Source organism: Lipophrys pholis (genome assembly GCF_963383615.2).
Source record: "Lipophrys pholis genome assembly, chromosome: 5".
NCBI classification, from domain to species: Eukaryota; Metazoa; Chordata; class Actinopteri; order Blenniiformes; family Blenniidae; genus Lipophrys; species Lipophrys pholis.
The window spans coordinates 4,494,658-4,555,605 of NC_137628.1; the positions used below are offsets into that span (position 1 = coordinate 4,494,658).

Sequence of the window (60,948 nt, forward strand, 5' to 3'; positions counted from 1 at the left end):
AAATAACAGTTTCATTTGTGAGAGTTTGTGTTCAGTGATTGATCAGAATAAAGCTGTTTTTACTGAATGACCTCAATCTGATCAGAGAGAAAGTTCAAAGATGAAATGAAAACCAAGACAGTTGAAGCTCTTCCAGAAGTTTTTGTGATGAAGGATATTTTAATAAAATCCCTGCAGATATCTGCATGTGCCAATTAGTTTGTGAGGGATCCAAGTATTTTAGTGCGGAACATGCAAACTATATCTCCACCACCTCATATCATGCAGCCACCCCTACACACACACACACACACACACACACACACACACACACACACACACACACACACACACACAGAGACACACACTGTGACATCTCCATTGTCCCCTCCTTTCCTGCCCCCCCCAACCCCCCCGCTCTCTAACTGAAGTGTGGCGGGAATGAGTGATGAGCCAGTGTTTGGGTTAACGACAGAGACGGGGTGTTAAACCTGAAGTGTTTAATTAACCCCACAATGGGCCTGCCTGTCAGCCTGCGCCCATTCCCTCTTGATTGAGACTTCACACACACCCAAACACAAGTATATGCACACACACACACACACACACACACACACACACACACACACACACACACACACACACACACACACACACACACACACACACACAGGGGCAGGACGAGGGGAGGGGAGTAAAGTGATAATACTCCGCCACAAACGCAAGATTGCTTTTTTTCCCCTCTCCTTCTCTAAAGTCCATTTTCTGGGTCACTGCATTGCATTCATTACTGTCTTTGAAGACATTGGGCTGAGGAGGAATAATGCTTCTCTTTCACTCGCTCTCAGAGCGAGTGGAGAGTTGTGAGCACCGGAGTCGGGGCCAGAGGCCTGGGAGGGAGGAGAGAAGGGCGGGGACGCGGTAATATGTGACATCTTTATCTAGTTTTAATTTCAGTCATAAATATTGAATGCTTTATTTGCTCATCTGCAGCTGGCTCCACTCAGTCAGGGTTTGTGTCTCTTGTCTCCCCCCACCCCCCCCTGCCTTTTTTTCTGCTCTGCCAGCACACGCCATGTTTCTTATGTTGTAGCTCGGGGCCAAAGCAATAGGATTAGGTAACGATTTTTCCATTTTCAAATGAACTCCAAAATGGACTTTAGCCGATTGAAACACTAAAAACCCAGCCTGCGGATCCCCTCCAGACCGAATGAATATGAATAAAGCATGATTTAAAATACTCTTGTCTGAGATCTACATTAACAGAGAGGAGAGGCTATCGGCCCTCTCTCACAGGGTGACACTGACATAGCGAGCTTTATGGGAATCATCTCCTCCCCTGGGTGAATCAATAGGTGCCATATGACAGTGGCTCACCCATCAAGTGGTGCAGCGACTGGGGCTGCTGCTGGAAATTTGCTTAAAGCCTACACCAATTAACTTCAACATGACAGATTTGGGCAGCCAATGAGCGAGCGCTTTGCTTTCGACTCTGTGGGTACAGAAGGGAACCCTCAGCTGTTTAGACGGATGGCGCCTTGCTTTTGGTTCTCTCTGTTTTTTCCTGCATGTACAGAAGCGCCGACTCTCGTGCATTTGCGTGTGCATGCAAAGGCAATGTCTGTTTGTGAGGCGGAGGAGAGGGGAGGAGAAGGGGGAGGAGAAGGGGCGGTGGTGGAGAGTAAATCTGCAGTGATTCAGGCCCTGCTCCTGCTCCTTAATGATGATGTCAATCTGTGAAAATGCACGCACACATTGGAGCTGTCAGGGCCTCATCAATCACGGAGGGGTTTGTCAAAGGAGCCCAGGCCCAGATTAACGAGGCGGGGACAATGATGGCGGCACATTTGCATAGAAAATTACCCTCATCTTTAGGAAAGTGATAGTGCCAAGGAACAGAGACTGACAATGGGGATGTTTGCAGGCGTTGTTGCAGCAGTTATTGAGGAAAGAAAACACTTTGATCCCTGTTTCTGCATTTAACTTGACAGTAGGAGCATAATTAGAGTGTCGATTGTAAAATATTTTATGATATTTACCCTTGAATACAAACAGCAAACCTCCCTTTATGTTTAAGCTTTGATAAATAGATATATTGGCTTATACAGAAAATAAACGCAGGTGTTTTTCCACTTTTAACTGCTGACTTCACAATGAAACCTCCCCACAGAGGTAGTGCACTCGCAAACTGTATCCCCCCCCCCCCCCCCTATCTGTCCATTTGCCTTCCTGCCCAAATGAGACAGTGATGAATCAAGTGGGTTTTACTCCATTTTTATGAACTCCTCCAAGAATACATAGCGAGTCCATCTTTACCCGCAGCCCGAGCGAGCGCTCCTCCCTCCCAGTTCGCTCCATTGTCAGGAAGAAGAGACAATGGTTACAGCTACATATTAACTCGGCCTGTTGTTCGGAGCCTTTCGGCTCTGGTGCCATCTGGCTGCGTTGGCTCTCCTTTCTCTGACAGACAGGACAGTGAGGGGCAGGTCACCTGCAGGGACGAGCCAGGGTACATTAAGAGCCAGTGTGTGTGTGTGTGTGTGTGTGTGTGTGTGTGTGTGTGTGTGTGTGTGTGTGTGTGTGTGTGTGTGTGTGTGTGTGTGTGTGTGTGTGTGTCTGTGTGTCTGTGTGTCTGTCTGTCTGTCTGTCTGTGGTGATCAAAAGGAGGATTGTTTCTTTTGATCATGTAAGGAAATTGTCTGGTGTGGGAGCTGAGATTCACAGTTTGAGCATGTGCATGCGTGCGTGCGTGCGTGCGTGCGTGCGTGCGTGCGTGTGTGCGCGCGTGCGTGTGTGTGTAACACACAAGGGCACACATTCACATTTGCACCTGTGTGAGAAAAGAAAGTGACTGGCTGCAGTGTGTGTCATTGTGTTTGTCCTTTTAGCACGACCAGAGACAGTGTGTGTGTGTGTGTGTGTGTGTGTGTGTGTGTGTGTGTGTGGTGGCAGGGGGCCTTCCTCACTGAGCGAGAGCTGGACAGTTAAGGTGTCACTTCCATGATGGAGAGGGTCCTCCTTCACAGGAGGCCAGCAGCTGCCAGGTTTTCAGCAGCTTGTGCCGACGACTCCACATAAGTTAGTGGTCAGAGGTTTGTGTGAGGAGAGAAGAAAAGGCTGAAAACCACAAGATTTACAGCGGAGGTCAAAGATCGCAGGTCAAAGTGTAGAAGGTCGCAAGGTGCACTTTCTCTCGCGCACAAACTCACACTTATTGTGTACGCAGGAGAGATAATGTGGAAAAATGCTGTAATGCAGTTGGTTTTTGTTTCCCATTCAAAGTTTTTCATGCAACCTGAAAGTTCAAAAGTACACACACGGCTTTCTTCACTTCCGTTTGGTTCATACCTTTTCCACAGGCTTTTCACAGTGAAATATATTGATTGCACGAACATGGATATTGGGTATGGTTTGAAAAAACGAAACATGTTGCAGTTGAATAAATCAGTTTGGGAAATTTAATATTGTTCAGAAATCTGTCAAGTAGAGACTGTAAGAGTTGATGAGTCGAGGTTTAATGTCTAATATAAAAATTCGTCATAATCCTGGTGAAACGTCATGTTTTCTTCGGATTGCTAATTAACTTTAAGTTACCAAATATGTGTTTTTCCCTAATGTGTTTAAACATCAATTAAAACTTTACAACATCAAATAGACATCAGATCAATATAACGCAACACAACTTTAACACATTTGTAGATGTGTATTACATGAAATATGCATGAAATGTACATTTTTACAGATCATGATTCAAAGGTGCAGTTTGTGAAATGCAAGCGATATCGTGTTTATGCATGAGGAGGCAGTATCGAGCCTGAGTAGGGAAGTTAAAACCAGTTGCTGAATTTTATAAGACCCCACAGGCGACAGTTCGCTGCTAAGTTCTGTATCAAGAAGGTGATTTTTTTATCAACTTATTTTAAGTTTAAATACTATTACGTATATGATGTTTTTTCTATACTGTATCAGCTCCATCAGATATGTGAATTGAATTTTATTCTATTATCATTCTATATCAACTCATTATTATTATTATTATTATTATTATTATTATTATTATTATTATTATTATTATTATTATTATTATTATTATTTATATAGTGTAGTTTCTATAAGTAATCAGAGTTGGAAAAGTATGAACTATGATCATCTACTACGAACATTTGACCTAAAATTATTGACAACATTTGAAGACTTCAAATGTGTAAATGAAATACATTTTGATGGGAAAAAATGGGAAGTTTTTACCGTTTACATAAATGCTTTCAGTAAACATAGATGATTGTAATCAGACATCGGGATTTTAGTATTTACTACACATATACTGACATAGTATTTTTGCATAGAATTTTCCACAGGAAATCTGATTTAAAATGATGAGGAAACAATGTTTAAACCTTTTTATTTTAAGAGAAACTGCAGAAACAATAATTTTCTATGATATACAAAGTTTTTGGTTTTTGTACTGAGTGGTAAAGATATTGAAATCAGACACGTTTTCACTTCCAGCCCTTTATCAATCCTGGGATATGATTTAGATTCATGGAAGCTGAATTCATCTGCTAGATAAAATAATAAAATTAAGGAGATAAACATTTAGATTTTAAGGATATGCATTATATTTTCCCGCGTCACTCCTAAACTAAAAATACGTTTAAAAAAAACACTCCATCCGATGTTTGAGTTTTTCTCCACTCTACAAGGAACCAGAGGATGCGTGAAACCTTTTTACGATATTTCAAGACTGACCTTTAAATCTACTTAGTGAAAAGTATCTCAACAAACTGTATTTAAGGCCAATAAATAAATAAATAGCCTCATTAATCACCTCTATATCAGAGTAGACACTTTAACGCCCTGACAGTTGACTTGGCATCCCCCCTTATTACACTGTCATGGACCAATAAACACCCTTGCAAGCGCCACTCCACCAATCAAACATCTGGCATCTGCAGGTCGTTAGGGAGGACCACGAATCAGATCCTTCACTCAGGCAGAGGAGGGAGAGTGGGCTCCGTGCCCGGACCCACCTAATCTCACCAATGGGAACGCAGCACTCCTTGTAATCCAATTAAAGGAGCGTAAGCGGTTTGTTAGACACTGTGTGTTAATGTAAGCACTATCCAATATACTCTGGGCCGATAACAGCATGGCTGGGGATACACTTTGGTCTGTGGAACATAGGAGTCGTATACAGCTGGAGGGGCTGCTGTGGTAATATCAGGATCAGCAGATTTGTATGGTATTTGCTTTGGCCTTTTGGAGCCTCATTTGTACCATCTCAAATCAGGCTTGTGAATACAGCAGAGGGGGGAGAAGGCCTCCAGCACTCATCGAGATAATACTGCTGACCTCTGGTTGTTCTTCTTCAGGCTTGATGGAAAAGACAAAAGACGTTTTAAGAAATGAATAATGAGGACACTCATTAAACATGCACGTACGATATAGACATTTAGCCTGTGATCGGGTTCTTTTCCCTGTGTGCAGACACCTGAAAGCCGACTGGGATGATTCCTTGGACCTGTGCTCTCATTGTTATTCAACACCATTCACCCTGCATAGCCGTGCATCTTAATTGCATGTTTCAAGCAGCATTTAATAACTGTAGATTTGTACAATTTACAGTCACTGCAGATGTAAAGATGAGTGTTTCCTCACACTGGCACCTCCCAGTTTCCTCCGATCCAGCAGCTGTGAACAAGCTGCATCCGACAAGGAGGAACTTAATCATATCTCCGGTTTTTTTTTTTCTCTCTCTCCCAGATGCACCAAATTGAACTTAATTAGATGCTACATCACCTCAGTGAGAGGCTGCATGGCAAATCTTATTAAGAAAAAGCAGTGTGTTTCTCCAACGCTCACTGATTCCTTTACATCTTGGCGTCTGTGGGAGAAAACCCCGCTGAGGCGTATTCTCCAGCCCCTGTAACTAATGACGGCGTTGCCCAGATCTGACAGTGAGCTGTGTCTGTATATTGTGCTTAATATCATAATAATAATGAGAGCAAATTAGAACAATCAATTTCCATGGCTGGTAGTTGATTGGAGGAGGAGGTGGAAGTGACAGGGGGTGATCCATCATCCTTGGCCAGTCACATTAAGGAGAGCGCCGTGGAGCAGGTGGGCTGGGCCGGGGGCCAGCCACAGCCAATGGGAGTGGGCGAGAGGGGAGGAGGGAGATCCATTACACCCAAATCAAGTGCTAATGTAGCTGTGAAGTGGGTAAAACACAGACGTGATGAGGAAAGAGGGGATGACAGGGCATCACAGAGGCTTAGGAAGGCCTCAAATGGGCTCAGGAGAGTGTGTTCGCCCTATTTGTCTGTCCAACGCTTACTAAAAACTGTTGATACCTTCAGTAAAGTGAAGCCTCGCAAAGAGAAACAGCTTTTTGTTTCTTCCTAGGTCCATCATGAGTGACTTTATTACAAACTGAAGCACACATCCCACAAGGGGTCACTAAAATCTTGTTTTCCTCTTTCAGAGCTCTGGCTCTCGCCACAGCGACTCTGTGCTGGATCACGAGCCGTCGGCCACTCCAAATCTGAAGACGCACGTGTTTTCAATTTACTGCCTTCAGCTGCTGATCTCACCACAAATTCAGAGAGTATGACGAGAACAATTGAAGAAAGGAATCATGCATGGCAGAGTGGCCTGACTGATGACAGTCACTCTGTGACCCCGCATGCACCCACTTTCGTTTCACTAACCCGCTTCCCACACAACACACACACACACACACACACACACACACACACACACACACACACACACACACACACACACACACACACACACACACACACACACACACACACACACACACACACACACAGACCCTCAACAGCAAATCCGACCGGTTCCTTTCAAAGTTATCCCAGCAGAGCTGAAACTCTCAGCTTATAGAATATCTGCAAAAGCGGCGCTATAACTGCTTTAAGTACATTTCCACCTTTTATCAGTTTGTGTTGGACTCTTTTCTTTCTAATCCCATTGCTGCTAAACGATGGCATGGGGCGAGTATATTAGATTTCATCAGCAGCCATCAATCACGGCTGCACTTAACACGATCAGCTCCCCAGTTTATTCAGAGCGAACAATGGGGGACAGGCACGTCCCGCCTGCAACCGAGTAAATGAGGAATTTAAATACTGCACAAGAGACTACGGCGGCTCGGAGGGGGCTGACTGATTAAAGGCCACAATATCTGCTTTTCGAGGCAGATGATCTGTCAACTGGATGCAAGAGGAGGTTTATTGAAATAATGGGCTGCTAATGTGAGGTTATTCTGAGCAAGCAACACACGCGCGCACACGCTTGCGCACAGCTTCCCCTACTGCCTGGTATTGATGGATAGTTTATCAAATGACATCTCGTTCACTGCTGAGAGGAAATTAAATCATGCAGTTCCAGATCTTGAGTTTGATCCCGAGATGTGTCTCTCTACAAATCACACCCGTCCTTTCACCGCTGATTCGCCCACATCGTAGGTCTGTCTCTGGCTCTTCGCCTCGTCATTAATAAGTAGACACAATCAGGTGCAATGAAAAACACTAAAGAAGAGGCCTTCGTTCTAAAGGTCAACTCCTTCTGTTTAACGACTGTGACGAGGAAAAGAAAAGAGCTGTTCTTCTTCTTTCTGACCTGAACATGAGACATTCCCACCAACGAGCTTTGCAAATCATATGACGTCCACTGTGTGAGGAATGGATGCAAAATAATACTTAACGGCTGAAATTAGACAATAACAGACAAAGTGAGGACGTTGTTGTGATGTCATGGTCACTTTGAGAGTAAAACAAATCTGTGTGAATCTGACATTTAAGTCCACGAGGACACACACATGTCAGACTCCTCTTATTCTTATTCATAACACCACTTATATTTATGTGATTGAGATTATTTTCAGAAGCCCTTATAAAAAAAATGTAACCCCTTATACAACATTTTGAATATTGCATCTGTTAAAAACAATAATAAGACCTAGTTTATTCATTACTCTTAATAAACTCCATCGTTTCATTGTATTTATCTGCATTAAAGGTTAAAATCACATATCTGTCATGGTTTATAATTGCAGCTTCCTCATTGAACTTCTGAGAGGACTTGGTCACATCACCAAGGGTGTCAAAACTCATTTTCATCAAGTTAAATAACGCAGAGGTAAATAAGTCTTTCTGCAATTAACCTTTATAATTGTTTGGGTAAATTATTCAAATCTGAAAAACTTAATCGATCTCTTGATTCAGCATCGCCATGACTATCAAAGGTGAGACAAAAGTTACTCACTATTGAAACTCAAAGAAAACATCAAGATGGAAACTTTGCAGTCTCCAGACAGGATAGTGTAATTTTGATGAGCAGAAGTTTAACATGTATTTACATGAATGCAGTTTATTGTTACTTCTGGTCCTGAACAGGTTTTCTGGGGCTCGATAAAGTGATTGGACTTGAGTTTGACTCGTGCTCTACACTCTTGATTGCTTATGTACTTCAATATACTGCAAAACCTTATTAATGTTATACATTATAAAATTCTACATTTTCAAATAGAATTGCCACAATAACAAAACAGCACGTTCCTTGTTTGTTCTGTATTTTGCAATGAATTGAAGAAGCAATAAAAAAGTCACCAGAAAGGGTTAATTGCTCGATCAGATCTTGGTCTTTTGAAGCCAAATTGTAAATGATGTATTCTTTATCTTTGAGTAGAAGCTCAGTGGTCGTGATGTAAATGTAGTTTAGCATCTGAAAGACCAGTGGGATCATCTGAGCTGTGACATTTTTCACTGGGAGGTTCATTTGCGGCAATCGTCTGACCAGTAACAGCTGTAAATGTTTGAAGCCGCACTAATCAATCAACAAGTAAGACAATCGATGTCTTCCATATGAAAGGAGTCACTTGTATTGATGAGCCCATGTGTTATTTGTCATTCTGCAATCCAGCCTCGACTCAACAGAGCTGCTCTCTCTATTTTAATTTCATTCTCACCATATGTGTTGTGACTTCACTGGATCATTTTCATTTAGTCATCCAAGCTGCACAAGCCTTTGCTTTAATTTCATGTAAATAATGAAATAGTTAGCAATGTAATGATATGAAATGTGCTGCAAAAAAGAAAATGCAGGACCACAACACATGTTACAGGCTGCAGAGACTTGCTGTAGTTCTTACTTTCAAAGTAAAAGCCTCCAGCTGGCACCTGTCAGTCGATATTATTTCAGATATCTTCCCTCTGCAGAGAAACGAGGCACAAATGTGACTTTTTTTGCCCATATATGACCCATTTTGGATTTTTTTCCCCCTAAAAATTCAAATATGGGTCATATAGAAAGTACACATTCTCAATTCTTCTTCATCAGATCAAGGCCACTTTTCATTTGTGATCCTAAAGTAGATTAATATCTGATGATATCTATCGCAGTGACCTGATTCTGAATAACCATGTCTCTTTTAATCCAACTTTTACATCACTGATGCGAGACAGACAGACGTCGGAGGAGGCGCCACGTTGCAACTCCACATCCACACCCAATGCTCCACAAAGGACCATAATCTGCTTTTTGTCTGAATCGCTCTTCTCCGCTTTTTTATTTGGTCGTAAATTTTGTTGGCTCTAATTCTACAACATCTTCAAAATTGCCAGAACATGCGCTGACGTTTGTGCACGCAGGCGACAATCTAAATTTACAGGTTGGAGTGAGACCGATCAGGTGTTCACGAGGTTCACTCTCAGCGTGTGAGAGGCGACAGTTCTGCTCGTCTGCATTCAAAAACACACTTATCAGATGTGTTTTATACAGTCTGCTCTTGAAGTATTAATCACCAAGCAGGGCGGATTAATATTATTCCCCCTGTGGTAAAGATAATTAGGAAGAAGGTGGGAAACCAGAGGGGAGGGTCTATCTATCCCCCCACTCCTCCTGCAGCTCTCACCCAGGCCTCTTCTGATGATTTTTAATGACAAACCAGCAAGATAACACAAACAATAATACTTGCTATTGAAGTGAAAACATCATTTGATTAAAACGTAAGTATCTGTCAGAAGAAGAGGAGAACTAAAACAAGCTTTAAAAAAATTGTAATTGAAAATTTGCCTGCTGACAGGAAACAGTTGTAACTAAAATAACTCTTAATTCCTGCGAAACAATAAATCACCAATGATAACTAATCCAGGACGGCCACGAGAAAATGAACTCTGACAATAACTAAATGTGTGCTAACAGGATGGATGGAATAAATGTAGGTGGGCTTGGTTTCAGACACTTTCTGGAAGTTGAAAATGAATAAATTCCAATATAAGAAAGGAAAAATACAAAAGTATAATTTTGATTATATGCAATGAATATATGCACTTCAGTACTGCACCTTACCAAAGATTATTTTTTATTTAAATGTGAATGTGACATGCTGCTGCTGCTATTAGTGATGCAAGAAATGGAATTCCGTTGTATTTGCACAATGACAATAAAGCTTCTTAAATCTTAAATGAAACCATGAGGGTAAACACATTGTGAATAGAATTCAGTTGCAACTATGAGCCTCAGAACAATGACAGACCGGTTCACTGAACATGTAACGTAAATCAAACAGTATGGCAATGACTGAAGTATAACTTCCGTCTGACGATGTGGCGGTGTAGCGGTGAGCACTGGAAACTCACAGTCTTGATGTGAAGGTTGCACGAGCTCCCTCCTCCTGGCCAAACCTTCAAAACAGAGAAAAGGTTTGAGTGAAATACACAAAGACACAAACTGCCTTTGACTCATGTGTTTGATAACTGTGCTCACAAAAAATAAAGGTGCTACATGAATTCTGACAGGACGAAGCAATAAATCACTTGCATGCAATTCCTCATTGGTGGAGCGGGAATTCCCAACTGATGGCGAGTTCCAGTTGCCATTTGAGTTCTTCTAAATTCCGAATTAGAGAAAATGATTTGTTCGAAAAACCTCTGAACTTGAGAAATGTGACTCAGAATGATGTAACTTCCAACTGATCACAATATTACATGAAGAAAACAGTACAAATACAAAAAAGCTGTTCTTTCACTTCCTCTTAATAGAATAAAAACTGGACAATCGGACAGTTTTCGTAATAGATTCTGATATTGGTCCTTTATTCAGTACTTAATTTTTACTTGTGTTTTGATTGGCTTATTATTTACGGCTGGCCCAATCACTGTTCAAAACGAAAGATCACCAAAATGTCGTAAGTTGATGGACTTTCAGCTCATTTCATGCCGTCATTAAGCTTTTGAGCAAACAGCCCAGAGCTGTGCAGGAGGCCCAATTAGCTAACTGCAGTAAGTAAAATAAATAAGCAGGGGAAGCTCCAAAATGATGGAGACACAAACAAGCTTTACCAAACTAAACACAATCCAGCCATTTTAAGAGTACGGAGTAAAGAAAAATACATTTTGCTGCTTGTGCAAACAGATCAGACAAACGCTGTCATATGAAAGAGTCCACAGATTACACCTCGGTGACTCTCATAGTCTCAAAGCGTGATAAATAACAAGCCCACTGGCTTGGGGGAGCAGAGAGTACAGTTTCAAAAAGCAGTAAAAAAAAAAAAAAAAAAGAATAACAAATGAATAACTGCAGTGATTTATGTGAGGAATTATGAGAGGGAGGAAGAGCTTTAGAAAGAAATGGCAAACATGAAAGCTAAAACGCTTAGAAATGACCCATTTACACTTTTTAAGGTTCATATTTGATCAATTGATACAATCAGATTTCCCTTTGCGAATTTCTAGAAGAATTGGTCTACCATGTGATCTTCTTTCCAAGTCATGCTTTTTTTATTCACTGAGATTTAGAATAATTTACTTGGACACTTCTTTTTACAATCTGATGTATATTGGCTTTCTTTTTGGATTATTTATTGTAGTTTTGAAGATCAACTCCACTCACTTTGTGTACAACATGTCAGACATAAGGCAGGAATCAGGCTGAGATGTAAAGAAATAACGAAAAATATATTATGAATATTATTATTGTTAATATTCTCAAGCACATTTTTTAAAGGATCATGTAGGTATATAAGTGAGTAAACTTTCTTTTGTGCCTATTTATGGGATTATTATTATTATTAGGGACTGAGCAGAAAGGCAGGGGCCTCCATATATATATACTGTATATATACTGTATATATATACTGTATATATACTGTATATATATATATAAAAATAAATAACTCATCTCTTAGCTCTGCTTTTAAACATGCTGTGGACCAACCTCTTTTAAAGAAAAAAATCTTGATCCGTCGGTTCGCTCCAATTTTAGACCCATTTCAAAGCTTTTATCCTAAGTCTTGGAGAGAGCTGTTTTTAATCAACTGCAAACCTTTTTAGATGATATTAGCATTTATGAAAAGTCTCAGTCTGGTTTTAATCCCTGCCACAGTACTGAAACTGCCCTTTTACGAGTTTTTAACGGCCTTCTTGGCTGGAAATTAATACTCTGTGCATTAACGAATCAAAAACTGAGATTATTGTCTTTAACCAGCCAGATCCACTTGCTGACTACACCAGTGCTCTCGGCCCTCTGCAATCATGTAATCAACCCGTCTCAAACAATCTGGGGGTGACTCTCGATAGTGGCTTTAAACTGGATAAACAAATCAATTCTGTTCTAAAAACGGGTTTCTTTCAGAGGCTGTTGGCCAAAGTGAAGCCCTATCCCTCACACAAGAACTTTGGGAGTCATTCATGCCTTCATCACTTCCAGACTGGACGACTGCACCACCCTCTACATCGGTCTTGACCAGTCGTCTCTCCGTCTCTCCGTCTCTCCAGCTCCTACAAAATGCCGCTGCCCGACTTTTAACAGGGACTAAGAAACCAGAGCACATCACCCCAGTTTTAGCCTCACTCCATTGGCTTCCTGTCTCTTTTAGAATTGCTTTTAAGACTAGCTAATTAGTTAGGTCCCGCCCACTTTTGACAGGACCAACCCTAGCTGAAAGTGGCTTGCTTTGCTTTATCTACCCCCCCCCCCCCCCCCCCCCCCTCCATCCACGCCCATTGTAGTAGATCCTTATCTCTGGAAACCAGAAAAATTAGAGATAGGGTTGGGGTTAGGCGGTGGCCTAAATGCCACATTAGAGTATAGTAGTATTTCAAAATAAAAGTGCCACACATTTTTTAAATAAAAGTCCTTTTTTGTTAAAACCTTCAAAATTTCAATTAGATCAATATTTAAAGGGGCCAGAGGCCATGATTGGGCAGACCCCAACGCGCCAGGGTCCAAGATCCTGACCAACGCTGCTTGCAGCTTTAATTATTATTATTATCATTATTATATTTAAGTTTTAATAAAATAATATTTTAATTTAGATATATTTTAAAAACAACAACATTAAGTCACTACTCATAATATTCAGAAATTAACGTGTCCCAAGTTTAAACACCGGATTCCGCCTTTCATCAACAAACTCAAGGTTTTCAAGTTGTGGAGCCACTGGAACATTCCATCATTCCCATTGTTTCCATGGCAACCTTCAGAAAAAGTCTCCTACTGTACATCCAAGCCAATCTAATGGTTTTCATGGAAGCAGTGCAATGTGGCCTGTAAACATTCAAGAACAATTTACTATCAGTATTATCATTTATTAGTTGTTACCTAAAAAATGGCGGTGGTTCTGTCAGAGGGAGGAGATGCAAACCTCCGAGGATGATGCCGGTGATGATGACCATCACTGAAGGGAGGAAGCTGTTTCTGTACCTCGCCAACACTCCAGTAACTTCTTCTACTAGTTCTAGTGTCAACATGAACAAAGCTTCAACACATCCGTCCATTCATCTTCTGTACAGTTACTTTCAGTTCGGAGGCTGATCCCAGCTGACTTCATCCTGAGGCAGAATTCACAGACCCAGCTAAACACAGAGAGACCGAAACAAAACTGACGTTTACAGCGTTTGGAATATTGAAAGAAAACTGGAGCACCTTGGAGAATCTGTGCATGAGGAGAACATGCAAACTCTGCACAGAATAGGAAAACTGTAGAAATGGATACAAATTAATAAACACAAATCTGTGAGCAATCTGTGATTTTGAATATCCCCAGTTCAAATTCAGGTTCAGGGGCCTTTAAGTGTTATTTGCATGTTCTTCATGCATTAAAGGGGTTTACGTCCAAGTACGACATTTTGCTGCCACAGTTCAAAAACTTGCATCTGAGGTTCAGTGGCGCCTTTAAAAAGCCTGTATGAGTGAATGAGTGTGTTTATTGTGTTTGCACTGTGTTGAACTCCTGATATACCCACATTGTATCTGATTCCACCAAAAGTCATCTGAGATCAGCTCCAGCGCCTTGTGATCCACTGCAGGATGAAACAGAACACAAGAGGGATCGACACAGTTACTTTGAGTTGTTGAATAGTCCCATTATTGATTTTTAATATAAATTTGTTTTACGGTTTAATGTTTGATTTTGTGGCTTAATGTGTTGTTTTTTTTTGCATAAATAGTTGTTTTGGCAACATAGGAAACATTTATCCATTTATGAAGGTTTCCCAGGTCTTTAGTATTAAGAATTGTTTCTAAACTGCTGCGATATTATTTCACAAACTCTTAAATTGACTTGAGATCTCACTTTTGTTGGTTCAGTGATGTGTTTTTACGATCAAACGTTTTCATTTAGAATAGTCACACAGTGTGAATTCCACACAATATGCCGAGAGATAAGAACGCGTCTGCAGGTTCAGTGATGATGTGACTTTTCTCTTATTTGCAAAAAGAAGAAAGTCACTCCATTGTTTCCTCTCGATCTTTCCTCGTAGTATTTTAGGTCACTGCGTCAGTGTTTTTCCTCGTCTCTCCGTTCATGGTGTCAGCCCACTGAGCTGTGTCCCCATTCGCAGGATAATTGATTTTATACACAGAAACAGCATGACGCTACAGAGATTTCACAGTGACAGAAATCATATGACACAAGCCATTTGACTTGCTTGATTGTCTCAACTTGGCTCGTTGGGTTAAAGTTAGGGGAAAACGTCGGAAGGTTCATTGATTGTGAACTGGAGGATTCTGCGTGAGGAATGTACACAGAAAACAGCAGCAGGGGAGGAGAAGATTGATGGAGGCGGCACAAGGAAGGTGATGTAACACCCAAGACGCTGCAGCATGAACTGAGGAAAAACCAAGACTGCATCTTTTGGTATTTCTATACTGTCTTATTTCTGTGCAATGAACACACCTCTCTGATGTTTTTGTTGGATTTGAACACCTCGTGTTTTGTGTTGACGTGTTACTGCACTGGTAAATTAGACTCCACGTTTGAGTGTCTGTCCTCGAGAGGTCATGTGTTCTCTTTGGGAAACATTAAAACGCTGAGATTTCCCATGAAATCCCCACAAGCCTCCAGAATCATCTGTGGAGCAGGAGACACTGTGACCGAAGGCCGTTAACAGGTGATCAGCTGGGTCCACATGCATCCCGCTCATGTGCCAGGAAGTGATGCCGGATCAACTGACAATACTCCTCCCAGCTTTTTAAACAGGAGGAATCGCTATTAAAGAAACATCATCTTAAACCTGTGCAGGATTAGTCTCTTTACGTGTTTCTATCTGCTTGATTCTAAGAAAATTTTAAATCAAATTCCACATTAGGAAGAATTCAAAGCTGACACACTGCTTTGACAAAGTAAAATCAAAGGGAAAATACAATTTGGTCACTTAAGAAGAAAATCAATGAGCCAATCTTAAAGACAAAATTAAATGATTGAATATAAAAGGAAAGATTACTAAATGAAGAGTTGTATCAGACAACAAACAGAAATATCACAGAAACCTGCAAAAATCTATGAATCTGAGATCGATAGATAGATAGATCGATAGATAGATAGATAGATAGATCGATAGATCGATAAATCGATAGATCGATAGATCGATAGATAGTCCCCAGTGCTGTCACACTGTTAATCACATTCACACATTCACACACCAATGTAAGTATTCTTCATTGAGAGACAACCGCTCTGCCAACTGAGCCACAGCCTACCAAGGTTAATGATTCCTCACTGTGAGCTTTTGTTCTAATTTATTGGACTTTGAGAATCTTATGTTAAATCAATCAACTCAAAAAAGAATCACAGAATATATATATATATATATATATGTGTGTGTGTGTGTGTGTGTGTGTGTGTGTGTGTGTGTGTGTGTGTATATATATATATATATATTTATATATATAGAGAGAGAGAGAGAGAGAGATAGATAGATAGATATAGATATAGATATAGATATAGATATAGATATAGATATAGATATAGATATAGATATAGATATAGATATATACACACATAGGGGATCAGGGAGATTCCCCTTTTCCTTTTAATATATGAAGAGAAATCATGATTTTAAAAAGATGACTTTGTTAAAACAGAGCTATTGATCATTTCCTAAAAAAAGAAAAAGAAAAAAATCACCATGTTAAAGACTGCAGACTTTATAAAGACACCATTTATTTTTTATTTTTGTTAAATACATACACTGGTGAGACTGATGTGAAGGTTTCATTTAAAGGTGATTATGATTAGAAGATGGCGGCAAAATGTCTGGAGAAAGAATGTGGGGAATCTATCTGTTATGAAAAAGACATTTATTCAAGTGTGGAGAGAAAGAAAAAAAAGGATTTCACTGATATAGTGTGTTCAAGTATACTCTTTCTAAACCAAAACTAAATGACTCAACTTTCAGTTTGCTTTTTATGTACTTAACAGAGACATACTTTACAAAGTTTTAGTTGGATTAGCTTAAACTGAAAAGTATATAAAAAATATAATACTATCAAGATATACCAAACAGAAGTATAATGAAATATTGAAATATTTATGACTTATCTTTAAGTATGCTTGGCTTGTTGTGCTTATGGTTTCAATAATAGCTGATTAAATACATTTCTACACATATTGGCTTCTTTGTGGCATACCACAACATGATTTAAATCCTATTTTATACTGTATTCAAAGAAGTATGCAAGTACATTATTATACTATATAAGTAATGTATATGTAATTAATGTAGTATATATGGGGTATATTTTGTAAAACTGACAAAGCAGGGGAGTAAAGGCTAAGATAAAAAGAGGCAAAACATACATAACAGAAACAATAAGTAAAATAAATAAAAAGAATACAATTAATGTCGACCAAAAGCTTTCCTGATAATAATTGCATAAGTATTATTAGAAATATTATGCTCTATAAGTATTAAATATTCTTAAAAGTCTACTGCAGGTATAATGATATTAGTATACATGGTACATAAAAGTATACTTTGGCAAAAACTCTTAAGTATAATAAAATGAACTTGAACCTCTCTCTGGGAATAATTGTCAAAGACAAAAAGTCCATTAAAAAAGCATTTTCTACTCTTGCTTGGTAGATAAAAGTGCAGCCATGTGACTCACGCAAGATATCGTGTTTTGTTAATACAAGTAACTGAATTTCAAGCTTGATGTTTTCTGAGAAATGCGCGAAATCCCAAAAAGTGTTGCCAGCGCCTAATTTCCCTCCTTAGTGGAGCCTCCGGGGTGTGAGCCGTAATGTTTCCGAATCCTGAAAACGCTTTGGGAGGATTTTAGTCACAGTTTGTTTAAAAGCATCGCGGGGCGCATCGCGGCTCATGTGACGGCTTGATGGAGCGCGGACAGACTGATGGACGCTTCTCGCGCGCCACGACGCGCGGGGATGATTGGAGACGAGGCGGACCCTGTGGCACGCCCCCTCCGCTCCGAGGCCCGGAGGTAGCTACAAATGTGGGGGGGGAGAAGAGTTTGGAGGGGGGGAAAGTTGTGTGGATGAGCTGTTTGTAGGAGTTTGTCATCAGAAACGAGCAGATCACACGCCGGGGAGTAATTATTCATGACTTAAATGGCGGAGGAACTGTTGAAGGACCACGATGCAAAAGGCAACACGGTGAGTGACAATGTGATTGGAATGTGGGTTTAATGTGGACATTCTCCAACAGCTGTACAAAAGAGTCAGGATTTTAAAACTGCATATGTTTTGATGGCCTCCTGATCAATCTTTGAATTAAAATTATTTAAAATTATCCATTTAACAAATATGAATCAAATGCAACTGCAAACATTCATATACTCTAAACCAGGGGTCTTAAACTCAAATCATCTCGATACACTGTCATCTCATTAGAGGAACATAGGAAACAGATTTATTTTTTTTGCTCCATAATGTCTAATTTAATCATTTTAATGAACTAAGAAAAATGAACACATCTGCTCATAGTTTCTTCACATCACACATCAAAACTCTAGACATGGGATCTTCTGCTTCTTATTCTACTACAGCTACTTTTCTGTCTGTGTCAGTTTTTGTTCATAGAATATATTTTGCTCATTTAAATTGCACAAAACGTTGTCATTGTGTTGGAGAAAAGTAAGAGAAAACAGGTCTTAAATATAAATATTTGCAGTACAATTCATGTTGCAGGACATGAAAAGTTACCCACAGCTTTGAGTGTATGCTGATGTCACATGTGAAGAGCTGCACATCTGACAGATAATGAGTCTAATTTGATGCTGACTGGATGTCATTGTCTACTCCGGGCTATTTTCACGTGTAGGCATCTAACTTTCTCCATCAGGCTATTTCCAGATAAATTAGCTCTCATTAAGGAACTGTGCCGTTACTGTTCAGCCAGAGTGGAGGGGTTCTCCCACCCACTTGTAATAACACACTAGTACCATATTTTTCACTTCACCAACAACATGCTGATGGGTTTGAAAGTTTGACGTTTCCTGGGTGTGGTCATGTGCACAGCTCCCGGTTCCCCTCGCTGCTCCATGTGAAGAACACTATAATCCCCCTGAAGGTCACCTCCGGGGTCAGCTAAGCCCGTTGTGTGGAATTTGGGATGGCAGCCAAGAGGGTAGCTTCAGGTCATTTATAATGAAAATACAGTAGGCTGCGTCTCTGCCTTTGAAGACGGGCCATGCAGGACTCATGTGACTTGGGGACGGAGGCCTCAGCGGGTGGCCGGCAGAAGTGCCCGGCATGGGAAAGAGACGAAAAAACTTTTCTCACTGTAACACATGTTTCTCAAGCTCTGCACAGGCCTGCTGAGAGGTCCAAAGTTCTCCAAGAGAGTTAATCTCTTTGCAGGCTGCACACAGGTAAACCAAAAGGACTGAAAAAAACCCCCGCATTTGCTATACATACTTTAAAACAAGGAAATAATGTGAAGCTTTGGTTTGTTGGTTTTTTGCACATTAAAGACCTGTGTATTTCATTGATTTATGAATGTATGGAGAAATGTACTGAAGTGTTGACATTTGATTGAAAAACTGACATTTTAGATGAATATCAAACAAGTACAGTAGCCTCAAAGACACAGATATGAACAAGATTAGTGTTTTACGACGTCTTTGCCCCGTCGCAGATTGTCTATAAGGAAGGCAGTATCTACTTTCAGATGTAATAAACTGTCAAACTCTTTATAATTCAGGGGCCACATACAGTTTAATTTCATCTTCAGTGGGACAGACCGGTAAAATAGTGCTATAAGAACCTTTACATTTAAACTTTAAAGTTTTTCTTTGTTATGGTACAGAGTGTATGTGATGAAACTGTCACAAATCTTTTCACAAAACCAAACAATTAGGACCAAAAAATTCCAACAATTTCAACATGAAGCCGATTTCATTGAAACCTTCTTGTGCAAAATGCAGTGAAATGTCCCAAAAAACTTCTCCTATGACTGTTGCATTGTACATGTTGTTACAAACGTGAGACTGCACCGTTTTTTTCGTTTACGTTTCAGGATGGCAGAAACACTGAAAACGATATTGTTAGCAGGGCCACGCCATGAGGTGGCGCTGTTGGTTGATTTTGTAATGAAACTACACATGCGTGCATGCAGAAAACAAATACCCTATAAACATCAACAATGGAGAGAACCCGACATTCATATGGAGAGATGACGAATTGGATGCGATCAGAGGTGAATCTCACCTAAAAAACTGCCAATATGGACGATAAAACCAGAATACGGACTGGGAGTCATGTCACTCTGGAGGCCGCCATGTTTGTTTCTCGTGCATGAGCAGAAGAAGTATTTACCATGACGGCGGTGCGCATGCGCAGTAGCGGAGTCGGAGCGTCTCCAGAAAGTTCTCCAAATGGCTCCAAGCACCATTGTTGTGTAAACAGAAACTCAAAACCTGACGAAAGTTTTATATTTGCTCTTGTTTTAACTGTCGCGTAAACAGTTAACTAATGCTAGTTTTCTACCTTTCAGCTCAGGTCTCAAAAAATCTATATTTTCTTTGAAATTGTTTGGGCAATTTTTACAATTTGCTTCGTGGTTTGGCCGTATTGGAGCCTCTTGCAGGCCGACGGGTTGTGGCTAGCGTCAGGGTTCGGGAAGCCAAAACGCTGGAAGACGCTAACTCTCGTTTACTTCTAAAAGCACGAGGTGGTTTCTGCTCTGGATTCTTGAAAGCATCTTATTATAGTTTTCTTCGACATGTGCAAATCAAATTTTACCAGTTGGTCCCCGGATCGAACTGAAAAACTTGACGGACGTTGAACTATGTATTAAAGTGGTTTTGCTCTCTCTGCGTCCCTCAGCACCTCACCAAGTCGCTGCTGGCAGTGGCTTTCCTGGCCTCGTTTGGCAGCTCCATGCTGTACGGCTACAACCTGGCTGTCGTCAACTCTCCCGCACAGGTTTGTCTCGTCATTCCTAGAATGGTCACTGTCACTGCTGCCGACGTGAAACCCAAGTATTAAAGTTTTCTAGGATTCATTCACAGTATTCTTTTGGAACTGGGAAGGCGTGGTACTGTCGTGCGGTGCCATGAGGGCTGCTATCAGCCTCACCGTGTCATCGATGTTCGGTCGTTTTAATGCGTCATGTGCTTCCTTCTGTTCCGTCCATCATTCCTGTTTGGCCACGGAAAGACTCACACCGAGAAATGTGTGACGAGGTTCAAAGCCACATGTCACTCCAGTGTTTGAGGACTTTGTTCACAAGCCTGCTGCTCTTCTAGCTGCTGTACAAGAACCAGGGTGGAGGGTCTAAAGTCCTACTAGAGTCAGAGCAGCTCTTCAGGTTTCTCAGAAATGAGTTTACTAGCATTCTTTTTGTCAGACTCGCAAAATACATGTGATTGAAAGGAAAAGCAGATTTAAACACTGTCATTCTACACTCCAGTTACTCTTGACATTTATATTCCTCACGTGAAATAACTTGTCACCTTGAGAAAAATATCACATTTCTCCAAACCACTTCACATGTTTTTGTGCATTAGTATCAGTAGCCATTAATAACACCAATATCGTCTAATAAGGCTATGAATCAGAAACATTCCTTGATTTTCTGAAATCAGAAGTTATATATAAATATAGTTCACGTTCAGCAATGTCACAATAGTTCCCCATGCCACAGATATCACATTTTGTCTCTGAGAGCAAGTCTACATTGCTCATCTCCATCTTTTCACATGCATGACATACTGTGGACAAGGAGATTATCTTTATAAAGTATTATTGTCCCACCCATTAGTTCAGAATTGTGTTTTGATATTTTTGAAATCATGCTCTAATAATGTGTAAGGAAAAAAAAAGGGAAAAAATCACAGTATAATGAAATAATCACATGTCAGGTTTTCAAGTATCTGTGCCCTGAATGAGAGTCAGAATAAGATTGTTTTATTGGTGGGAACCTGGGGAGTCACACACTGCTTCATGGTATAGCTCATGTCGGATGACACAGAACTCCAAATTACAACATATGTAGAAAAACACCCAACTTTTAAACTATTCATGTAAACTACGAGCTGACAGTTAAGGGCCTCATGTACTAAAAAACAAATGATATTTTGCCGTCTACTTCGGCACTTAGGTTCACATTAACATGTAATATCAGGCTGTTACGGCTCACAGAAAGAGTGAACATATTTGTGGACATGGGAGACAAGAGGATGAGTTTTGTAACATTCATCCATCCATCCATTGCCCACCGCTTATCCGGGGCCGGGTCACGGAGGCAGCAGTCTAAGCAGGGATGCCCAGACTTCCCTCGCCCCAGACACTTCCTCCAGCTCTTCCGGTGGGACCTCAAGGCGTTCCCAGGCCAGCCGAGAGACATAGTCCCTCCAGCGTGTCCTCGGTCTGCCCCGTGGTGTCCTACCGGAGAGACATGCCCGGAACACCTCCCTTGGGACGCGTCCGGGGGGCATCCGAAACAGATGCCCGAGCCATTTTTAACATTCAATTCATTTGAAATCTTCATTTGGTTGATTTATTCTTCTTATGGTTGAAGAGGACTTACGCTGGAGCGTACCCACAAAGCCCTTGTCCACCTGTGTCCCAGAAAACAGGAAAGCTACAAACTGAAAGATGGGCGTGACAGCCCGACCGACCAAACAAACAAACAAACAAACAGACAGACAGACAGACAGACAGACAGACAGACAGACAGACAAGCAGACAAATAGGTGTGGTGATGGGTCAACCCTATACAGGGCCGTCAAAGCCAAATTCAGATTTATTTGATGTAATACGCCAACACATGATAACCTCCTCCACCAACAAGGGCGTGACAGCGTTTCAAGCTGATAGTCCTCAGAAACAGAGTCTGAAAGAAACAAAAACCCAAATGGTTTCCTTGTGATGTCACTCGTGGTGTTATTCGGAGTAAATTGTGTAAAACACACACAAACTGAAGTACAATTTAGCATGCTCCATGCAGGCTCTCACTGAGATCAGGCCTTTGATTTCACTTGCCTGGGCAACTTTTTCCATAAGCGGCAGTGAAGTGAAGTGAGGGTTTATTTTTCCTGCAGGTACTCTGGTTTCCTCCCACGGGCCCCTGACCGACGCCCATGCTCAGCTGGTGTCATTTTAATGATAACTGGGTAGATGGATGGAATTGAACGCGAGAGCAGTTTCTAGTTCATTTGAAAACAATGACAGGACTTATTCTAGCCCATCAACTTGTCTTCTCTGTGATCGCGATGTCGTCTCTTCTTATGCTTTTGAACTTCTTCGTCGCATCTTAAAAAAAGCTTATCCTTGTCTTTCCGGTCATGTCATGTGTGACACTGAAAGACACGAGCTCAAAATAAAAAAAAAAGCACATTGCAAATAGAAATCCATCTGCTTTCTTTTTTCCCCCCGTGTCCCATGAGTGGATGGTAAAGTCAAACTTTCAATCAGTCCATCAGACTTTCAGATGTGCGTCAAATGTGTGCTACAAATCAAACTTTAGGTGTTGCAAATCAATTAAGACAAGAGGATAGTTAAATTACCTTGTTTTGTGTGTTTTGGGCATTAAATTATAGTACCAGAGCTAAACTTGTTACTGACATTCACAACTGTTTATGTGAGGCTGCCTGGCACAGTTAAACAAGGAGCTATTCAGTTTTAGTGTTACGCTGTGTGTTTTCATCAATCACATGATTATCTGTCTGCGGATGAAGGTCAGCTGAAGGTAGCAGTGAGACCGAGCCAAGATCAGAAGATCGGCTGCCTCCCCTGCTTAAAGTACCGCCATTCTTTGATTCTGGTTCACCCATTTGTGTGTGTGTGTGTGTGTGTGTGTGTGTGTGTGTGTGTGTGTGTGTGTGTGTGTGTGTGTGTGTGTGTGTGTGTGTGTGTGTGTGTGTGTGTGTGTGTGTGTGTGTGTGACATGACAGTTTAAAGTGCTTTAATACAGCTGAAGAAGTGAAAAAATAAATCTATATAACCAAAATAAATTTACCATTCACATATAGCAAAATGTTCTAGATCCACATTATTAGTCATCTACTGTGTTCTTCTGTTCCAAAACATCTGCAGGGCAGGAGCGTTGAACATGTGGTCGAACACCAGCCCACAGGAGAGTTAGGGGGGGGAAAAAATGTAAAAGTAGAAAATAGAACTTTTTTTTTCTTAATTTGTCCACTGGGGATTGCACTAATTCTGAATGAATCGAGGTCATAATGAATCATAATGAAACTTCCAGACCTAGAAATGAAGAAGAAATGGCTGCAATGCTTTTACAAGCCTGCAATACAAGCTGAAGCTGCCTGATTGATATCCAAACAGCATTACCAACTGGTTAAAAAGTACATTTTAATGTGATTGTGTTCTGAATGTACGAAAACATTTGCTCTAAAATTAATACAAAACTAGCCGATGTTGGCAGAATGTATTACTATGACAGATCTTACCAGTATTTAGATCAAATTCCTGAACTAATTTGAATTAGACAGTTCAGCTGTGGAGCCTGGAAATAAGTCAGAGTGTGACAAAACATTTTTACTGGAAATTATTTACATGCACTTGTCAAGATGTGAACTTTTTACAGTGTAGGGTATGATAGAAAGCTTTACATGAAGCTGGAAAGAAAATATATTGTAGTGTGATTACATACACTTGTTTAGTTTTTACACTGGATGCGCCGACTGGGATTCAAACCTTCGCACTCAAGATTAACCTGATACACCTTGTAAAAGATAATTAATCGTTTTAAATTGAAATTATAATCACACTCGATCAGTTAGCAACTCAACCTGACAAAACCAAGATATTGTTTGATCTAAACAGAAAAAGCAAGATTCGGTTTTTAATGTAAAGTTCTTGTGTCACAGGGAGGTTGGAAAAGAATAAAACTAAAGAAAATCTAAAAGAAAAGTGGCACTAATTTGGTTTGCTTTGCTTTCACCTGATAGAAATTCTGTTTTGTACACATCAGTGAAGAATCCAAAGCTTCCATTGACGTATTTGGTCCAGTTAGAGCACCTCCCTCATATTTTATGTCAGGGATTGCTGATTGGGAAAGGATTTATTGAGCCGCACGCCGCTGTTTGTTTTATATGAAGCACTGGGGAAAGGCAAGGTGGACCGAGGAGCCAACAAAGCCACGCTGTCAGGACAAAAATCCAATCTAAGAAAAGCCTGAAGAACAAGGCACAATCACAGGGACACAACCAACTCTGAAACACAGACGAAAGAAGACACACAAGGAAAGCCCAAATATTAACTAAAACCACCAGGTGAAGACAATCACACACTCAGGCACAGGTGAAACACATCAGGGCAGGGAGCAAGTAGCAGATGTTTACTTTCACAATGGACAAAATCAATCTTCATCTGAATGAACCCAAAAACAGCAGACGTCTCAGAAATGGTCCCGCATGTTCGCTTCGTTCTGACACTTTGATATGGCATAAAACCTGATCAGTCTTGTGATGTGGTTTTGGTGGATTCAAGTTGTTTTTAGCTGCTTCCATTTCAGCCCGATTGTAAACAAATGACTACATTGTTCATGCAATTGTTGTCTGACATTCACTCCTGAATGTGTTAAAGTTACAAAGGTATTTACTCTTGTCCCTGTGTCATTGACACACAACAAGGGCCTCATTGTTGCGCTGCTGCATGAACCTGCATGAAAAGTGAGGAAAGCTGAAAGGATAACTGCTGTCATTCTCTTCAAGCTTGCAGTTTATGACCCTTTTCCCATCAAATTGACTTTGACTAGATTTTGACTGAATTAATGAGCTGATGGTGTCAGATTTTATAGCCAACATTTGTATTCTCCACGGGTGTAGAGTAAAATGTGTGTAGCAGAATGAATTTCTTGTGTCTTGTGTTTCTTGTCTAAAGTGTCTTTCTACCTGCAGTACATCAAAGACTTCTACAACGAGACGATGATAGAAACGTACGACTGGGTGCTAGATGATCGTCTCCTCACCGTCTTGTACTCGCTCACCGTGTCAATCTTTGCCATCGGCGGGATGTCTGGGGCCCTGCTGGTGGGCAAACTGGTAACCAAATTTGGAAGGTAAGTGAGTCTAAATGAACGTTATAAATGTGTCTTGCTCTGAGCTTCAGACCTGATATCTGTGGATGAAGTTGATTAAAATGTCCAACAGGAAAGGGACCCTGGTGAGATCCACCATGCTGGTGTTTATAGGAGGAGCTCTGATGGGCTTCAGCAGGTGGTGCAGAAACCCAGCCATGGTCATTGTTGGACGCTTCATCACAGGAATACACTCAGGTAGGCTTGTCTCCATCTCCTCCATCTTTTCTAACACACTGAAGAACATGCAGACTGTTAACAGGAAAGCCCATTTATCAAGCGCGAGTCCTGACGAGAATATTCCGGGTTCCAGACGGAGCTAGGGGGGAGTTTCTGTGTGGGGTTTGCATGTTCTCCCTGCCTGGTCGTGGCTTTTTCTCGGCCCTCGGTGGACATTAAGTTAAATATTGTAATTGCCTCTCATTAGACTGTAAATATGAAGAAATATGAGTGTGTGACTGTGTTTCTGTGTTTGGCCTGTGATGGACAGGCATCCTTTCTAGGTTAGGTTGCCGAATTAGATTTTCCACTTTTGAATTTACTTGGGAATTTATTTTGAATTAACTTTTTCATTGAAACATAGAAACGAGTACAGAGACTAAGCCCACTTCTCTTTAAGATGAGTCAGCAGATCAGCTCCAGCTCCCCGTGACTTGGAAGAAATGTTGTAGTTGAATGGACGAATAGTCTTCGATCTGAAGAATTCTTTAAGACAAAGGTCAGAATCAGACTACTAATGTTGTTTTAAAGCTACTCTTTTCCACCTGTCGACAGCTTCTGCTTAGAGACGTGATTTTATTCTATAATTATCTTCAAAACAGGAAGTTCATCAAATTTAGTACAGATGCTTTTTCTTCTCTCACTTAAAGTTAAAGTGTCATGTCAACTTGAGTTTTATTTATTATCTTATCTATTTCATGGAATGCTTGTCACAAACAAAGTCACATCATGCTTCAAATAGGAAATGAACTCAATTAACATCATGAAGCGAGCAAATAGTTTCTGAGGTCGTTTATGGGAGAGAAAGTTTGAACTTTGAACTTCAAATTCACAATCACCTTTGATTAATAGCTGACTCACAAGTCTCGATTTGAGGACTTAAATACAGTTTTTCAAGTCTGAGTGGACATCAGGATATTTATAAGTTATATAAAATGTTGTTGAGAAGCACTAAGCCCTCCTCTTTCTTTCTCACCAGGGATCTGTCTGAGTGTGGTGCCGATGTACCTCGGCGAGATCGCACCCAAGAACCTGCGAGGCTTCCTGGGTCTCGTTCCCAGCATCCACATCTGCCTGGGGGTCTTCATCGCTCAGGTCCTGGGACTCTCCGAGCTGCTGGGAAAGGTACTGATGTTGTGGCTTTCAGCAGCAGAGCCTGACTGTTGACGATACTCGATACTCTAGCTGGCTTGTGTGGATCTGTGTAATGTGAAATACATTCTGGGTTTTTAAAATTTGTATAATCCTGCTGCAGCTTGTGCCGCTTTACAACAATTTACTCCAGAATATAAAGTTGAAACCATAAGAATTTACTCAAACTGATGAGATGTGATTTGTTGTTTTTTCATGTTTTAAATATCTATCAGTTTCAGATTTGAGCCCAATTAAGACGTCATTGTGTTTAACCCTTTACACTCCTTGAAGTATTTGGGATTTGAGCATTTCAACTCTTTTTTGATTAATATTCCAAGACCTACTTTTTTACTCCTTTGTGATGTTTTAAAGTCTGTCTTAGAAATGCAACTTTTTTTTTACATTTAACAAAAAAATATTATTAAGGGTCTGAGCCGGAGCAGAGATTATTATTACTATTATTATTGTTGTTGTTGTTATTGTTATTAATATTAATTTTATTATTATTTTACAGCAAAAACTGCTGCATCTTTGATGGCCTAAACATCCGCAAACTCTCGTGAAAATTTGCAGACATGTCAGATGTGGCAAACGTGTTTATGTTTTGTGGTAATTACCCATTTGTCTGGCAAAATGGCTCCATTGCGCCCCCTACATTGTTCTCACATTCGTAACATCCACTGGCAACACGTCTCACCTACATCAGAGACATTTGGTAGACATATGCAGCACGTTGGGCTACACAAAAATGTCACTGACACCCATGCTCTAAACCCAACTGGAAGTCCGACATTTTGCGTTATGAATGAAACACATCCATATACTAATGTCTATTCACAGTTATAGCGCCACCTTTTGGCAGGAGGAACTTCAACTTTTTTGACACTTTGATGTATTTTTAGTATTAACTGGTTGCCGATATTAGTCTCAAATGTGATGACATAGATGTTGACACGTTTATGGTGAGTTATGAAGAAAATGGTGATGTTGTCATCAAAAAAGGCATGTTGCGGCGGCACGGCGAATTTCCATATTTCGCCATTGAAATTGATGTGTTTATATCTCAGCTCCACATAAGTCAATCGACCCCAAACTTCATATGCTGGACACCAGGCCAAGTCTGCAATATGTCTTAAACTTTACATGTGGGATCACAGTCCTGCCGGCAGACCAATATACAGTCACAGTAACTCGCCACCTGTTGGATGGATAGGAAGTGCTGCATAACTAACTTGTACATGCACGACGCCTCATACTTTACGTTGATCACAGTCGGCCCTCTTCACATCCATAGGCCAAAATACACTGTCAATTGCAGCGCCACCTGGGGGACATGCTTCCAATCACTGACCAGCAAGGATGCGAGGACCCGTTCAGCGCCGCTTGCAGCTTTAATTAGTATCTAAAAAGGCTATAATTCTCTTTGGATGTCTTTAAAAATCTTTCAAAACCCTGGTATCTCGTCCTAATCATCACATGGTTTTCATAAGAAAAGTGCTGTGTTCTTATTAACTTACAGCAGATCGCTTGAAAGAAACAAGAAAACCCGGGACATGACTGAATGTTGGTACTTTCCCCATAAAAAGTTTGGTAAATTGAAGTCACATTCAGCAGTGCAATGTGCTTTTTGTTGGAAGTGAACAGTAACTTCTAAACTTTATCATTCATGGAGTATCATGTGCTTCGGCCCTCTAGCTTATTGTTCTTTGATGATGCTGGTGATGCTGTTTCCACCAGCTCACTAACAATATGGTCAATTTATAGCAGAAGTACAGAGAAGCCTAAAGCTAAAAACTAACAAAACTGGCCTGCTGATAAAACTTGCAGCTTCCATAATTTCTTGTTCTAATCTTTGGAGGATTGTACATCAGCTAATGGCCCCATGACAATGTGGATACAGGCTGAAATATGAAGTACAGAAGAGGCGGAGGGGGTCACCAATGGGCTAACGAGTGACTTTTGTGATGGGTTTTGACATAAAGTTCTCTTATATACTCTAATAAGGCAAAGGGAGAACATGCAAACTCTTTCATTCTCAAGAAGAAGAGTGCTGACCCACCATCTGTGCATTATGACTCCAGATATTTCATTGGATGAGTACCTATTGTTTTTCCAGCCTGGTTTTAGTGAGGTTTTGTGTATTTTTCCCCACAGGAGGAGCACTGGCCTTTGCTTCTGTCCCTCATCGTGTTTCCCACCTTAATCCAGCTGATGCTGTTGCCATGGTTTCCAGAGAGTCCCCGGTACCTGCTGATAGAGAAGGAAAACGTGCACGCCACCATCGCAGGTTAAGGAGCTCCTTTTCATTTTCAAGTCCTCCTGACAATGTGCGTTCCACCACATGGGAACCGAATGGTCTTTGTTTCCAGCCTTGAAGTGGTTTCGCACTAAAGCGAACATCCAGGCTGAGGTGGAGGAGATGCAGGAGGAGCAGCGCTCGCTGTCCTCCATACAGACCCTCTCCGTTCGCAGACTGCTGACGGACCGCTGCGTCCGCTGGCAGGTCATCACCATCGCCGTGGTCAACGTCGGCATGCAGCTGTCTGGAATCGACGCGGTGAGCAGCAAGAGGGTTGTTTGTCTGTCTGTGGGCTCGCTGCTGTTTCTGTGTCTGTGGATTTTGAAGGTGGAACTCCAGTCAATAACTCCAGTTCACACGCCAACGCTTCCCGTGTTTTCGGTTTCAGAAAAGTAGTCATTTTTGTTACAAATTGTTTGCTTTTGTGAAAAAATAGACATTTTCACCACGTATACGCCGCATCACAACAAAGGCAAAAACTTTAAAGTTTAGATTTAAATGTTTTTTTGCCACTATTGCCACCAGTCCGGCCCACTCGAGATGAAATAGAGCCACATGAGGGTCCTGAACTAAAATGTGTTTAACACCTCTGATTTGAAGCACCTTGATTTGCCTCGTATCTGAATGGTACATTAGAAATAAGCCTCTTATCTGTGCGGAATGCGACTGTTTTAGAAATGAAGATTACTCCTTTTTTTTCTGGAAATTCCTGTTTCCAAATCGGTACCAATTCTTCAACTTTCTCCACCGTGTTTGTTCTTGTGTCTGCACTATGTATGCCTGCTCTAATGCGGCAATGGTGATGAAAGGCGATACGTATGGTTACTAAATCAACAAGACAGCATTTAACTGCACCGATCACCGTCTTGTCCACACATCATCAATGATGGATGTTGCATCAGCAAAGTGTGATTAATGAGAAAACACAAATTAATTTCAAGGGGAACGCTTGTCAGGAGTCCATACTGATGAAATGTTGTATCTCAAAATGCATGACTGATGGTCGAGCTCCATGATAATGATCACTTTGATGAATCGGCCAACAAGAAAAGTCACTTTTTGGCTCCTTAAGGAAAAAATGACAAACTTTTGATTTCTTTTAATATGTGTGCGCCGCTCTCTGGAGTTTCCATGTAGTTTCAGTGTAGTTTCATTGATTGAATTTCAGATCTGGTTCTACACAAATGACATATTCAAGAATGCAGGGATCCCAGATCCTTATATCCAGTACACCACGGTGGGAACTGGTGCCATCGAGGTCTTTTCTGGGATGCTGGGCGTGAGTAAACACAACCACACTTTTCATATGTTACGTTCTCTTCGGTATGTCTCATTGAACCTTTTACTGGATTCTCATTCAAGAATCGGATTAAATTGTTTTTAAAGTATATTACAGTAACTCAAAAGTAAGAGAAGACTCTTCAAAAGAAGAGTATATCGTGGGGTTTTCTTTGTTTGGATGGCGTCTCTTACAGCGCGTGCCGCCTCTTTCTTCATCACTCAGTGTTTTACCATCGAGCGTCTGGGCAGGAGACCTCTGATGATCGGCGGCTTCCTCTTCATGGGCCTCTGCTGTGCTGGGATCACCGTGTCTGTCCTCTTACAGGTGGGTGTCATCTGTAGTCCTGTGGGTGGACAAATACAGAATCGTGTTAAGATTATTTCTCGTGGAAAAATATAGGTTGTGTAAAACTCAAGCCCGCCATTTTTTACATCCGTTCGACTATGTATTTGGTTTACTAAGTATTTATAATTAGTTACTGTACTGTGATTTCCCAGGTACCTGGACTTAAGTATTTTCTTTTCAAGGACTTTTCTCTCTCAACATTAAAGATAAAAATGTCTGTCTTCTTTACAAACGTCTCGTTACTTGTTTTAACCGTCAGAGTTACAGTGAAGGAATGAAATCAGCTGATGGTCACAGATTCTCCTTCAAAATGTACAATGTCCTTTCAAAATGTAATAATAATGATAATAATCATCATTATTATTACGTTTAAACAATCTCAAAGTGCTACAAGAATAATTTAAAAGGCAAGTTAAAAAAAGATTTGAAGTGTTTTATGTTAAGTCTAGGTTTCTTTTTTCTTCTTCTTTTAAATCAGAAAATAACGTATTTTCTGACTCAAACCTAGGACACAATTTCATCATGATCTGCATCATTAATCAGATGAATCCATGCTGACAAACATAGTGTTAAAAAAACCAAGCGTTATAATGTGTTCACCAGCTATGAACCTAGTAGTAAATGTGGTTCATTGAAGTTGTTTTATGATATTAAATAACTCCTCAACTTTAGTTTCCATGAAAATGAGAAAATCGGGAAAATTCTATTGGTGGAACTCTGCCAACGATCTGTCCTTCAGTGCTGTAGCAGAACGACGGGAGGAAGAGTACGACTCTTTCAATTTTTATTCAGACTGTGTAATCAGCCTTATTTTATGGATGAAATGTGTTTGGATGGATGGGATATTGCATTTCTGTGTAAGCTAAATATTCATTCCTGCATTTAAAGCCTGTACGTTCTTACTTTTAACCGAGGAAAAAATTGTGAATCTGTCTATTTTTACTTTTGAGTAGTTTTAATATAGTTACTTGGAGTCTGTCGTGTAAGCCAAATCAAACTGACTAATTACTAATAACAACACGCGAAGGTGAAAGAAGCTGATTATGCGCAGTGATGAAGTGAATGTCATCAAGCTTGCATGCAACATAAATGATGAAATATGGATTTCACATTTCATTTAGATAGCATCGATTACAACATAATATAGTTCTTTTAGAGGGAAAAATACAACAATACCACAAGAACGTCTAAGTTCAGACTCAGACGCGCAGGTTTTCTGCTTGCATCAGTTGGGAATAAGGTTAAGGAATAGTCGGAAAGAAAAGGATAGGACGGTGACAAACAAATACATCAGACAGAAAACTAATCCACTTACTGCAGATATTACGGCTGCAAGAGACACAGAATCACAGGTCACATGACTTCCTATTTCACAGACCGAGATCCGGCAGGAAGCGGCACAAGTGAATGTAAAGGAAGTGAGAAAAGTGGCCTCGTTTACACGACAACGTTTAAAGTTAAAACGCATAGTGTTTTCGTTTCAGAAAGGTTTTGCGTTTACACTGCAACGTTTTGACAATGATATTCGTTAAGAAGAATATGTAGTTTTTATGTTGGGCCACTAGTGGATGCTGCTTGTTTTGAAACTACGCACACACGCAAATAACAATAAGCTATAAACATTAACAATGTGACGACATGGACTTTGTAGTTTTTGTCCATCTACTCATGCACGTGCAGATCTGTGAAGACCTTTATACTTTTGGAAAATTCCTTTTGACAACCATTATTAATCGTGTATAAAACTACGTCATTATGCAGTTATATCTAGTTTTATATCCATGTAGTATATTGTGCAGCAGTTTTGAACCCATCGCTTGTGTTTGATTGACAGCCTCAGTTTTCCCTCATGCGTTACATCAGCGTGGGCTGTGTCGTGGGGATTATTGCCGGCTTCTGCATCGGTCCAGGTAAAAAAAAAAAACAACAACTTCAAACTCTCTGAAACTTTTAACCTGTCTCACACACACACACACACACACACACACACACACACACACACACACACACACACACACACACACACACACACACACACACACACACACACACACACACACACACACACACACACACACACACACAGCAGCCGTAGACGTGTGCAGTGTAAAAGGTAACACTGCTCCCTGGTGGTCACTCGCGCAACAACAGGCACGAAAAGGAGCTTTCCTCCCTCCCAAACTGCTCCTCGGATGGTGAGGAGAAATTTTGTTTCATTAGTCTTGTAAATTAGGAAATCACAACTGCCACGCCACATCCATCGCCGCAGCCATTTGCACACTGGATGAGATGAGTGAAGTGAATTAAGAGGCAATAGTTTACGGCGTTAGGAGCCACGTCGAGCGGACCTGCGAGGATGATGAATTAGAACGAATCTGGTTTACACAACGTCATCAGTCAAGCCGGCGAAATCTATACCTCAGCACACGAGAATTTCTGTTGCTGCAATTAAATCTTTAATGGCTCATTGTTCATAAGCTAGCCGTGATGAATACAGTTTCCTTCAGACGAAACCTTGCTCGCACAATGACGCCCTCCCATACATACCGCAGATGCTGACAAATTATAGCCTAGTTATGGCTTTGACAATATTAAACCTTCCTCTCTGCAGTTATCATGCACAGATAATGAGGACGTCATTTGGAAAGCTGATCATTAGAGGTTTTACTAATGCGTATTTCTCCTTCGTAGTTTTCACTCCAAGCAATGAAGAATCATGTGTTTAACGCAGAAACAACATCTCGTAGATCTTCCATATCAAACTAATGAATAGTACAGGCTCTGGATAAGTCGTCTTGTGGCTCAGAATTGGACTTTTGCCAAGTTGACAAACACCTCTTGTCTGACTCTGATTACTGAGTAGTAATGAACACATAATGAAATAAAAGTAGAGTAATCCAACAGCTCTCCGTCCTGAAGAAGGCTTCTGGTTTTGTTACATGGTCTTCTGCTAATTTGGAATGGCTGCCAGGAAATAGTAGAGGGAATATTGATGAAGTAGAAGATGAATGAAGATGCTGAAGTTAATTTCACAACACCCAATAGATCCACACAGTTGTTGTACCGGGTGATTAAATATGATTTGTTTGTTTTTTAAAGTGATGCTTAGTTACATCTAGGCAATAGGTTTAACTCATTCCGTGTGCGACGCTTGACGATGTTGCTGAAGCGTTTCCTTCCAAACGAAACAAACGTTCTGCGTCTTCACAGCCGGCGTACCGTTCCTGATCACTGCAGAGCTCTTCAAGCAGTCTCACCGACCCGCCGCCTACACCGTGGCTGGCTGCCTCAACTGGTTGTCCAACTTCACCATCGGCTTCGTCTTCCCCTTCCTCGAGGTGAGAGCGAGCTCGTGTACCTGAAGCTCACTGCGACAGCATCGTGACGACAACAACAACAAGAACGTTTCAAGTGAAAACGGGCCGTTTTTGTTTCAGAATAGTTTCACATTTTCACTATAACGTTTTGAAAACAATGCAAGAAACGCTGAAAACGACACAGCTTTCCTAAGTGGCCACTAGTGGGTGCAGTTGTTGGTTTTTGTAAATGAAACCACACATGCACATAGAGAACAGTGCACTGTAAACATGAACAATGAGCGTACACAGACAATCGTATGGACAGACGACCAAGTTGGATTGTTATTACAGTGACTGTTGACTATAAAACCACCAAGTCCCACCGGAACATGGACTGGGAGTCATGACACTCATTGTTCTTACTGGCCATCTACTGAGCATGTGCAGAAAAACTATTTTTACTACAGCTGTGGCGTGCATGGACAGTAGCAGCATTTCTGAAGTCTGCATGGAGACAGAGTGTTTTCCATTGTCATGCAAACGAGCACCCAAAACGCAATGACAGTTTTCTGTTTTCACTTGAAAACGCTGTTGTGTAAACAGGGCCTGAATCTGAACCCTCTCAAAAACTAACTAGTTAAACTAAACTAACTATTCATTATTATCATTTCCCTTGGAGAACCTCCTTTTCCACATTGAAAAATCCTATTTCTCGGGTGCGGAGATGCAGCCACCGGCAGGCCACCCCTGCCCACTCTCAGTTACGTCCCTGATAGAATTAGTCGATGGACAAATGGCACTTTTATAGACACCTGCTTAAAACTTTACTGACTAAGGTCTTAACCTTGAAATGACCAAAAAAAAACCTTCTGAAACATGTTTGACCTCACAGAAACTCCAAAATACCACCAGGTTTATCGTGCCAAGCTACTTGCCCTCAAGGTTTCCTTTGTTTGAATCTTCGGCGGGATCTCCACTGAGGTCTGGAGGCTGCAGGATCTGCTGTGGCTCCGTTTACAATGTCATACAGGGAGCTGTTATGCTGTGAGCCGTGCGGCCTGGTTTGAATGGAAGCGACGCCCCAAATACCAATAAAACTTCCAATTAATCTCACGACCTTGCTGTCTGTCATTGTCCTCCGGGACGTTCCACATGAACAGTAAAGAGGATAATGAAACGCTCAGCGTGTTTATATCACCGTAAGTCTGCATTTTAGCATCTTTTAGCCCGGTGATTCGCTTTAACAGCTGAAACCTTCACTGTTTGACCACCATCTCTGTTTACAGAACAAGGCAACTGCTTAATAACGGTCTCATTTCTTAGACCAGTGGTTTCCAGCGTCCTTGAGATTCATCATATGGTCTCTAGGAGAAAGGTCGTGACTCCTTCTACAGACCCAAACACTCTTGGTCACACCCTCTACCATGAACAAACAAAAGCCTTCAATTTGAAAGTGATGGGTAGTTTACCAGGTTTGCTCTAGTTTAAAGAAAGTGGGTTGTTTTTTTTGACATGTGCAAATCTTCTTTTGAAAACTTTAGTTACGGTACAGGCCCCCCTGTCATAACTGGCGACCCAAACTCACCTTTGACACGCCTCTAAAAATAATCCACACCACCGATTTAGAACGATTGTCCACCAATATCGAATATTGGGGGAAGTTTACACTAACAGGTTATTATGCGACGCACAATGAGATTTACAACATCTTTAAGTGTTTGTATTGTTCATGATTGTATTGATTTCTAACCTGTATGAGTCGCAGAGATTCTGCTGTTTTCTTTTCTTGCCAAATTCAGAAATATTTGCTTTACTTACTTATTCCTCTTTATTCTTGATATTTCACTCCAGGAGTTGTGAGCCAAAATCCCAATTTTAAAGAATATAAAGATAGCCAGACAGCTAAAGTAAAGGTAGCCAGGGTAAATATAAAAAACTTTAGGAAAGGAGAAGAATACAGGCCACCAGAAGTGGGAATATCTTCAGGATCGTTACTTTACGTTATAGAACACGAACCGACGTGAACCCTGAAATGTAGTATGAAGGGCACCGGGTGAGCATCCGCAAGTCAAAGCAGTCGCAGACGCGCAACGCGGAAAGTATGGAAGAGCCTTTAAGGGGCCGATTTTCCTCCGAGAATCAGTCCGATAGCCATCAGTGTACGACGCGCATTCAGGACTATCAAACAAAATCAGATGGTCTTTCACTGGCATTGCACAGCTAATCGTGAAGCACATGTTTGACTTGACAGAAGGAATGCTCTCCTGACACAAAACTCAGCGGATGTTGAGTCATTCACAAGCTAGCTGTTCGGACCTCTAATCCCGGGTGTCAAACATAACGGCAAGAAGCAAGAGGCTCCAATCAATAGCCAAAAGACCAAGGAAATTTCAAAGAAAACATTGATTTTTGTTTTTTAAACCAATTTCTGAAGAGTGGCAGACACAACACAACACTGAGACCCGAGATGAAGTTATCGGTGACGCTGCCATGAAAGCTAACGACCGTGTTGCTAGCAAACTAGCTTCAAATCCGTGCTGTGAGGGTGAATTTATAAAAACATGTATGATGCTACAGGAGAAGTTTTATTGACATTTCACTGCATTTTGCACCGGAAAGTTTCACTGAAATTGGTTTCACGTTGAGATTTGTGTTAGTAGTTGTTTGGGTTTAATAAACTATACATAAACTAGACATTTTCGTCACATATACTCTGCGCCACAACAAAGAAAAACTTAAAAGTTTAAATTTAAAGGTTATTATGGCACTATTCTCCCACCAACTCAGGATGAAATGCTATATGTGGCTCCTGAACTAAAATGTGTTCGACACCACAATTTTTTCTTTTTTATACTGTTTCATCCAATTAAGAGTCACTGGACACTGGAGCGGTTCCCAGTTGATGTCCATCACAGGGGGAACAGTCGACGTTCACAGCTACGGCCAGTTAGGAGGCACCAAATAGGAGTAACCAAACAAATCAGCGAGATATTTCAAATGAAGTAGAATTTCCCTCTTCTCCCCATAACTTACGTCTTTGTTCTAAATGAAAACAAATGTTTGTCAGCGGCTGGCCGATGTGTCCGTGAGCAACTGTTTTCAAACTTCACGCAGTGATGAAGTGCCATTGTTTAGTGAACAGCTTGTTCAGGAGCCTTCGTGTGGAACTAATTAATCCACTAATTTATAAAATAATTAACTTACATTAAATTACTTTCCTTTTGGGTTGATTTTGTACTCATTTGCTTAGATTTGCTTTAATAGCTTCATCTTTGGTGTTGTTTTCCCAGATTTTATGTCTCCTTGTAGTTGTTTTACCATGGAAATGATTGTATGGCCCCAAACTTGATTTCTTTTGCTTTCCAATTTCAACATTCGGAGTGAGAGAAGTCTTAATGACAATCAAAATGTTTTGGCACGAATGCTTCCTGGACTAAAGACGGAAATCGTTGGAGATGTAGAGATTCCAACAGTCCTGAATTTACAAAAAAAAAACACCTACAAAGCATTAGTGTTTAAATAACTTAAAGACTGTAAAACAAGCTGATGGATTGACACAAACACATTTTGTCGCTTGTTTTTTGGTTTTTAATCATATTAACTGCCGGGGTCTTTGAGTTTGTATGCATTATAAAAGAAGCACTTTTTCATTTTTTCTTTCATCGCAGAGTTTGAATTATTCTTTGTTCCTTTCCGTCCGCAGATTACCATGGGTCCCTTCTGTTACCTGCTCTTCTGTGTGATCTGCTTGGGAGTGGCCCTCTACACCACCTTCATCATTCCCGAGACCAAAAACAAGACCTTCATGGAGATCAGTCAGATGTTCGCCGCCAGGAACAACATCCTGGAGGAAGAGCTGACGTCTAACGGTCACCTGAAGCTGGCTCTGATGAACGGATATGGAACCCTGGGCCAACTCGATGAGAAATAATGCAACAGCTGGAAAAGCCGGTCGACCTACTCGTTATTGGTATAAAGGGGGAGCGAGGGAGAGCCGTACTGCCTTCAATCATTCGCAGAAAGTTAGGGAAAAACTTCTCTGTAGCCAAAGTGGCTTTTCATCTCCAGTCTAAATGGATCTCGTGTGTGTTTTCTGAGACGGAAGTCACATGTTCATGTATTTCAAATCAACCATCAGACACGTTTTAATCAGTTTCTTGGACTCCTTCAGCGTGTGTGTCACAGCTGAATTGGTTTCTCACGATGCTCTTAGATGTTTTTACCCTCTGACTTAAAGACCTTATGACACCAAAACATTTAGTTTTACTTCTAATGAACCTAATGTCATGACCACATCAATGTTTACAAAGCTGACTGACCTGATTTTGAGGCTCGAAACACAATCAGTGTGGGAGGAGTTGATTGCACACGAGAGGGTGTGCAAAACTGAAGGTATGCAAACAATTTGTCCGACATTTCAGTGGATCAAGGTCACAAGACAACATGTGACTTCTACTATATTTACTGTCACTGTACATTTGCACTGTTTGGCTCATGGTGAATGTGAACAAGCTACTGGTGGATTTTTGTTTTGTGTTTTCATCTTTTGTTACATCATTTTGTGTGTCTTTATGTGAGAGACCTGCATTTTGTGGCTACTATAGTAGTCATTTCATTTGTCCAAATATACGTACGTCTATGTAAATCTTGTCGGGGAGTAATTATTTATGCACCCATCATCAACCCATATCTAATTGAAATATAACTAGAAGCAACAAGTGAACAGAATCCAAAAATACTGATGTCTCCTCTGAGGCTTGGATTATTTAAAATAGACTGAAGCAGCACGGAGAACTGTTGATGTAAAATTCTCATTTTGACCCAATGGACACGGTTTCCTGTCACATAAAGAGGAGCGGGTCCATCCAGCTTGTGATCAGTGCACAGTTACGTCTGTTTTTCTGGTGGCATGAGCTGCATTATATGCTGATCGCACAGGCTGCTTACACATCGAGAAAACCACTACTACACTATATCAATGTTGTACAACAATATTTGCTCATCTCTTTCACTAAAGTGTTGCATATTCCTGCAGGACAGTGTTAAACCACGCACTGAGGCCCTGTTTAAACGACAATGTTTTCAAGTGAAGACGGAAAACTTTCATTGCGTTTTGGGTGTCTGTTTACACGACAACAGTGCTTGAAGCCACTGAAAACACAACTTTTTGAAATTGCCTCCCAAAGTAGAATTTTTTTAAAAGTCTCCAACTCCATTATCATGTAAACGGGGGGAAAAAAACGCAACTTTTGAAAACACTTGCGCCTTGCTCCATGTAGATGGCAAAAACACTGCTAAGGCACAAAGGCACCGCGGCCGCAGTAAATAGTTCTTCTGCACATGTGCGATTAGATGGACAATAAGAAAAATGTTTGCCTCCAGAGTGTCATGACTCCCAGTCCATATTCTCCTGGGACTTGGTAGTTTTATAACTGATAGGGAGCAACATAACAATCTAACCTGGTCGTCTGTCAATACAAATGTCCGTGTACTGATATTTTAATGCTTATAGCGTGTTGTTCTCTGCTGCATATGTGTGTAGTTTCATTACGAGAACAAACAACAGCACCCACTAGTGGCCCAACAGGAAAATTACATAATTTTCAGCATTTTTTCTGTTTCCATCTTAACGGACATTGTTTTCAAAATGTTCAAAACATTTCAATACGCAACTTTCTGAAATGCAAAAACTAGGTATTTTCACTGGAAATGTCAGCTGTGATGTGCATGCACAGCAGCAGTTGTCTATCGTTGTCTAGTGTTTTCAAAAAGTTTCCTTTCTCTCTATTTGCACAGAGTCGGAGCATTGTCAAAAAGCTCCACCTTGGGAGTCGTTTTCTGAAAGTTGTTTTCAGTGGCTTTGAGCATCGTTGTCATGTGAACGGACAACCAAGATGCAATGAAAGTTAAAAGTTTCCCCAAAGCAGTATAGAAGATGGATGGACAAATATAATTCCTATTTCCTGTGTTTCAGTATGAAACATCCTCTGTAAATTTCACTAATAGACGTCATAAGCATCTCTTGACCTTGATATTTATCATAAACCGTGCAGGGAGGTCACAGTGTAAGGAGAAATGAAAAAAACTGTTGCAGAGTGTATGCCAGCACCATGACTGCAGCTCTCTGTTAATGTCGCAAATCTGCCAAACCATGTGACACGCTATGGCAAATTTGGGAGTCATACAGTATGTTGAGAGATGGAAAGCGCTGCTCCTCTCGCTCATCTCTTCCCACTGCCTGTAGGCTGGTTGATCCATCTGTCAGCCTCTGCAGACAGGCCCCACAACCCCCAACTGAGTCACAATGGATCCATGTTGTCACAATCCTGCCTGTCCTCATATCACAGATGAATGAAAAGGGGTCGACGGGGGCCGGTGTTAGAAATATCAGCATATTAGCTGGATTTGTTTTGGCTGCGTGGTGGCCACTGCACTTTTCAGACAAGCTTACTGTCTTGGAAAAAACAAGGAGGAGAAAAGGTGAGGGGGGCTGGTGATGGAAGGTCAACCTTTGCAGTTGTTGATTTGCTGCTGAGAGACAAATGGACGCAAGAGTTTCAGTCCTGATAGAAAAGCACAGGCAGTGTGGCTGTTCATATGTAACGTCACTCTCAAACAAAGGGCTCCTTGTCACAGGGACTACAGTATATTTCTGTGGATAATGCCACAGTACTGTGCACATGTGAAAAGTCACGCACGCACACACACACACACACACACACAAACACAAACACACACACACACACACACACACACAGAAGGAAGCTCGCTGCGCCTCGGGCTGGCAGAAGCTATAAATCAAACAAATAGCATCACAGCCTGGCGAAGGAAGCATTCCAACAGATAAAATGCTCTCCCACACAACAAAGCCACACTCACTGCGTAATTAATTGCAACAAATTACCTCTTCCTCTCCCTGTCGGCCCCCACCTCTCCTCTTTTACGGCACTGACAAGAAGCGCACTGCGCGCTCGTGCGCACTGTTATATCCGGATCCCGTGTGTGTGCGCACGGAGCGCACGCGCCGCCGCGCGCCGCGGCACCGTTGTGCGCACACATACACACGCGCGCGCGCGTTCGGCCTGCACCCTTCATAAGTGCTTTAATGTGGCTTATTGCAGTGTGCGGTCCCCTTAGCCGTGGAAATATTCGCTTGACGGATGTGCTTTGTCGCCGGCGCTCCCCGGCGGAGGGCGGCTGTCAGGGAGGAGATGATAACATTAACAGGGAGGCAAGGCGATGACAAATGCCTGTTATCAGCGAACGAGGCCGGTGACAAATCGAACGGCAGCGCCCAGGCAGCCCCGGCGCGGCGTAATAAAAAAGAAGATGGATGGCACACCCAGGCAGGGCCCGCGTTAATGCGATTTCCACTGCTCTCCCTGACTCCCAATTAAGGCTGGGGGGTGGAGGAGGGAGGTGGAGAGGAGATAGAGAGTGTGAGGAAGGAGGAGAGAGCTGTGGGAGGAGGCAAGGCTGAAATGGAGATGAGAAGAGGAGCGGATGGGGTAGAAGTGCCAGGGCGCAGGAGGGATGAGGTGTCTGTCTGCTGGATGGTGCTGAGGATGAGGACAGAGACAAAATGGAAGAGTGCAACAGAACATGCAGCTTTAATTGTCTGCAGGCCCCACCTGCTCCCTCCCCACTCTCTTTTATTCACATCTCAATCAGGGCCATGTCTCCAAGGTGCAGGTGGAACGTCATTAGACTTATTCTAGGAGTATGAACCTCCACACATGCACATTTTCTAACTTTAGAATATGAAATATTGCAGTTTTGACAGGTAAATTCCCTTTGATTAGCACTATCTGAGGTGTCAGCTCAGACCTACATGCTCCTGTGGTTTTCTATTGGTTCAGGATTCAAGGCCAGCTCCCTAAATCAGTGCTTATAAAAACAGAGCTGACAGACAGCTCATGGCTCATGGGCAGACAGAGCCATAGAGATGAGCTACGGCTCTGTACAGGATGACTGTTCCAACTCATCCTGTCCGAGGACCCAGATGTTATCTCTTTACTAAAAGGATCAGCGCAGGATATTGAGAAATTGCTTCAGGATGAGGGGGCATCTGTGCCCGAATACCCAAGGGCTGCTGTTTTGTCACTCTGACAGTGTTTTATAAAAGGCTGAGGAAGCTCAGAAGGCTGCAGAAGCGAGTCCCATATATCTCCTGCTATTACACCCGGGCTAGAAGGAGAGGCTTGAAATGACAATGAAATATAGCCCTGGCTCAAAGGGAGAAAAAGAACAGGGTCTAAAGAGGGACGGCTGAGTCTCCCCAGGAGCCTGCAGGGGCTGTGCTCCAAATCAGAGACAGATGCACAGCAGTCCCAGACACCAGCCCTGCGCTATACTGCAAGCACACAGAGGTGAAAAGGAGAAGATATGTGGTTCAGAGAGGGAAGTCCTCAGAGAGAACAGCCACTCTGTGCCTTTGCTGATATTAGTCTGAAAGAACAAGGAGAAATTAGAGCCCTGCAGGAGGAAGGGAGAGGGAGAAGTGTGCAAGTGGGAGGGAGGGGGGGTAAAAGTTCAAACTCGGCAAGGACCCCTGCATCATTAAGTTGTCAAGTGGACGGGAGGCCCCGAAATATGACTTGGAGTTATTGCCAGAGCCGAGGCTGATGATATAAGAATTACAGTACATGGATCATAGCCGGATCGATAGGTAGACAAAGTCATTATGGAGGGGCTAGAGTTCAATGCCTCCCTGGGGCTGCGAGCAGGGACAGAGGACTTGTATTTATCACCATGGCAATGTGTGTAACACACACAACACACAGGTGGGTAGCTGTGTAGTTATAGTTTGCTTGTTGCTCTTATTTCCAAAGCTATCTGTTCCAGCGGTATTGATTGTTGAAGTCATCTGTGGCCGCGGAAATCTCTGCATGTGTTCCCCCACCTGACATTTATAAACGTTTGTCAACATGTTTGCTCGCCTTGAAGGATGTCGGCACACATGTGTGTTTACAGGTGAGCTAAATGTCCTGGTGCATGCACATCATTCAGCAGTGAGCATTTGTCCTTCTCTGCTCTCTGTCTTTGCAGCAGAGGGAAGCAGAGGGATAGGGAGCACAGGCAGGGCAGCATCGATCCTCTCTTTGCCGAGAGAAATTAGGCATGAAATTAAAGCTCCCATCAAAGGCCAGGGCTGGCACTGTCACCTGATCCAGCACTATTTATACTCCCAGGAGATGATGATGATGTCTCCATCACACTGATGATAACAGGACAGGGAGACGTGACAGAGCGAGAGACAGAGAGAGAGCGAGAGGGAGAGAGATGGAGGCAGAGAGAGAGAGAGAGCGAGTCTCTCCCCTCCATCCACAGTGCCACTGACCTGCCATCATTTATACTGCCAGGGCTCAAGTGCAAGGTTAGCACCAGCCTGAGCCCCCATAAATCACCGCTCTGCTGGACGGAGAGAGGCTGGGGTCGACGGCTCTCACAGCCAACCTCTGCTGATGACAGAGTATTTATAGATCAGGAAGGAAAAAGGGAGCGAGGAGGTAGGAAGAAGCAGGACATGTGTCTAAGTGGCTTGTGAAGAAGTGCACAGGCACAACTATATGTGTGCTGGGAAAAATACATCAATCGATATCGAGATATCAACATGCACAATATACACGCTGCAAAGTACTGACTGAACTGCATCAGTTACCATGCTCTGTGCGTTCAAGATCAATAAGTCAAGATATTTGGCCGATTAGATGCTGGTCTATTAGTTAGATGTGAGTGTCTGAGGTCACAACGTGTGTGAAAAGGGCTTGGAGAGCGTGGAATGGATGCAAAAGAGCTCAAACTGTTTCCTACCTGGTGGCCATGTGGAAGGCATCAGAAGCATAAAAGCAACAAAGATCAACAGAAAATGACAAAAAACAACAACAAATTCAATAAACTGCTGGTGGGAACATGTGATAAGGGAAAACAAAGCAAAAATAAGTGGTGTTAATTAGAGGGAAAGAGGAATAAAATGTGAACACCATCTAGATAAGTGTGAGTATTTATAGCAAATTCTATAGTTTTTTCCTTCTTATCACACGGAACAAAAATCAATAGTGAGCGAATGTGAGTGAAGTTACACTGAAACACATTCCAGAGCTGCTTTCTGCAGTGAGGTGACCTCTCCCTGTGCAAAGGACGCTGGGAGTTGTGAGAAACCCAGGAGACAGCAGGGGGAGCTCATTAACCACATAACACACACACACACACACACACACACACACACACACACACACACACACACACACACACACACACACACACACACACACACACACACACACACACACACACACACACACACACACACACACAGACCTCAAGTGTCCAACTTACTTTTTTTATATTGTCTGTAACACTAAACCAAACATGTTTGTGCATCCCCCAGAGTGCAGCTCTGAGAGCAGCTCCAGCATGTTGCCGTAATGAACAGCAGCCTAAACACACCGGCTATGGTCAACCACAAGATGATAAGTTGTTCTTGTTCCAAACACTTTTCTTCTCTGCCTGCAGAGTTTGACACATGGCTTCCACCTCTACAACAAAAACAAAGAGTTTGAACAAAGACAAACGATCTGAAAACGTGATTTTCTGGATCAAAAGGAATCCAGTCTGTGGCGAAAAGGATCAACGTTTATTTCACTCTGCAAATGATCATTAATGCGTGCTGTAATGGGGAACAGGAGGAGCTGCAACCTGAAGGAGGAAACAGAAAAGCCTGTTGACTGGTTCATCTTCTAATAAAATAGAAAAATAGGATGAAATCTGTTTGTTTGTTTGTTTGTTCAGAACTCATTTTAGTGATAAAACTTGATAAATTACCAATGTTAAGACACAAAGTCAATAAATAAATATTTTTTAAAAAATACACTCCAAAGGAAATTCCAGATACCCTGCAAATACTTTGATAATTTTATCGGTTTTGAAAATGTATTTTGAAGCACAACAGGTTTGTATTTCAAAGTCAGTAACCCATTTTGTTAAAACAACTATTTGAATGGATGGATGTAAAAAGAATCCATCAGTAATCCTATCTATCGTTTACATGTGTAATTTATGTTTTATAAACTGAAATAAAAAGTTACTTTCAAAAGGTTTCTTGTTTTAGATTGTTACTCTTTAATCAATTAATCAGTTTCAGGCCTGGGGAGTTTTGTTCATGTATTTATTCTAATAATAATTTGACAGTGGTCACATGCAGTGACATTAAACAATGTCGAATTATGTAGCTAGATTACTTATCATTATAAAGTAAAAATGCATGAATATTAGCTTAAAGAAATCAACCCTAGTTATAAATTGATGTCATTTTCTCCATGTAATCAGCTGATTTGGTTCCTTTACTTTTGGATTTTTATGATATTTATGTTCCGTCCATCTTCTATATCATCCCGGTTAGAGTTGCTGATTATAAAGTGAGGAAGAAATAACAATAAAAAGTATTATGTGCCATTTGTATTTTATGATAAGCTGAGAAAAATCACACATATTTAAAACTTTATATTTAAAATAATGTCTCTAAATGGTTAAAAAAAAAAAATGTAAATCTGTAAAATGTTATAAAGTCATTTGTCTATATTTGATACACTACTGGGTGCTGATGTCCCACAATATGATGTGTTATTAGAAAAAAAGGCTTATAAATGTGTCATTTTTAAATCTGGTTGAAAATACTCAATACAACAGCTGATTGAACAAAGTGTCAAATCAGCAGAATACACTGATACTGTGAGAAGTGTTATACAAGAGTGTTTTCATAACTCTCACAAATGATAGAAACCCTGTAAAACCATACTTCAATTTCAAGCACCGATTTCATGAATTTTAAAGTTAAACAAATAAAGTCACCAAATATGATAACTTGTCTGATAAAGGGGCGATACAGGGGTGTCAAACAAAAGGCCTGTAGGCCAAAATCAGCCTGCAGATTCTAATCCGGCCAAACCACCAAGCAAAGTGTAAGAATTTCAGATAAAACAATGATTTAATTTTTTTTTTTTTTAAGAAATTTCTTAGGAGCCATGCCGTCAAGAGTGAGTTTGTAAAAACACCCACAATGCAACAGCTATAGAAGAAGTTTTTTTTTGACAATAAACTGTATTTTGCACTAGTAAGTATCCTTGAAGTTGGCTTTATGTTGAGATTGGACTGGTTTTGCTTAGTAATTGTTTGGTTTTGTGAAAACATTAAAGGTTATTATGGCAGTATTAATGGTCTCGTCCACTGAAGATGAAACTGGGCAGCATGTGGCTTCTGAAGTAAAATACGTTTGATATTCTTTGTGTTAATATGAAATAATAAATAATCTGTGTGTATTTCTAATTTTTACATGCCAGGAACTGTTTTAATATGAGCTGTTTTCAGTGGAAAGTTTGAGGAGTGTCGCACAAACACATCTGATCTGCATGTACGTATTTATCTGTTCAAATCGAGTATGATTGTGTTATTATCTTAGATTACACTCTGCGTTCTGATTCCATCAAAATTTCCTCTCACAATTGCAACCCCCCCCCCCCCCTCCTCCTCCCCCTCCCCCCAGGCTGAGCAGCCCTCCTCAGGACATGAAGGTCAGCGTGGCAGATAGGAGGAGTGTTTGATCGATAAGCGCCACCCTCCCCGCGGCTCACCGACAGCTCCTGTCAAGTATCCAGCAGGACTCCTATCAAATGGATCAACTCTTCGCCCAGCCAACACCCCTCCACCCCCCCCACCCCCACCCCCACCCTCTGCAGCCCACCCCACACTTTAAAGGAGAGCTGTCACTAAGTGCCACTGTCACATACCAGTCAGGTGTTTTCAACGCACTGATAGTGTGCCAGAGAATCTCACAGTGTGTGTGTGTGTGTGTGTGTGTGTGTGTGTGTGTGTGTGTGTGTGTGTGTGTGTGTGTGTGTGTGTGTGTATGTGTGTGTGTGTGTGTGTTTGACCCCTCTGACCAAATAAGGTGCTTATCATCTCACATCAAGCAACAAAAATCTAAGATTTGTTTGCCTTAAACTGGATCCAACAAAGCCAAAAGACAGTTTAGATGAGTTCTGACGCTTTGAACACACACTTAAACCTTTGTCTGGGCTGCTCTCCGTATGTCACTTCTCAGTGACCCACATCACAGATGTCGGAGGCGGACGAGGCCTTCGTGTGAAGTCTGACAAAACGCTGTTTGTGAGTCCTGCGGCAGCCATAAGGTCCGCATTCTTAGGCGCTTAACACATTGACGGCTGTGTCCTTAAAGTGAGATGCGGCAAAGCCCACAGAGCTGGTGTGTGTGTGTGTGTGTGTGTGTGTGTGTGTGTGTGTGTGTGTGTGTGTGTGTGTGTGTGTGTGTGTGTGTGTGTGTGTGTGTGTGTGTGTGCGTGTGTTTGTGTGTCTTAGAGGTGGGGGTTTAGGGTGACAAGGAGATAGTGTCGCTGATTGACACGTGAAGAGTAACTAAAAAATGCTCCCCTTTGGAATGCGACAATCTCCCGGCGTCCCATGTTGCTCTGCGTTCGACAGTGAATTGTTAAAAGCATTCCTGGCTGTTGGGGCGAGGGTGAAAAGAGGGTGAAAGGAGATGGTCTACTGCTAAAAAAAAAACGAAGGGGGGCGGGGGGATATTTACCCCTAAACTCACAGGTCTGTAAACACGACAACACACAAATGAAGGAAAAGGGAAGAAAATCTGAAGAACGTTTGGTCGTCCACAGTGTTTCTGTGACAAACAGTTCAAAGCAAGCGAGTCAACCCAGCAGTCGGCGTTTTAACTGAGGACAGGAGTTCAAAAGAAGCTTGGTGGTCCCCAAAGTCCTACAGTCACATACACCCCCCACCCACCACCACCCCGAACCCACCCACCGAGGCTGGCAAGGTCGTGGTCGCGCTCTGAGGAGAGGTCCTCGCGGAGCGGCAGGTTAAACCGACCACACGACGGGGCCAAAAGGCCCCTGCTTACAACGTCTAATTGGTTCCACAGGTTGCAGACTGCAAGGGAAGAAGAGCAGGGCGGGTGGGGGGGGGGGGGGGGGGGCACCGGCATGGAGCGACAGGCGTCTTAAAATAAATACAAAATAAATAAATGGAAGATGGGTTTGAGATTTTAAGAAATGACACAAAATGGACGTGGCAAAGCAGAGAAGCGGGATTATGAAGACATGGGGAAGAGCAGAGGGCTTCTCTTTCCATGATGCAGTTTTACGGTGACTTTTACTGCAGCGCTGAGACTGACTTAGTCATGGAGAGCTGACGGCTCACCGCGGTAGCTTCCAATCCCCGGTGTGTCACTTAAACACAGGTCACATCTTCAAATATTCCACAAAGATGCTGATCAGATCAGACTAAGTGTGTGCAAGTCGCTGGAAAATGAATGTCTGTAGTTATTCCTTCAAAAAGAAGTGTGGCCACTAACTCATTTAAAACTGTAGTTCTATCACGGGGCTGTGTTGCTGTGACGTGTCAGCCGCGCAGTCGGCGCCGGTTCACTCATTACGTTACATCAGTTAGTTTGGGGGTCATGCGGTGGCGCATTTTCTCCAGTTTGACTTAATCAGACATGAACAAAGTCCAACATTTTCAACGGCTCCTGTGAGGGGGCCATTCTCAGATTCTCAGCCCGCGTGCAGAAGTTGACATAACACCTGTTCTCCAAAGACACGGATTTATGAGCCAATGACAACAAGGAGAAGCAGCAACAAAACTTTGGTTGCTTCTGCGTACTACGCAAGTGGGAGCGCTTACATGTTCCGCACCATATGTTAGTGTACTCTCAGACCTGCAACACGCTGAGGCCCAACCAGAAGCCGTAAAGATACGCTCATGTTAGCGGGCTAATGTTTCCAGCCAGTACACCAACATACACAACTTGAACATGTGACTTATGTCGATTATAAATACATATAATCACACTGTTTCTGTTTCACGATGAGCACTGAGCAGAAAATGGATCTGAGAAGCTGGGTTTGTACTTTGGTCATAAATCAAGCCGGCCTGGGTAGAATAGGAGATTTCAAAAAGATTTAAATTACATTAATATTTGTAATCTCGGCAGTTCAGTTGTCATTCCTCATACAGGAACGTCAAGCCCTCCTCAGCATGGTCGATACTAATTTCTTGCCCAGAGGGAGGCTGCGCAGGTGGACGTCCAGCAGAGGAGTCGGCGACGAAGCTTTCAGGTGAGCAGCAGGCAGGATGCCACACTAGAGTGAGCAGAGCACCGAGGGGCTGAATACACCAATATACTGTTGGTGTATCTCGATATGTCTTATGTGAAGCAGTTAGAGATGTGTGAAGGCACAGATCCAACAGTTCAGCGGCCTGAAGTGATCCCAGAATAAGAATATGAGATTCTGTATAAAGCGGGGGTGTCAAACATAAGGCTCGTGGGCCCAAACCTGCCCTACAGGAGGCTGCAATCCAACCCGCCAAGGCAGCTAGCAAATTGTAAGAATTTCAAAGGAAATATAGATTATTTTAGTTTTTTTAAAAACATTTCTTGAGGGTATAGCTGACAACACTTAGACCCGAGCTGAGAAATCAGTGATGCTGCCATGAAAGCCAGCTCCCTCATTGCAGTCAAACTATCCGCAAAGCCATGCTGTCAGGGGGAGTTTGAAAAAACATGCACAACCCAACAACAATAGGAGAAATTATTTGGACATTTTACTGTAATTGAAGGTGAAGGTTCATTAAAATTGGCTTGATGTTGAGATTGTAGTTATTTTTTGGGTACTAATGATAAATTTTTTGAAAAATATTGACTTATTCATCACCTATACTTTGAGCCACAACAAAGAAAAATGCCGGGGAGTGAATTTAAAAGTTGTTATGGCACCAGTCCGGCCAATTCAAGATGAAATTTGGTTTTAATGTGGCCCCTGAACTAAAATTATTTTGACGCCCCTTGTATAAAGCATGACAAAACACATGCTTTTAGAATGTGGTTTACATTTACTGTATAAGCTTTTTGTAAACAATCAAACAAAGACCAACACCATGAGTGAGTTTCTGTGCAAACAGGACTATTGAGTTGGAGACTTATTAGAGCTTATTCACACAGGAACAATCTCCTAGTGATGGTATCGGCCCTGTGTTCCTCTGCCTGCATTCGTCAGGGTGTTTGGAAGCAAAACACCAAAGAACACGATCGGGGAGACGATCAGTCACAAAGTCAAAGTTTGAGGTTCAAAATAGAAAATATCCTGTAATAAAGTCTGCGAATGAAAGTCGTGGCGAGCCAACAGAGGAAATACCTTCCATCACAATAACAGCAGCTGCGGGCTGAGTTGGTTTTCACCACTTTGTTCAGCCTGTTTCATCATGCTTCATAAGAGACTGAAACCAAAGACAGAGAAGAACACATGTATGAATGTCAAATGTCGCTGCAACCACACTCAGCAGTTACAAGCTCGGTGAGAATCACCGCCTCGGCACTGTTCACTGGTAGGTTGGCAGGAATTGCAGCTTCATGACGTCTTGGGAGGGAATCTAACAGTTCGCCGTACGTGTTTATGGACGTTTCATATCTGTGCAAGCCGCTTCAGATTGGTGGAGAGCAGCTGGGACATTTGGTATTCAGGCCATAAGGTCACATTTTAGTTGAATCAGACCAGAAAATCTTGTTTTTAGTGGTTTGATCCATCCATCCATCCATCCATCCAACCATCCATCCATCCATCCATCCATCCATCCATCCATCCATCCATCCATCCATCCATCCATCCATCCATCCAAGCCAGACTCTTCACATGGTTAGAAATGTGCAACCATCAGCAAATTTGCATCATATCTGCTACCAGAACAAAGCAGAGAGCAAAATATGAGTTGTGTTCTCGTGGTTATGAATGTTTCATGGAGAAGTATCTGCGTTTGTATTTATTATGATCCTCTGTGTCAGGGGACGTCTATATTATTTACTTATAACGCGTGAGGCGATGACATTTCTTTGTCAGTGTGTGCCATTTCCTTTCAGATTCTTACTTGCAAAACCAGATCGGCATCCCCGGAGCCTCCCATCAGCAGGACAAATACTTACTTTCCTGGCAGCCTGAACGCCAGTCTTTAAATTGAAGGTAACAGTGTCTGCGAGTTTATTTTGCATAAGTGGAATTCGACTTTTGGAAGCCGGTGCATGTGCTTATTCAGAGCTACATTAATCACAATTATACAGTGGCAAAGGATTTCTGCAACTTCCAGAAGTCATCACGACGGAGTAGAGTTGCACCAATGACAATGTGTGTGATATCAAATCCTAACTAACACCGACATCCACATTTGCTGTACAGGCTTTAACTTTTGCTTATTGGAATTCTTTTTTTGTGACTTTCTACAAATAAGACAGTAGCAATAAGCAACATTTATAATATGTATAATTTTTGAAAGAAAATCACAAGATGACCAAAATTAAACATATTTTGCCATTTATTTCTTCAAAGTGTCATAAACATGGTATGACTATCTCTGTAAACATTTCATTAAAGGTTTGTGCAATATTATGAAATCCTATAAATCTTTGAGTATGACTTTTTTGTTTGTTATTTTTTTTTTTTAAATATATAGAGTCTATAGCTTTGTGGTGGCTCCCTCTTGCTTTTCACGAATCCAGGTGTAAATAAACATTTTCATCATATTTTTAAAAATTGCTATAATTTTATATAATGTGACTCTTCAATAAATGAATGGTTCAGTAGTTTCTGAAGTGAAATATGTCACCAAAGAACAAAGGGTAATCGTACAACAGTTAAATATCGACCATGGTGAAAAATGCAAAATGAAAAACAGATGAAATAGCCATAAGAGATGAAAAGGCTAAAAAAAAAATAAAAAATTTAAACTTAAAACAACTTACATAGGTTAACTGCTAAAATGAATAAAAAAGAAAAAGGGAAAAAAAAGAAAAGCTAAATCACCTAAACAGATAAAGTGGCCAGAAAAGCTGAAAATGTTCAATCTAAAGAATTTAGTCAGCGGACACACTCAGGCTCAGTGTACACGACAATGGTCATCAGAGCCACTGCAAACGCAACTTTTTGAAAACGGCTCACAAGGTGGAATTTTTCGACAACCCTCCGACTCTGTCGTCATGTAGACTGACGAAAAAGACGCCTTCTGGAAACACTCGGGCTCCGACTCCTTGTTGATGCCATAAATGCTGCTACTGCACACGCACACCATGGCTGTATTGAATAGTTGCTCTGCACATGCTCAGTAGAGGGACATTCAGAACAATGTTTGCCTCCAGAGTGTCATGACTCCCAGTTTATATTCTCCTGGGACTTGGTAGTTTTGTAGTTGACAGTCACTGTAATAACAAGGACTGTACAAAAACAAACAGCAGCACCCACTGGTGGCTCTAGAAGAAAACTACATCATTTTACAGCGTTTCTGTGAGTTCTGTGTAAACGCACATTATTTTTAAAACGGTGCTGTGTAACGCCAACATCTTGTGAAACAAAAAAAAACATCTCTTTTGAGGTGATTTATAAAAATTACAAGTTTGATGGTTTCACAGGTTAGGGGATTAAGAAAAAGGTAATCCAACTGTATTTGTTCTGTAGCTAAGTAAGTGTATTCATACTCGTACGACACACATTGAGTGAGCATTTGGCTCGTTGACAGTGAGGATGACATTTTGTTTTTGCCAAATGAATCATGAAATTCAAACATACTGACTATAACGTGCCCAAACAGGTGACAGAATGTGGTTATGTAAACTAAGGACTAAAACACCCGTGTCTGTGATATGTGTTTGATATTCCATATATGGCTCATAATATGGAAAATCCCACAAAAGCAGCACATTTCTCGAGGGAATGCCCAGTTTGCCAAAAGTTAAGTACGAAACCCTTCTAGCTCTGTCAGGTGACTTTGTCATTTCTTGTGTTGTTTTCCTGTGGTTTATATCAAATATAATCCAGAATTTACAGGCTATGTGACAGTGAACACGTCCACCCGTCGGCTGCAAATCACTGCACAAAGCCTGCACGCCGCCATGCCATCGAGAGGTAAAATCTGGAACTGCTCAGCAGATGAAGGGGTGACTTTGTGAGTCCTCCGAGTATTTATTTCTTTTTATACCTCGACGAGCTTTAGTCTGTATTATTGGTAGTTATGGAGCAGAAAATGGTATTCCCAGAAAAATCACCCCGGGTGCTGTCACACTGCAGGAAATCTTACAAGTCATCTAGTTAGGACTCTTAAAATATTATTTTTCAGAAAGAATCAGGTTAAAAAAGCCGACGCCATTAGGAAGAGATGATTTAACGCAATTCGTACAGAAAATTCTTCAAAATTCTTGTAATATCACATCGCATTTCCTTAAAACCGACAAATATGTGCAATTATCTGACTCTCTATCGTGATTTTTATGAACAGTTTACACATCCTTGTAAAGATTTTTTTTTTTTTTTCCAGTTCGCCTCGACACCTTTCGCCATCTTTGCACAGCTCATTCTCTTTATGGAGCAAGTCCAGTTTTACATCTCCATGACATTGGTCCTCCACTGTCTAGACCATAGTAATAACACATATAAATTCCTGCAGTGAGTGGCATTCCCATTTGATGTAAGGCGATCTGCTGTCTGCGAGCCAGAACCAAGTGAACAAGATCACTGACACTATTCCTGTTATACGATTTATTTTAAGGAGTTACCAAGCTTAACGTAGAAAATCTCTGCGACTCTACTGCAGCTGTAAAAACTGAGCGAACAGGACCAATCAGCTAAAACATCCCATCATCATTTCAAACTTTTTTTTTTTTGCCATTTCTTCATCTCAGAACTTGCAAAACGTGTAACTTCCCCCAAACATCCACAACGTTGCCCGTACAGCTGTCATGATTAAACAGTTACGGTCCAGATGTAGTGACGAGTATGCTTTACAGATGTTAAATGGCGTGTTCATAGATGTGTTATGAATGTGTCAAATATCTAGTAAATGTGAGTCTTTACCACCTCTTCTGAATTAAAAAGAGCTTGGAATGGTTTATTGGGCTCCTCTGTACAGAGAGCATGAGGCTGCAGCCAGCGGATAGTTAACTCCCCACAGCGAGAAGATGGTAAACTTATAGTTCATTCTCAAGGTGACAAAAAATTATTCCCAGCCATTGTTCAGCTCAGTTTTTGTCGTTCTTCATTATGTTTGTTTCTTCGCATGAAACAGAGGTGCAGTTCATGTGTTTGGTGTGTAGCCTTCAAATAAAATGTGTGAATACTTTCTTTCTGTTTTAAAGTCATCTGCAAATACTATTTTTCCTGCTCACAACTTCTTCTCTTACTCTTTATATTTGGGCTCATGACCATATATGGAATGTGGAAGTTGCCATCTATGATCACTTCCGCAGTCCATATATGGTCCTTCTGCATCTTTCTAGTTTCTCAGAAGCTGTTATAACTTCATTAAAGTTACAAAACACAGCACTTTTCCGATGATAATTTTGTGCAGCACATCAGGATACTGAAAGTTTGTTGGGTTGGATTGCTGCATCAATGCAGATTAATCCAACATAGTGATTAATCTGATTGCGAATTTTAATGCAATTTACCCATATGCAGCACAGAATGACTCAAAATCCCTGAAACGTCTCTGCCAAAGGATTTCGGGCAGTTTGTCCAAGTCGACTTTCAAATAGACTGTAGTTGATCCAGCAGAACAGAGTCAATATGGAAGACGCTATACAGCACGTTGGCCCTCTCGATGGGAAAGTTAAGTACAAAAAACCCCCAAGACAAACCAGTCGAAGACATAAAGTTCTATACACACTCTTTCTTTTCACCGGAGCAATTCCAGCTTAAAATCGCACATTAACGCAAAGCAAACGTGAGTCTGGATTCTGCTGATGGTTCTCAGCAAAATTGTAAATGAGAAGCGGTCAGTTCTCCTCTCGGACAACGTCAAGTTAGTTTGATATGGGTAACGGCCATGTTAATGTGGATAAATGTTTGTTTTAAAAACAAAAAAACTTAGTTAACATGAACTGTTAAAGGTGTTTAATAAACACATTTAGTGCAGATATATTGCTCAGACAACTGAAACATGATTAACATAGATTTATACAGATTTATATTTAATTGTGATTAATCAAAATTAATCAATAGCAAACCTGGGATTAATCTGATTAAAAAACGTTAGCATTTGACAGCACTAATTTTACCTTTGAAAAGAAAAAAATTTATATTTCATTTTATACAGCACCCCCACCCGCTTTTTTTTTTTTTTTTAATGTGCATGTACGTAAATATGTTTTGATACGTATAATTTTTTTTACAGCACTTGTGAGGGAAAATTATGCGTATCAATATACAGGAATTATTTCACTGTGTGTTAAACTATAACTGTGTCTTTGGACAGGTAACTGTTTCTCATTCAGATTCAGATTTATTGTCATTCTCACTGAAAAAACAAAAATACACTTTTCTGATCCGAGTGAAAAGAATTAAACAATCAATCCAAAACTCTAAAATCTAGAACACTTGAATATGGATGTATGTGTTAGCAAAAGTAAAGAAACAACTTCAGGCACTAAAATGAGTCCATTTGAAAGGTTGGAGGTAAAATGTACACAGACTTATTGTATTTATTCTAATCTGAGCCTGTTCACTGCTTCGCGTCATCAGTCTCCTCTGACGTTTTTAGAGATAAACATGTATTTTTAATAGATAGTCCAACTTTTTGGTTTTCACATCAAAATTGTTGACTTTTATTCGCTTGTTTTCAGCTGTCAACAAGCAGTTGTGCAGGCAGCGAGCCATAAGAAGAGATTTTTTGGGGATTGGACAGGAAATATTTTGGGGGAATTGGATGTTTTACCGATCAAATCATATAAGAGAGATAAGAGGTGGGGGAAAATCAAACCTACAAAATTAACTAAATGTGCCACTGCAACATGATATTTTAGGAAGGAAAAAAAAAAAAAAGTAGATATTTATGTGAAGCTTGGAGTCTGTTTGAAGTGTTGGTGGGAGATGAAGGGTTAAGCCCCGGGTTGCAGGAGATAGCGGTTGAGAGCAGCCCATGAATCCTGCGGTCTCTGCAGGCCCAGCATGGTAAAATAATTAAGCTGGCCTTTGAAGGGGACTAAACAAACACAACAGCACTCAACACCAGCCAGGTCCACTCGCCTGACTTTCTTCCTCCTCTGCTTTCTCACTCTGCCGCTGCCACAGTTTAGCCCCCTCGCGTTAACCAGCCGCCCTCCCGCCCATATTTCTCATCCCGTCATCTTCCTTTGTCGTTTGGCTCTCTTTGCCGCCCCGCGCTCTTTGTGCAGATCCTCCTGGGGAAGGAGGGAGGAGGAGGGCCAGGTAATTCACAGGTCAGTTTTTTACATCTCCTGAAAAGTTGGCCCTAAACTGTGAGGGGAAACCGCTGCTGCTGGAATACTTAACCAGTAATCCACAAGTGTTATGACACTATTAAACCCTCTGCTAAGTGGCCCCTTTATAACACTTCACAATCAGACTGTGGAGAGACTTTCATCTTTTTTCATGTTGTGTTCACTTTAGTGAAAAATGGGGAACTTATCAGTCACCAGATATGCTTTTGGAGGATTGTTTTATGTCGTGTATATTTATAATATCTAATGATGATGATGAGCTGTAGCTTAGCTGTGTGCCTGTTTGAGAACAAAGCTGTTAAAGCACTTGCAGTACAGTATATCCTGGGGCGGATTTCTGAAGGCCTGGTGGGGTTGGACGCTTTTTTATTCGTATTTTTCGTCACTCGTGACAAGGAATAAATGATGAAAAATAAATAAATAAATAGGCAAATCATAAAATAAGGCCCTGTTTACACAATAACATTCTCAACGGAAAATACAAACTTTAGTCACATTTTGGGGGTCTGTTTCAATGACAACGGCGCAAGCCACTGGAAACACAAGTTCTTGAGAACTGGTTCGAAGGGGAAACTTTTCAAAAATGTTCGGCCTCTGATGCATTAACATATAAACAGGGGAAAACGCATCTTTTCTGAAATGCTTGCTCTTTATATGCGGAAGAAATTCTGCTACAGTGCATGCACAACACAGCTGTGGTAAATAGTTCATCTGCACATGCTCAGTAGATGGACAGAAACCCACATGGTGGCCTCCAGAATTTTTGTCAATCGTTGCCGTAGAAACAATCCAACTTGGTTGTCTGTCCATACGAATGTCGGTGTTCTCCGATCGTTAATGTTTATAGCGTATTGTTCTCTGCCGCACGTGTGTGTGGTTTCATTACAAAAACAACCAACAGCGCCCACTAGTGGCTTAACGTAATGTTTCTGCTGTTGTTGTGTGAATAGACATCAATCTCAAAACAACGTTGACGTGTAAACGTGAACCTTTTTTGAAATGGAAACACAAAAACGATACGTTTAAGATACTTTGCTAAACCATGCTAACACAACAAATGTTGTTTTTTTACCACTCGGGGACTCAAACAACAATATACTTCATCGGGAAAGTACAATCAGTCAAAAATTCCTGTGTAATATTGTGGTTTTAGAAGTAAATGTGTGACTTTTACTCTCAAAAAGTAAAAGTTTGTAGCTCAGCTTTTGACTCAGAATTTAAAAGCTGTGTGTTTTATTTGTTCTGTTATGGATGAAGCTTCAATCCCTTTGAGCTGAAAATTCATTACAAATTCCCAATAAATGAACAGAAGTTAGGACAAGTACATCCATCCATCCATCCATCCATCCATCCATCCATCCATCCATCCATCCATCCATCCATCCATCCATCTATCCATCCATCCATCCATCCATAGTCTGCAGCTTACTTCCAGCTTTTGTTGCCTGAGATGTTCAGTTAAACAAATTTAAAAATCCCTCTAACTTTGTTGAAAACTGCAGTGAGGAAAAAGTCTGAACAGGCTGTTGTTCAACATGAAAAAGAGCTGAACCTGGTTATGTGAAGCAGTGTCAGAGTTGTGTGAGGTATTGGGTATTAAAGAAAATACATTTGGTAAAACTACCACTTTAGGAATTAGCGCAGCAGTAACAGATTACAGTATTGCTGGGGTTTTGTGTGTGTGTGTGTGTGTGTGTGTGTGTGTGTGTGTGTGTGTGTGTGTGTGTGTGTGTGTGTGTGTGTGTGTGTGTGTGTGTGTGTGTGTGTGTGTGTGTGTGTGTGTGTGTGTGTGTGTGTGTGTGTGTGTGTGTGTGTGTGTGTGTGTGTGTGTGCACGTTTCTTCAGTGACATCGATCTGAGTGCCTTAAAATGTCAAAACACATTTGCTTTGCAAAGGAAGGGTCTGACATACAATCTGTTTCTTTCATTATTCAAATTTTTTTTCTTCTACTTTTTCTACTTTGTCTATGTACTTGTATGTTCTTGTTTTATATGGACCTGTGTTTGCAATAAAGATTATGTAAATATATATATATACTAATATTGTTTTATTGGAAAAGCCAGGGTACCAATGTGGAAAGAAGAAGACAGAAAGCATAATAACAACAACAACAACAACAACAGAGACTTGTTTTTTTCATATTGCAAAGAGCTGCTGTTTCTCCAAGTCCTGCTCATCAAGTCAACTGTTGATCATCTCAAACACCATTTTATGACGTGTTGCTGTGAATATCAGCAGGTTTTCCAGCTCGGCCAGGCATGTTTAGCCGTGCAGTTTGAGTTTGCACCACAAGATGGTGCATTGAGTCACAGAAAGAAGCAGCAGGAGGAATATTCAACTCAACAATGGCTGAAGGTCTTTGCTGCTACACAGTCGGCCCGATGAAGCAACTGTGCACCATTTGTTTACTCACAGGGCGCCACAACTGGCGAGCAAACACAAAAGCCAGGCAACGAACTGACTGGCACAACGGCACATGACTTAAATTTCACATAGAAAATCAGCTATGTTACTATTTTACTAAACTCCTGTTTATAACAGATGGAGCTACTTGCTGCAGCATCCTTACATCGGATGTGTTCACTACATTTCATGAAGGTTATGTCCCACCTAAAAGAACATCTTAGAGCATCTTCCTCCCACGATAAACCGACGTAATGTCGGGTGAAGCGCCACACGGTGCTCACAGCTGAGCTAATGCGTCACAGCAGAACTCCAACGTCACAGCTGTGTGGATCTTGTCAGGATAACTGTAAGTAATGGGAGATTTACGGTGAAGTAAATCCCCTACGTCTGAAAGACGTAACCTGCAAAACGCTGGTTATGCTAAACTAACATTTATGACGGGTGAGGCCGCGGGATGTAAATCAGGCGACTTCCGCCTGTTAACAGCACAACACTGTGCACCTGTAGGAAGCACACATATGGTCCACACATGACAGTAATTGGCATGTATTTTAGTGATGCGACCACAAAAGCCACACATGGCACTTGTTAGCTACTCAATCATATCAAATTCAATGTGCGTCGCTACTCACAACTTCAGATTGCCATAAGTGTGCAGTTTGGGCAATCTGAAGCAATCACGAACCCGAGTCTGCCTCGGCATGTCCCCGCGGCCGCCGCCGCCACTCGCTCCAACACAAACAAGGCCGTGCACATGCACGGACGAGCATCAACAGGATTAGAGAGCCTGAAACAGGGCAGTTATAAAACAGGCCGAGCTATTCGACCAGCGCCCATGGGGGTGGCGCGGATTCTCACCAATTGCTCTTTTTTTTTTTTTATGAGATCCCACCTCTTGGAGGAGTGTGAGGAATTTCAAAACCAGGACGGTGATCTCACCACAGAGTGGACTGATGGTGATGATGCATCGGGGACATTACGTTCAGCTCCAAAACTCCAGCTCCCCGGTCTTACTTTTCAGAAGCTCGGGCTGAAAATCATTAATGCTGCACTTGCCAAATTTGTCCACTGGCCTTTGTGTTAAGTACAAAACCAGGGTTAGTGCTCGGTCAAGCTCTTGGGTTTGTTTGTGAAGAGCATAAAACAGCCACAAATCTGAGCATGGAAGTGATATTTAAAGTGGGCTGACTGAACTAAAGCATCGATATGGTTTATCATATTTCATCTCTTAACCTGTTTTAGTCATTTTAATTGCATGTAATGGTCAAACCGCAGCAAAATAAGGAGAGGAAAGACGTTTTTTTTCAAGATCGTCGCCTGATGCTAATGTGTTAAACTGAAAGGTTACCTGACTCTGCTGGTGTGAGCAGGTTATTTTCAGAATATACAACTTTAATTTCCTGAGTTAATTTTCTCACAGTTAAATCTGGGTGTGCTCCAGACTTTTTTCCAAGTCCATCCCTTGGCTGAATGTAGTTTGTTTCTTTGGCTGTGAATATGCTCACAGGAAAGTTAGACACATTTTTAAACATAGTTTTTTTTTTTAACTACATGCAGGACGTTAGTAAGGAAATGAAGAACTGAGATATTCAGATGTCAGTTTGAGAAGAGGAGGAATCAAAAGTAGGAGGGAGAGAGAGAGAGAGAGAGAGAGAGAGAGAGAGAGAGGCATGGGGAGGTATGACTCCCAGAGGACCATTGAATTTCCTTTCTTTCTTCTCTGCCGTTTTCATGGTCCTCTCACTCCCAGGTCCACACAGCTGTTTCAGGGCCGGGGGCTTCTTTCTCCAGAGCCCAGATGAAAGAGCCGCCCTAAGCAGCCCTGCAGGTAGGTCTGTTAAAGCCATTGCTCTGGCTGTCCACT

At 41.4% G+C, this 60,948-nt stretch overlaps 1 protein-coding gene across 4 annotated transcripts; it reads left to right on the top strand.

Moving 5' to 3' along the window:
- Positions 1-14,908: 14,908 nt before the first annotated feature.
- On the top strand, positions 14,909-39,020 carry slc2a15b (solute carrier family 2 member 15b). 4 transcript variants are annotated; one of them, XM_080463090.1, is made up of 12 exons: positions 14,909-15,142; positions 20,576-20,674; positions 25,615-25,775; positions 25,867-25,991; positions 26,992-27,137; positions 29,301-29,433; positions 29,516-29,703; positions 30,614-30,724; positions 30,950-31,051; positions 32,907-32,982; positions 34,283-34,410; positions 38,075-39,014. In XM_080463090.1, exons 2-12 carry the CDS (start codon positions 20,630-20,632, stop codon positions 38,300-38,302), a joined length of 1,443 nt encoding a protein of 480 aa, XP_080319216.1. In that variant the 5' UTR covers positions 14,909-15,142; positions 20,576-20,629; the 3' UTR covers positions 38,303-39,014. The 4 variants fall into 4 exon arrangements, with proteins under 4 accessions (XP_080319216.1, XP_080319217.1, XP_080319215.1 ...); XM_080463091.1 differs by having other exon boundaries at positions 14,958-15,081; XM_080463089.1 differs by lacking the exon at positions 14,909-15,142 and adding an exon at positions 17,428-17,902 and having other exon boundaries at positions 38,075-39,020.
- The last annotated feature ends 21,928 nt before the right edge of the window (positions 39,021-60,948 follow it).

Coding starts and splice junctions, on each gene's coding strand:
- slc2a15b (XM_080463088.1), top strand. CDS start 19,039: ATGTTTCTCAAGCTCTGCACAGGCCTGCTGAGAGGTCCAAAGTTCTCC. Junction 29,434..29,515: donor CGTGCACGCCACCATCGCAG/GTTAAGGAGCTC, acceptor CTTTGTTTCCAG/CCTTGAAGTGGTTTCGCACT. Junction 31,052..32,906: donor CCGTGTCTGTCCTCTTACAG/GTGGGTGTCATC, acceptor TTTGATTGACAG/CCTCAGTTTTCCCTCATGCG.